This window comes from Mesocricetus auratus, unplaced genomic scaffold (assembly GCF_017639785.1).
Source record: "Mesocricetus auratus isolate SY011 unplaced genomic scaffold, BCM_Maur_2.0 Super-Scaffold_100007, whole genome shotgun sequence".
NCBI lineage: Eukaryota > Metazoa > Chordata > Mammalia > Rodentia > Cricetidae > Mesocricetus > Mesocricetus auratus.
This window is the reverse complement of record NW_024429191.1, coordinates 31,673,976-31,745,254: the sequence shown is the minus strand read 5'-3', so window position 1 is coordinate 31,745,254 and position 71,279 is coordinate 31,673,976. Positions and strand designations below refer to the sequence as shown.

The following is a 71,279-nucleotide window of genomic DNA, read 5'->3' as shown; positions in this document are numbered from 1 at the left end:
CCTACCTACCCTATGGAATATCCCTTTATACCATGTGAATGTATGTTGCTATGATTGGTTTAATAAAGAAATTGACTGGGCAATCGATGAACAGGATAGACTTAGGCAGGAGAACCAAACTGAGGCTGGTAGGAAGAAGAAAGGCAGAGTCAGAGTCGTCGCCAGTAGACACAGGCAGAAGCAAGATGAATGCGCAGTGCTAAAAGAAGGTACTGCAACATGGCAGAGGGAAGATAAAATTATGGGTTAATTGAAATGTTAAGAGTAATAACAAGGGGCTGGAGAGAACCCAGGTTCAATTCCCAGCACCACATGGCAGTTAACAACTATCTGTAACTAAAACTCTGACACCCTCACACAAACATACATGTCCAGAAAACACCAATGCAAATATAATAATTTAAAAACAAAAAAAGAGCTAATAACAAGCATGAGCTATTGGCTGGGCATTTTTAATTAATATTAAGCCTCTGTGTTGGTTATTTGGGAAATGGAGGGGGGATAGAAACTTCTGCCTACACAGGTGTGCCCTGGATGCTAGAAACTATGGTAGACTAGATGCCAACTATATAATCCTGGGAGGAGCCAGGGGCTGCCTTGCTTCCAATTCCTCAGATCCTTTACCTTAAAGCAATATGGAAACTGCTAGGCTGGGAGTGGGGGAAAGCCACAACTGTTCCCTGTTCAAGCTCAATCTGCAGGACAATCCATATGAGCAGCCCTCACCCCAAAGAAACCCCAGCTAAGGCACGCATGGTCACACATGGAAAAATGGCGTCTCAAAAAATGACAGACATGTCAAGACAGGACTGCCACAGACACACAGTTTCCATCTCCCTGACAAGTCTTAACACACGCCTCTTCAGCTAACAGAGAGTAGCTAAGTAGTGCCAACTCTGGGCAGGGGTTCCAGGCCGCCAGTCTGGAATGGAGCAGATCACATGCAGGTGGATCCATCAGTGCTGAGATTCAAATGTGGATCATGGTCCCTGATCCAGTAGCTCGGGTGCCTGTCAAACCCCAGCAGCATTTTCACCCTGTGCACAACCTGGTACTCCCAAAGTCAGAGGCAGCACCTTCAGCATTGGACACCACCACCAGGAGGTACCTGAGAAGCCCAGATCTCCCCCAAGGGCCAATCCTCATGGGTTGGAGAGCTTCACACAGACAAGGAGCCCAGGCCTGGAAAGCACTCAGTGGTCACCTGCAAGCCTTTTGTTGCCATCCTAGTTTGCTAGTGTTAGCAGATGCAGTGACAAATTAGACCTAAGGAAGAATTCGGACTGTAAGTGGCATCCTAGAGGCAGAGTTCCTCCACTGAACAGGCCTTGCAATACTGGCTAGGGCTCACTTCCTCCCAGCACAGGCCTCTTGTAGCCACCAAAAGTCAGCACTGTAATAAACACACTTATAAAAGCACAGACTTATAACTTTACCATTTATTTCTTAAAATTTTATTCAAAATATTAAATAATACAATTTCAGATATGAAAAAAACTACTGCAATAAAACAGTCCAGGTATATTTCACTATGTTGCCCATCCTTCAGTCATCTGTCCCCGAAGGGGAAGGATAGCAGTGCTGCTTCTGTTTCCACACCAGGATCGTGGCTGCTAGCTCCCCTGGGCTTTACTGAGCACACAGTAATGGGTATGCTTTCTGGAGAGTTGTAACCAAGCTTGGTAGTCAACTACAGCTCAAATCACACATTTACATTCTGATCAACTCTAAAAAACAGGCTAACATGAAACAGAGTAAATAATTCCAGTTGCTGGAGGGGGAGGGGAACCACACACAACATAATAAAAACATGGCAGGGAGTCTGAATGTCACTGTTACAGAGATATGTGTGTAAACTTTATTCAGATTATCACTTTAACCGCTGGATAGAGACACAGTATCATTTAAGTGACAATGGCCTCTAAAGTCTCTTCAAATTTACTGTGAAGCAAGAAACAAACCGAAAACACTCTGATCTAAGTTTTAAACTCGGCTCATCGCCCGAAACCTTGGAACTTGTGCTAAAATCAAGTGCCGACTGAAAGTAACTGTTGTTCATGGGTTAAATAATCTACCTTCATTCAGTAATCCAAACCAAAAGCTATCTACCTAACATTTCATCTGTGTTCACTAGGAATTGCAGTCCATTTTGCAAGAATTCCCAAGCAAGTTTAACGTGTGATTGGTAAAGCAGCAGCCACATTATCTTACACTGTTTTAAGTGCCTAAAAACATCCAAAGAGGTTTTTCTTTTTTAAATTACATTTATTTACTGCATGTGTGTAAGCATGTGTGTGCAGGTGCACAAATGCCATGGCACACATGGGGAGTCACAGCACAGCCTGCAAGAATTCAATTTCCTTCCGCCACGCAGGTCCTGGGGAGTGAACTCAGGCTGTCAGGCGTGGCGGCAAGCGCCCTCATTGACTGAGCCCACCTTACCATCCATCTTTCAAAGCAGTTTTGAAAGAGAGAAAAACGTGTTACTTTAAAGCAAGCATTATATCACAACATCCTTGTAAATTAAAGTTTGGTACCACACACACACACAAAAAAAATGTTTGAGAAAATATGTTATCTGGAAGTGGGTGGGGTGACCACACCTGTGGTACCAGCACTTGAGAATCCTAAGCAAGAAGACCAACTGTTAGAGGTCAGCCTAGGTTATTTAGTGAGATCCTATCTCAAACATTAGAATAGAATAAAAGAAAGAGGAAAAACAGCATTTGGATGGCAGCAAGTGATGAAAACCAGCAGAGCTGGGCCCCGTGAGACTTTAGCTCTGGTCTGGGGTCTTTCAAAGGACACTGCTGCCAGAGGCACAATAAATGGGAAACAATAACTACACAAAAAATATACGGTAACGTTTAACTCACATTTCAGATACCTGATTGAATCTAGCTCTAAAGAACAGATTAAAAAAGTATATACTCCTTGTTTGTGACATTAAGTTTCCAAAGCACCAAGGCAAAAGAGAGCGCCCCCTCTTGGTAAGTACCACTTGCCTGTGGCAGAATTCTGCACAACATCATATAAAAGTCAAGCAAATAAATGACAGAAGCAGCAAACTCCAATCACAGTGCTTTAGAAAATGTAATCATTGGTGATCTTCAGAGAAGGCATGGCCTCATTCACGTTCTGGTCTAGACGATGATACTCCACTGTTTTAGAACACAAGCCATCACGCCACTTCCTGCTTTGAACTAGGAGGAAAATCTGAAATGAAACAAAACAATCAGAGAAGCCAAGGAGAAAACTTATCTGGTAACGACTTGTTTTGTTTTAAAGATTTATTTATTATATATACAAGTTCTGCCTGTATGTTTGCCTGCACACCAGAAGAAGGCACCAGATCTCACTACAGATGGTTGTGAGCCACCATATGGTGGGTGGCTGGGAAGTGAACTCGGGACCTCTGGAAGAGCACCCAGTGCTCTTAACCTCTGAGCCATCTCTCCAGCCCCCTGATAACTTTCGTAACAAGTGCAGGATCTTGTTTAGGCTTTGGAACACAAAAACTAATATCACAATAATAAAAAGACACCCTTCTCCGGCCCTGTGAACAAGGCTGCATGATTTGTCTCAGTGGGTGTGGGTGGGAACCAGGAGCCTACTTGCCCCATAAATGTCAGCACAGTCAGTTTAAGTTAGTTAACAAGGGACTCCAGTGGCTTGCCTGCTGCTTTCTGTCACTGGATCGTCAACACTCAGAGCTGGAAGACATTCTGAAATTAATTGGTCCATTTTGTCATTTCTCAGGTAAGAAAATGAAGGCCTCAAGGAGGAAGACAGGCAGCCTGAGTCGCAAGGCAGTCCCAGGAACCCAGCTCTCAGAGTATCAGACATGGAGGAAGCTGTGCTTGAGCTCCTTCGGCATTCCAAATGGGGCGACTACTCAGCAGCATTAAGTGACTGCCCCACCTCCATTAGCTTATGCCTAGGTTATTAGGTTCCTCCTTTAACCCAGGAAAGCAATACAGCACAGAATGGTCATCATGGTGCTATCTCTGGACCAAAACTTGGAATCATCTAACTGTCCAATAGGAACAGAGCACAAAGCTGGAGAGATGGCTCAGAGGTTAAGAGTACCAGCTGCTCTTCCAGAGGAACCAGGTTCAATCCCCAGCACCCACATGGCAGCTCACAAATGTCTGGAACTCCAGTTCCAGAGGACCCAACACCTTCATCCAGACGTACATGCAGGCAAAACACCAATGCACATAAAATAAGAATAAATAATTTTTAAAAAAACAGAGCACAATCAATAATGCAAATATAAAACCATATTTTTAAATAGTATGTTACTGGGTCAAAGTGGACAGGGGAAAGCTAATGAGACCTCGCCCTACACAAAGAAATACAAGCAACTAAGAAATGTTGAGAGCTGGGAAGAACACACCAACTGGTTATCCAATACTACAGTCAGCTCTGAAAATATACAGAAGCCAGGCAATGGCTCACCTTTAGTCCCAGCACTCAGGAGGCAGAGGCAGCAGATCTCTGTGAGTTCGAGGCCAGCCTGGTGTACAGAGTAAGTTCCAGGACAATCAGGGCTAAATAGTAAGACTGTGTCTGAAAAAATAGATAACTTGATAAGACTTTGATTTTGCTCACGATGAAAAAAAAATTAAGTCATTTCCTACAAGCGGATCATTATTCCTAGTTTGTCTAATGTACCAGACTCATAACTTTATTAGAAATATTAACAGTTTATCACCACATTCAACCCGACTGAAAGAATTTACACAAGTATAACTAAGACAATGAAGCATTACAGAAGGGGCAAAAATCCCAGCTTACCTTCCTTTTGTTGTGATACGTTACGTAAACAACTGCTGCACAAAAAGCAAAAATAAGGAGATGGAAGAAGAAATGGCTATCTTCTCTGTTTGGGGGCTGGAGCTTCACCACCTTCACGGAGTCCTCAAAGCCCCTAAAGCGCCTGTTCTCTCTGTCTATCTCTATGTTTATATTATCGTCAGGTTCCTCATCCCTGGGGTTGGTGGTCCAGTCGTAGTCTGGCTCTCCGTAGTCACCATTGTCCAGAGTGTCTTTGGCTGTGGATGGGGAACTGCTGAGCGCCAGAAGATCCTCCTCCTCCATGCTGGGATCTTCATTGCTATCAGCCTCGTCCTGGGACACAGGAGCAGCAGACGGGGTGGGCGTTGCAGAGGTACCTCCGTTTTTCTCTGTACTGGCTGGGGGAGGAACAGTGGTACTAATCTGGGAAATAGAAAATTCAGTGTTGTTTCCAAGTGTCAGAGCAGCTGAAGGAGAAACAGTGGGGTTGTGTGGCAGCGTGTTCTCTGGAGTATCTGAAAAACAAAAGCACCCCAACAATGCCAACCTTTTCTCTACTAAGAGAAAAAAGTATTTATTGAATTTCTCACTTCAGTATAATAAATTCCTGCAGCATTCAATTGTGTTTCTTCTTGGTCAATTAATCTCAGGTAATAACTGCTTTGCTGAGTAACAAGTTGAACAGAGTAAGGGGCTCATTGCGGCACAGCCTGCTACTCAAAGAGCAAGCGAGCATCTGATTTCAGGTTGGGCAAAGTCTGCACAGACCCAGGCCACCCCTATTGTTTCCCTTTACCAAAGACCTTGTCCAGACTCCACCTCATCCCCTAGCAGAAACAGGAGGCTAACCCTTGGTCAAGTGGGTTACAGAAATCTATTACTACACACACACACACACACAGTACAGTATAAACAGGTACTTAAAATCTGTCTCTGCTAAAAAAAAATAATAAATCATTGACCCTCAACTAGTGCCCAGAAAATGACCAAGCATGGGTTAAAAGCCTTTGCTTTTCTGTGTCCTGCTTCCCTCTACAGATTGGTAGGGTAAAACACTCAAGGACATATCTGTCTAGTCTGTGTTATCCCTCTTCAAGATTATAAGCAGAGGAATAGACCACTGCCCTGACCCTGCATGCACCTTGGAGTCTACATAGAGCAGACCCTCCAAGAACAGAGCAGTGACCCACCAGGGAGACGGCGCACCCAGAAACAGAAGTGCGTGCCCCAAGAACCACCATGTCTCCTTAATAGGAGCCTCTGACCACCTTTCAGAGCCAAACCAGAGACGAGAACCCCAGACCACACCCTGACCAGGATGCTCACTTATGCACAATCTGTCCCTCCCTGCCCCATGCATAAACCCTGAAAACACGACTTAAGACTCATTGAACCCCTTTCTCGGTTTCTACCTCTCCCCACATTAATTTTCTGCTTTTCAACAGTCCTTGGCTCTAATTTGCATAATTGGGGATAGGTGACAGAACCTAGGTTTTTACTCTAAAAAGTCCTGTTTCAAGCATATAACCAGTAAACAAAGCCACAAACAAACTGTAGACAGCATTTTTAAGTGACACTTGGAAGACTCTTCAAAAATTTAAAAAAAAAAAATTCTAAAGGATAGGAACCAGAAACTAGAACTTGCAAGCTAAGTGGCAACAGCCTATTTTAAAGACTAGGAAGACAGTCTCTGGATGGAAAATGAAGCCAAATGCTTGCACAATCTTCTAGCCTGTGCCTCTACTTCCTCAGGGAGGTTTGCTGAAGTACAGCTAAGACTTTCACAGAAAGACTCTACACAGCATAAAAAACCAACGAGATACAGTACAGAGGAAAATTGCTGAAGCCAGACAGTGTTCCAGTCTGTAACTGAATGAAGCCTCCAAAGACCTTTGGGGCCACCTATTACTATTAAAACAAACAAAGCCTGTTGTGTGTGGTCTAGACCTTCAGTCCATAAAAACAAGCCACAGGCCTTCACAAATAAGCCCATGTACAGAAAACAACTGTTCATATAAAATACTGTCTCATTTAAATAGCACAGTTGACATCTACTTTGTATATAGAAAAAGGGGCAGCAGCATCTTAATTGGACAGAAGTCTCCCAGAAAAAATACTTTCTAATAAAAAAAAATTGTTTAAAAAGATAGTAGGAGCCAGGCAGTGGTGGTGCACGCCTTTAATTCCAGCACTCAGGAGGCAGAGGCAGGCGAATCTCTGTGAGTTTGAGGCCAGCCGAGTTCCAGGACAGCCTCCAAACCTACAGAGAAACCCTGTCTCAAAAAACCAAAAAGAAGTTAGTAGGATTAGGAATCAAACCCAGTGCCCTAGCACCAGAAAATATTAAAATAGTAAATCAGAGCCAGGCATAGCAACGCACATCTGCGATGCCAGCACTGGAGCAGTGGAGGCAAGAGGCTCTAGAGGTCAAGGTCACCCTTAGTCTACACAGCTAGTTCCCAGGGCACTGGGGCTGTAGGAAACCTTGTCTCCAAGACAAACAAATCAGTCTTCCTCTGTCTAACTTTCTGGAGAGTCTCTAAAGGACCTGAGTTGGGAGTAGCAGGAGTGAATACACAGAAACCCTCCCCTGGGCCTCCAGATCTCTCCTTCCTGCTTCTCTGCTGGAAACCTGATTCCCTTCTCAAACATGTTGGCCCTGCAGCATTTTTACTCCATAGCTGGTTTCTCTCCCTCACCTTTGCAGACTGAAGAGGTGCACCCCTTCTCCACACACTAGTTTCCCATTCTTCTCCAGAAGTGTCACTGGTTTGGGGGCACACATCTGCCCTCTCACCAACTCCTAGAAGGCCCCCTCACTCTAAGACTTCAGCTCCTAACTGTTCGGTTCTCACTCGGCTTTCCTTCCCACAATCTTTCTGGTGAGTCAGCCGACACGGTAGGAAGGGCAGAGAAATGATCTGCAGTTCTTTGTATTTTTTCTGTGTAATTGTTCCCCAATAAACACACCCATTTATCATTTATCTTGGGTCTAATGAAAATATTACAAACTCGCTTTCATACTCGACCAGAGAAAAGCTCCTACGTGGATTTCAAAATCCATGACATCTCTTCTTTTTTTTGTAATTATCTTTATTTTATGTGCACTGGTATTTTGCCTGCATGAATGTCTGTATAAGGGTGTCGGATCCCTTGGAAGGAACAGGAGTTAGAGACAGTTGTGAGCTGTCATGTGGTTGCTGGGACTTGAACTGGGGACCTCTGGAAGAGCAGCCAGTGCTCTTAACCACTGAGCCCCATGACATCTCTTCTGCTGAATCAGTCCAAACTACCCCATCACCCCTCACTCCACTATTATCGGCTATGCCCTGCAACCATCTGCAAGAGGCTTCCTAGAATGCTGGCCTAGCTTTCTGATTCATTTGCCAGTCTTCTCCATCCATCAAGACCCTCACCTTTCCAGCCCCTGGTGGCCACCACCAAATCTTGCTGATTAATTCTCTTTTCTTTAACAAGGTTCAATGCTGTGGCCAAGCACTCTAATCCTTCTTGTAGTGATGTCCAATTGCTGCAGATCACATCACACATTCTCTCACTCATTTGGCAAAGGCTAAATCAAACTCTCCATCCCCAAGTGCATCATGTAGCTGCCCACAGCTGGAAATACACTGTTTTCATGTCATCTGATATTCACTGTGTTTAACACTGAGTGATTATATTGTAATTTCCTAGTCCATTTTCCTTCCTACTCCCTGAAGCATCCTCAAATTTCCAACATCTTCTCTGGTACCCACCCCCTTTTTTCACCTGGTAAAAACCACTGGTGACATCACTGTCTAACTCCTCTTAGAAAAATGATCATCAGAAGAGAATTTCCACAAACCACCAGAACTCTGTTCATTCAACCACCACAGGTAAGTTGCCTCCTCTGCCACTCATGATGCACCACGTCACCGTGGCAGGGCAACAGCAATGCACCAGGCAATGACAGACAGAAACCTCTGAAATAATGGACAATAAACCCTGTCTCCTTTGAGGTCTTCTCAGGTTCTCTATGCCAGCAACAGAAGGTAATGGACCTGGCTGTGTGAGGCAAAGTCCTGTATTCAACCACACACACACACACACACAGAATTGAGGAAGAGGATGTGGGGGAGTCGCTGCTGTTTATTCTAGGCTGCAAGGTCTGACATGATGGTGTAATCCACACACTACACACTACCAAGCCAGATGAACCTAGGTTTTGCGCTTTACACAAAAATTAGCTAGGCATGAGTCATGTAAAATATAAAATATTAAAGGATAAAACTAGAAAAAGACAAAGGAGAAAAACTTTTGACATCAGAAGCTGGAAAAAGAGTCCCTAAATTGTACCCAAAAAGCAAAAGCACAAGGCATAAAAGAGAAAAAAACTGGTAACTGCTATTCTTCAAAGACAAAATTTTTGTTATCAAAGAAACTTACAAGATGAAAAGAGAACTATATGCAAGTCCCATACTCAACAAAGTATGTGTTCCTAAAATAAAGAACTCTCAAAATTCAAACATGAAGGAAGTGAACAATTCAACTAGAACAAAAGACATGGTGGAAAGAGAGTGTGGACCCTACTAAGTTCCCTTTGGCCTCCACATTCACACTATGACACAACAACCCACCACACACACAGACACAGACACAGACACAGACACACACACAGACACACACACACACACACAAATGCCCATACCTAGTACCAAGCATAAGATGTGAAGGCTTTCTCTTCAATGTCAATGCCTAGTCCAAACCTCTATCCTCTCAGCTTTGCAAATCATCTGCCTGCTTCCACCCCAACCCTAGTGTCCATATTCAACACAGCAGCCAGTCATCCTGCAGAAACTTACGTGAGGTCATTCCTCTACTAAAACTCCCTTTAGCAGGCTGGAGAGATGGTTCAGAGGTTAAGATGACACACTGCTTTCCAGAGGACCAGATTTCTGATCCCAACACCCACACTGAGAAGCTCACAACCACTTGAAACTCAACCATGTTCTGGCCTCCATTGGCAACCAACGTCACATACCCACAGACTCAGGCAGGCAGGCAGACTGACACAGGCACACAATTTTTTTAATCTTCAGGCTCCCCCTTTCTTGAAAAAGCCAGTCTTAGTAACTGTCTACAAGATCTGATGTAAGAGTCGGGCATAATGATTCGTCCTTTAGTTCTAGCACTCAGGAGGCAGAGGCAGGTGGATCTCTGGAGCAGAAAGTGAGTTCCAGGACAGTCAAGGCTGTTACACAGAGAAAACCCTGTCTCCAAAAACAAAAACAAAACAAGATCCAATTTGAGGGACAGAGAGGCTCAGCAAGTAAGGAGTGTATACTTTGGAACTCCCACATCATCATCCACGATGGAAAGCAAGACCTGACCCCTCTGCCTCACCTTCTCAAGAGTAAACAAATATGAAAGCCAACTTCATCTTACCCCTCATCTCCCTGACAGCTCCCCATACTATCCACCTAAAAGGTCACAGCATCCAGTAACTAACATTAACTGCCCTCCCATCTGACCTAATCTCATCTTGATACACAATGCACCCTAAAGACCATCTCTACACCTATTGTGTCTCTTCAAAGGCCCTTCCCCCACTCCCAGCCAGACAAAATCCCCCTTCATGGATGAATTCCTATACCTAGGCACCAAGGAAGTCAAGAAATAAAAATGTGAGGAAAAAAACACACAAGTATAGCACAGGAAAATAAATTAATATATTATCTGAAACATCTGATGTAAAGATGAGCTTATCTGGTCAGATGAATAGAGAACTCACAACAACTGAAGTCAGACAGCTCTGATTTAACCAACTTCATGTCAGAGCTTCATAAACACAGGCATCACTGAAACGACTAAATGTTCCTTCTGGACCCTTTCCAACTTGGTACTGCCTCTAATTTAAAGGTAATGAGAGAGAGAGAGAGACCGAGGGAGGGAAGGAGAGAAGGAGGGAGGCCACGTGTGACACAAACTTAGGTGCAGTACCCACAGAGGCCAGAGGTATCAGGTTACCCCTAAAATACAGTTTCAGACTGTTGCTTTAGATGATTAAATGATCAAAACAATGATGTCTGCATCCACCCGGGTAAGTCTTCATTACATTCTACCAACAATCAAAAGGCCTTGGAAACACCAGTCTTTCCCTCACAGACTCCAAAACCCTCCAGGTAGGGCAGTCAATTGCCTGTCTTCAGTGTTGCTGAGGAAACAATGTATGCAACCTAGAACTATAATAAAGGAATTAGTGATTGGCTGGACAGTTCCACTTTGCAAAGAAGAAAATTATCCCTAAAAACAAGCCGGCGTTGGTGGCACACACCTTTAATCCCACTACTCTGGAGGCAGGGGCAGGCGGATCTCTGTGAATTCGAGGCCAGCTTGATCTACAGAGCAAGTTCCAGGACAGGTTCCAAAGCTACATAGAGAAACCCTGTTTCGAAAAACTAGTAATATACAGAGATTTAGAGAGAGAATGAATGCACTTGGACGAAATGAAAAATATGACTACTTAACAAGATGATGCTTAATCATTAAGTTCTTAACAGCAGGTTTTTCCCACTAAATCTCTGCCACAGTTTACAGATTTCACTTTCAACAAAGGCTGTAATATCCTGATTTATGTTGTAACATTTGCAAGAATAGAAATTCTGCCTCAAATAGTACAGATCTATTAGAATGAAGAGGGGGTGTTCTACTTAAGTCCCAGCGCAAGGAAGGGTACATCTACTGACAAACACTCTTCTTTGTTCCTAAACTCCGCTCCTCCTCCAAGCCCCTCAACATCCCAGCACCCCTGGACTCGGCCTCTACCAAAAGCACCAGAACCTCCTGGACCTCAGATATGGAACCCCCAAAAACCCTCCCCTTCTCTGAAATAATCAGTTCAGTCCGGACACTGGGCCACTGTCCCTATCTTTATCTCTGACCTCACCTTCTGCAGAGGAAAACAAAACAAAACTTGCCTGGCCTTGCTTGTCCTCGAAGACATCACTTTCCCCAGCCCCGGCCATCCCTTCAGCCTGTCTCCCATCCAATCTGCAAGAGCTCGGAACTCCCCAGTCTCAAGCCCGCTAAGGACGCCACCCCACCCCCTTCCTCCAAGGAGCGTATTCATCCAGACTCTCTGTCCACGCCACGGCCACCTCCCGTCCCCGCCCACCCACTCGGGTCCCGGAATCTCACGACCCCACTTCTCAGGCCTGGGGAGACCGCACTGGGAGCGCTTCCGACGCCCGGGCCCAGCTCCGGCCGCGGGAACTCGGCGGGTGGGAACCGCCGTGAGTCGGCGGCGCTGGGTCCCCGTCGAGCCCAGCCGGGTCCCTCGCCGCCCCCGCCCCCCCGCGTCCATTACCAAAGCACAGGACGGGCGCGAGCAGCAACGCCAGCACCAGCGACCGCGCTAGTGCTCCGAGGCTCCGGGCGCCCTGCCCGGAAACCAGTTTCTCTCGCGCAGCCCCACTCATTCTGCCCAAGGCGGCGGCGGCGGCAGCGACCATAACGGACTCGGCCCCGAGCCTGCGCTGTTGCTAGGTTCTGCGTGATGACGTCAGGTACGCGTCCGAAGGCGCGCGCCCGAAGCAGCTGCGTCCCGGCGTGATGACGTCACATCCCCTGGAGGGAACCGGAAAGGATATCCTGGGGTTGCCAAGGGAGCTGAAAAAGGCGAATGAAGAGAGGGTTTATTTTCAACTGGTGGTGATTGTTGTTTTATTTTGTCTTGTCTGTGTCTTTTTTTTTTTTTTGGTTTTACGAGACAGGGTTTCTCTGTATTGTTTTGCAGGCTATCGGTCCAGCCTGGCCTCGAACTCACAGAGATCCGCCTGCCTCTGCCTCCCGAGTGCTGGGATTAAAGGCGTGCGCCACCACCGCCCGGCGTCTGTGTCTTTTTTTTTTTTTTTTTTGTATCATGCACATTCGTGTTTTGTCTGTGTGAAGGTATCAGATCCCCCTGAAACTGGAGGTACATGCAGTTATGAACTGTTAAGAGAACTAGCTGATCCTCCAGAGGACCTGGGTTCTGTTCCCAGCACCCATGTGACGGCATGCAACTGGTGCAGACACACTCAGGCAAAACACCCAGACACTTAAGTTAAATTTTTTTAAAAAGATTATATGTATGGGGCTGGAGAGATGGTTCAGCTATGGAGAGCACGTGCTATTCTTGCAGAGAACTGGATTCCCGGCACCCTGGTTAGGCAGCTCACAACTGCCTTTCACTCCAGGCTCCATGGGATCTGACCTCTTTTGGCCTGCACAGGCACTACACACCTGAAATGCACTCATATATGTGTAGGCAACATTCCTAAGCTAAAAATAAATCTGTTTGTTTTTTCAAGACAGAGTTTCTGTGTTAAGAACCACTCATGAGTTTTCTTGGTTTTTCATGAACCATATGTCAACGCACTGTCGTGTCCACATTGAATGAAGGGGTATCCATTAATGGAAACCATGCAGGAAGTCTACAAAAAAACTATATAATTGCACGAACCCATATTAGACCTGTAAGGAAATACAAGGTGGCATGCTTTCATGAGATTCCAATAATTGTTGGTCTGAGGTTGACTAACCACCATGCTTACAAATGTTTGAAGATCATACTGGGGTCTCAGTGTGACTCGTTCCCTTTGTGACTAATCTCCTTTTTGGAGGTAAATTGTTTGAGATGTTGTGCAAAGAGCTGTCCAACTATCACACCAAACCGTAATAAAATGCAAAACACCATCTAGAACACTAAAGTGATCTCTGGTTACACAGAAGGACATCAAGAAATTCCTTGTGCTAATTATTCTGATAGATCAAGCAAGAAAAGATAGCTTGAAAGACCATTGGTCAGCAGATCCTTTGATACATACCCCTATATTTCCACAGATAATGAGTCACCATAGATTTGAGCAAATATGGACATTCTGGCATTTCAATGATAATACCAAATGGACTCAGGGATGCTTTTCAAGATACAACCTGTGCTGGATTAGTTCCTGCATAAATTTCAACAATATGCGCACTAAAGCAACAGTTGTCTTTGGATGAGGGAATGATTCCATGGAGAGGATGTTTAAAATTTCCCACATACAACCCAGTGAAAATAACAAAATACCGTTTACTTTTTCAGATAGTGTGTAAGAGTGACACTGGCTATATCTGCAATATGGAGATATGCATCGCTGAAGGAAAGAAATTGCAAGAAACTATTCTTTCAGTCCTTGGCCCCTATCTTGACACAAGGCACCATATTTACCAGGATAATTATTACAATGCTACATCTACTGTTGAGTTGCTGCTACAGAACAAAACTAGAGTCTGTGGGACTGTTAGGGAGAGTAGAGGTTTACCACCAAATTTGAAAATGAAAACATCAAGAATGAAGAAAGATGACACAATATTTTCCAGAAAAGGCGCTATTCTTCTCTGCACAAAAAGACAAGTGGGAGCCGGGCGTTGGTGGCGCATGCCTTTAATCCCAGCACTTGGGAGGCAGAGGCGGGTGGATCTCTGTTGAGTTCGAGGCCAGCCTGGTCTACAAAGTGAGTTCCAGGACAGCCTCCAAAGCCACAGAGAAACCCTGTCTCGAAAAAACCAAAAAAAAAAAAAAAAAAAGACAAGTGGGTTGTCTGAATGATATCAATGATCTATTACACTTCTGTCTGACAACAGGAAAAAAGTAGAAAATTAAGAGAGAATATTGTAAAAACCTGCCTGCATCATGGAAGGCAATGCCCACAGGCAAGGCATTGACCGTTCAGATCAAATCTTTTTCCTGTTCCGTTTTAAGGAAAGCAATGAAATGGACAAAAAGTAGTGCTGTAACTTACAAACCATGGACTTTTCAATTTATTTAGACAGTACAATGTCCTTAATACACAAGCAAAAATGAAGTTTGGAGAGTTTCTGCTACCTGTGGAGAGAGACTGGGTAACAGATGCCAATGAAGGTTCTCTGGAACCAGAGACCAATCTGTCCAGGCCTTCCCCTGGGGGTGCAAGGAAAGCACGTAGTATCGATCCACCCAGAGGGTTGTCAGATGATAGGAAGCAACATGAACCTACATGTATTCCAGCCAAGTGGAAAGAAAAAATTTCCTACGAAAGCCTGCAGAGTTTATGCCACCCACGGAAAAAGGAGTGAGAAAAGGGAGAGAATCTAGATACCTATGTAAACTTTGTTTGGTTCCTCTTCATAGAGGAAAATGTTTTATACAGTATCATACGTCAAAAAAAAAGTACTAGGAACTTTGATTTAGTTTAATTAGTTGCTTTTGTAAATAAAAATATAATTATTGAAAAACCAACAGGACCGCAATCACTGAGCCGCTGCCTCCCCCTCGACCCTCGAGCCCCCTCACTTCTCAAAGTTCCTTCCCGCCTGCCTGCCTCCACCCCCCACCCCGCCAACCCCCCCCACCCCCACCTTCCGAAGGCTGTTTCCACCTAGGAAAAGGATTCATATCGTACGTCCGCTATCCAGAACCTCCACTCCTTCGACCCCTTTGCTGATACAAGTAGGGGTGATGACCTGCTTCCTGCTGGCACTGAGGATTATACCCATATAAGAATTCAACAGAGAAACAGCAGGAAGACCCTTACCACTGTCCAAGGGATCACTGATGATTACGGTAAAAAGAAACTAGTGAAGGTGTTTAAAAAGAAATTTGCCTGCAATGGTACTGTAATTGAGCATCCAGAATATGGAGAAGTGTTTCAGCTACAGGGTGACCAGCTGCCAGTTCCTGATAGAGACTGGACTAGCTAAGGACGACCAGCTGAAGGCTCATGGGTTTTAAGTGCTTGTGACTCTCTGAAGCTTAAGTGAGGATTTCCTTGCAATGAGTAGAATTTCCCTCCTGTCTCTTGTCACAAGTTTAAAAACCTCATAGGTAGCTGGGCGGTGGTGGAGCACCACACGCCTTTAATCCCAGCACTGGGGAGGCAGAGGCAGGCGGATCTCTGTGAGTTTGAGGCCGGGCTGGACCGACAGCCTCCAAAACAATACAGAGAAACCCTGTCTCGTAAAACCAAAAACAAAAAAACAAAAAACAAAAAACATCGCAGGTTGTATAATGTAACCATTTGGGGTCCATTTTTTTTTTTTACATTTTTTTCAGTTTAAATTTAGATTAGAAACAAGGTTGCTTCACAAGTCAGTTCCAGGTCCCTCTCCCTTTCCCTCCCCTCCTCCCGTGCCCTTCCCCCAACTCCCCCAATATCCCCTCATTTCCCCAGGGAGGGTGAGGCCCTCCATGGGGGTGTCCATAGTCTGTCATTTCATCCAGGGCAGGGCCTAGACCCTCCTTGGGGTCCATTTTTAACTTGGACTAGTGTAACTCTTTCATGCAATAAACTGAAAAGAGCCACACAAAAAAAGAAAGAAAAGAAAAAGAAAAACCAACACTTAAAGTGCATTATGATCTGTAATTATGATTTAAATAACTTGCAAAAATGTGCCATCCCTGGAATATGTCTTAGAGATTTCCATGCAGTATACAATGTGTTAAAGGCATGCCCTGCCACACCCAGCAAAAACGAATGTTAAAATTATGTGTGCACACAGGTGCCTTCTGATGCCAGAAGAGGACATCACACCCCCTGGTTTGGAGTTAGAGCTGGAGTGAGCCATGATTGTGGCTACCCCATGTAGAAGCTAAGAACTCTGGTCCTCTGAAGATCAACAAATGCTCTTAAATGCTGAATAATTTCCCCAGTGCCTTTTGAAACAAGATTTCATGTAGCCCAGAATGGCCTTGAAATCTCTTTGTATCCAAGGATGACCTTGAACTCCTGCACCTCCACCCGCCAGGTGCTGGAATTACAGGCATGGGTCACTATCCTGATTTACCTTTTAGCATTTCATCAACTATTTAACACTCCTCCATACTTAAGGGTGCATCGATGAACAAAGCAAACAAAGCTGGCCTTTGCAGGACTTGCTTTCTTGTGAGGGACACTGTAAGAATGGGTAGAATTTAACAGGATGATAGTGTTGTGAAAGAAAAGCAAGAAAATTGGCCAGAAGTCAGACTGAAACCCTGCCATTGATAATCGCCTCAAATTTTCCAAAAATATACTATCACTTTTTATATTTTGTAGAAACAAAACCATCAGTATGTGAAAATGTAAATTTAGAAAGTTTGCCTAGGGCCTTGGTATATCGTTTGTGTCTGAGAGTATGTTGTGTGACTGCTTCCTAAATAAACAGTTGTAGGTTTCAATTCATATACATTCCATTTCATTAATTTTCAGGGAAATCTGTGTAGCATAAAGCTGCCATTTATCATGCCCACAGGTTCACTGCCGTCTTTTCAATTTCCTCCCCAGAGAGCTGGGCTGACTCTACAGGGTAGAGAAGGGCCTGTGTTCTCCCAAATCTGATGGATTTGGCTCCAGGACAGCTCAGAAACACAGACTCTGTGTTAAGAAAACTAAGATGTCTTTCATCTCATTTCAGTCTGCCACAGCCCGCGTACATGGAATGGTACCCAAACATTCCAGGTCAGCATGCAAAGGTGCGGTCCTCCAAAGTCCCCGGGCTTTGCTTCCTGCTGGTCCAGAAAATACCACTGTTCGGAGAAGAATCTCCATCCTTCCTTCTGCCTGTTTGGAGATAGTTTTCAACTGATCAACTTCTGTGAAACCCTCTGTTGTCCTCCCTAATCTACTGTGTTCTTGTCCTCAGTGACACACCAGCTGAATTCATTTTTTGTTGTTTTGTTTTGGTTCTCTTCATGAGAGTTTCTCTGTGTAGCCCTGGCTGTCCTGGAACTTGCTCTGTAGACCAGGCTAGCCTCAAACTCAGTGATCCGCCTGCCTCTGCCTCGTTAGTGCTGGGATTAAAGGTGTGAGCCGCCACTGCCCAGCTTCAGATTTTTCAGTTTGTGTATTGTCTTACGGGAGTATGCATGTGAGCAGAGTGTCATCTAAGACTGGATGAAAGGAAGAACTGAAAAGAAGGACTTGACTGCTCCTGGGTGTACTGGAGGAGGTGTATTGTATCTAGAAGAGCACAGTCAGAGGCAGGCACATTGGGAGAGTCCAGAGTGCACATGACCAGGTGAGCTGGGCCATGTGAGGAGAGGGGGAGGGGAAAGTAGAAGGGAGAGAGGGGAAGCAGGTGCAGCCGTTAAGAGGGCAAAGGTACAAAATGGTCAGGTAATGAAAATGGCTGGATTATGTAGGAAAGAGCCTCTGCAGAAGGGGCCGCCCGGCCCCGGGCTGGAGAGTCATGGGGGTTGGTGGAAGGAAGGCTGGACCAGCCATGCCCTGTAACAGGACTGAGGGATACTGGGAGAACCTGGCCAGGTCTGCTTTGATTTGTTAAACAGGCACCTCGGCCATTTGTCCAGGGTTTGAGATTTAAGAGACACTAAAAGACGGCATGAGATCCTCTAGAACTTGAGTTACAGACAGTTGGTAACTCCATATGCGTGGGTGCTGGGAACCAATACCAGGGTCTCTGCAAGAACAACCAGTGCTCTAACGGCTGAGCCACCCAGCCCCATCTAAATTCTTTTAGTTAATGAGATATTATGAACTCAAGGCATTTTGCAGTGGTCTTCCATTCAACACGCGGCATACTGCAGGCAGACATTCAGAGGGTAACTGGTGAATTAAATCCCCCTCATACTCAGGGGGCCTTTTGTACATTTCACAGCATCTTTTTTTTTTTTTTTTCTCCTAAGACAGGGTCTCTGTGTAGCAGCCCTGGCTGTCCTGGAATTTGCTTCTAACTCACAGACATCCATCTGCCACCACTGCCCACATTAAAACTATGCCTGACCCTTGACTACATGAACCCAGAAACCACTTCATTCATATCAAAATCTCTGGACAGATTCTTTTTTTTTTTTTTTGGTTTTTCGAGACAGGGTTTCTCTGTGGCTTTGGAGGCTGTCCTGGAACTAACTCTTGTAGACCAGGCTGGCCTCAAACTCACAGAGATCCGCCTGCCTCTGCCTCCCAAGTGCTGGGATTAAAGGCGTGCGCCACCAACGCTCGGTTCTCTGGACAGATTCTACGCATTTAAAAGAAACAGCTGCAGCTGGGTAGTGGTGGTGCACACCTTTAGGTGGATCTGTGAGTTCGAAGCCAGCCTGGTCTACAGATCGAGTTCTAGGACAGCCAGAACTATACAGACCCTGTTTCCAATAAACAAACAAAAAGAATGTAAGTGTAAACTCCAAAGTGACCACACCACATCCTATAGCCCACAAGTGAAAGCCTGATTTTTTTTTGTTTTGTTTTGTTTTTTCGAGACAGGGTTGCTCTGTGGCTTTGGAGGCTGTCCTGGAACTAGCTCTTGTAGACCAGGCTGGTTTCGAACTCACAGAGATGAGCATGCCTCTGCCTGGGGTTAAAGGAATGCGCCACCACCCATCAGAAAGCCTGTTAATGATGGTTACACTGCATGGCCATTAACCTTATATAAGGGAGGACTAGCCTAATGGGGGAGCCAGTAAAAGGGACAGCAGTTCCTGGAGAAATAAAGAGAAGCATAGTAAGGATAAGATGAAGAGTCTTGCTGTCCCTAACACTGGGGATGGAAGGACAATGTAAGGAATGCTAGTGCTCTCCAGGCACTACGTGGCCTTCAGTCAACAAGCCAGCAAAGGGACTTCAATTCTACAACAATGAACTGGATTCTACCACAACCATGTAGACTCAGAAGAGGACACAAAGCCTCTTGCTGTAATGAGAGTACAGCCAAATTGTATTTACTTTCCTATTATTGCTGTGACAAGACATCATGACCAAGGCAATTTATGGAGAGTTTATTTGGGCTTACAGTACCAGAGAGATAAGAATCTATCACTAACAAGGCCAGGAAGTGTGGTAGCAGACAGGCATGGCACCAGCAATGGCAAACTGAAAGTTGGTATATCAAACCACAAGCATGAATCATAAAGTACCAACTAGGAAACCAAAAAGCCCACCCACCAGTGACATACTTCCTCCGGCAAGGCCACACCTCCTAAGCATCCCCAAACAGCACCAACTGGGGACCAAGTACTCAAATGCCAGAGCCTATGGAGACATTCTCACTCAAACCTGAGACAAGAAGCCAGGCTGTGAACGCCGTTCTTAATTGGTCTAAGTAGCAAAAACCTGGAGTCAGACACAGAGGGAAATGCTGAGAGAAAAGGAGCAAACCACCCACATACCTTACCTCCTTAGCAGCCAAGAGAGCAAGTTCCTGTTTCTCCCAGCTTATATCCTGTTTCCACCCAGCTACCTCACTTCCAGTCTGTCTGTACAGACCTCCAGACCTCTATGGTTAGCTAGTGGCAAACTCCATACTCTGACCCTCAGGCAGGCTTTATTTGTACAAGCAAGATATCACCACACGAGACACACCTTCCCAGACTTCTATTTCATACAAGAGTGCTATCAATGATCTTTTTTTTTTTTTTTTTGGTTTTTCGAGACAGGGTTTCTCTATGGCTTTGGAGGCTGTCCTGGAACTAGCTCTTGTAGACCAGGCTGGCCTCGAACTCACAGAGATCCGCCTGCCTCTGCCTCCCAAGTGCTGGGATTAAAGGTGTGCGCCACCAACACCCGGCATCAATGATCTTTTATATTTTTAAAAAAGTTATTATTTAAAAGCTTAGAGATGAGCCGGGCGTTGGTGGCGCACGCCTTTAGTCCCAGCACTCGGGAGGCAGAGGCAGGAGGATCTCTGTGAGTTCGAGGCCAGCCTGGTCTACAAAGAGAGTTCCAGGACAGCTTCCAAAACAATACAGAGAAACCCTGTCTGGAAAAAAAAAAAAAGCCTAGAGATGGTTCAGCAGTGCTTGATGCTCTTGCAGAGGACTGCGGTCCAGTTTTCAGCACCCTAACCAGACTGCCTGTGACCACAGTTTCATTTAGATCCAACACCCTCTCACCTCCTGAGGCGGCTTGCATACGCTTGGCGCACATAAACTCATGCAGCTTCACACATACACATAATAAGCATGGACGAGAAGAGCACACCCCCCCAAAACACTGACTCTCACCCACCCAACACCAACCAGTGAGGGGTGGAGCCTCCTGAACCCTTTGACCTTTTATTTTTTACATTTTTTATTAATTTATTTTTTACATTCCAATCCCAGTTCCCCCTCCCTCCTCTCCTTCCATTTGCTCCATGGAGACAGTAAGGCCTCCCCTAGGAAGTCTCCTAAGTCTGTCCCATCATCTCATTGAGGCAGGACCAAAGCACCTCTCCACCCCCACACCCCTGTGTCTAGGCTGAACAAGGTATCTCTCCATATAGAATGGACTCCACTAAGTCAGTTTGTGCATTAGAGTTAGATCTTGAACCCACTGCCTCAACCTTTCTTTTGACACCCAAACAGGAACAATATACCTTGAAAGTTGATGGGAGACAAAAACAGGAACAATATACCCACCAGGTTAAAGGTTCTGTTTGCAGTTAAGAATAAATTCCTAAAGCCGACAATGGTTAATCGAAGCACTTGGCTAACCAGTCTACAGAGTGAGTTCCAGGACAGCCAGGGCTGTTACACAGAGAAGCCTCATTCTCAGGACAAATAGATTTACCCCTGCTCCTTCCCTTTCATTGGATCTTTCTGGCAATGTATAACAGCTGACTCTCTCATCCCCATGAATACCTTACCACTCTGTAAAAAGGACCTGCAGAGGCCAGCAGAGGCTGCTCTCTCAAGACCTGACTTAGGGTTAGGCAGCCGGCTGGTCAGTCATGGGTGCACCCCAAAATATAGCTTTAACAGAATAATCAGGAATTTGGTCTTTTCTCGAAATTCTCAGGTCTAACAGTCTCACTGTGTATCTTTTTGCCCCAGTCTCCAAGGTGCTAGGACGTGTCACCACACCCAACCATAATTTTAAGATTTATTTTTATTTATGTGTGTGTCACATGTGTGTGGGTACCTAAGGAGACCAAAAGAGGGATTCAGACACCCAAAACCCAGGCTGGGGTCCCCTACAGGAACAAGAAGCACTCTTAACCCCTGAGGCGTCTCTCCAGTGTTCTTGTCAGGTGAGTGGTCATTTGTTATAATACAAAGAAGTAAAGCACAAAACTAAAGAAATTCCCGACCATTCATGTTTTCTTAACAAAAGCAACAAGGAGGAGGTTTCAATATTTTATTCAAGTTTTATTTTAAGTGATGTTAATTACAGCATTTGAAGGGGAGGAGCTAATTCCACACAAAATGGAAGACTCTAGAATATACCCATTAAACTGCTAAAAATAGAGTGGTGAGGCTATAAGGGAGGTCACGTGAGATTCCTAGAGTTGTCACGGCGTGACCAACATCACTTGCCCAGCTGAAAGCTGGAGACCTGGAAGCTGTTTCATTCTCTGGTGTAATGGGAAAGGGGAGAGGGAGAGGGAGGGAGGGAGGGAGGGAGGGAGGGAGGGAGGGAGGGAGAGAGAGAGGGAGGGAGGGAGAGAGAGGGAGGGAGAGAGAGAGAGGGAGGGAGAGAGAGAGAGAGAGAGAGAGAGAGAGAGAGAGAGAAACCACACCAACCACAAGGAAAAAGTAAGTCCTGAATAACTGGCTCCATTATTCCCACCTTCTCCACCCTAAAATGGCACAAAAGAAATAGCTAATAGTACTTTTGGTGTAAAACAGGAAACTGATGGGCTAGGATGGGAACAGGGCATGGAGATCTGTCTTAAAAAGTCCCTTTCACACAGGTGTGTACATGCTTCTCAGCAGTTAGGATTAGGACACCAAGATTCAATGCTCAGAAAGTCACAATTTCATCTGTGGACTCGATACAGATTTACAGAGGGCCCGCACATTCCCAGCTTCCGCTTGCAGCCTGACATCTCTGGAGCAGCCCCTCCCCAATCCACATCTACAGTTAAAAGGACCCTTTTAGGAATGGGATTTCTGCTGTACCTCTGAAATGGTAAACACCTTAAAGCCGGGTCATCCTTAGCCTGGACATCTACCGTGGTATTTTTATCGATTCTCGAATCCCCAACGTACAACATTAAAAGGTACACTAAATTCTGAAGGTAGCTATACTGCAAAATAGTTTAAAATTAACGATTGTACAATATTCACTTATGCTTGAAATTCCAGTCCTAGACCAAGCTTGTGGCCACCCGCATTGACATTCTTGCCGTCCAGCAGAGCCGACAGCGTCAGTTTGATACCTGCAGGAGGACGAGAGAGACAGGGGTGGGAGGGAAGGAGGGACCATTGGAGGAAGGAGGAGGAGAAGAGGAAGAGACAAAGGAAAGAGAAGAGAGGTTAATACCAAACGGCCAACCGAGGTGACCTTTCAGGATACATTCGGTAATATACCCTGGCTTGCCGGCATCCACAGATGAACACATGCAACAGCATCACTGGTACCCAGAGCAGAAACCCTGCTGGGACATCCACTTTCCTTTACTCCTCATCTTCCCCCAACTGCAACGAGCATTTGACGTCTGGTCCCATGCGGTAAGCTGCTTGAGCATTACGCCTTGGAGGGAAACCCTGTCCTGTATCAGGCTTGAACATTCATCTTCGTAACGTGCATGCATCCATACTCACACACACAAACAATAAACTCCTTTTCCTGGGACTTGCTCATAATTTTAGATCACATCACCAGCCTTCAAGGGCTCAATAGTGGGATTAGCTCCTGGAGCCCTCACACACATAGTGGCTGCTACAACTATGCAGAGTAGAGATGCTAACCACCAGGTCTTTCCATGGTGAGGGAGACTGACAGGCTAAATTTGACAACCACCTGGAAATAACAAGTGTCACACCCCAGGAAAAGGATGGGAGAAAATAATCAGAGTTGTGACACAGTTTTTACCAGTGTTTTCCTTCTGGCTTTCTATTTCTTATACTCTTTTTTTTCTTTTGACAAGGACCCCCCTTTATAAACACTCAACTCTAAAGATTTAAATACACTCATTTACAATGTCCCACAAGAAGAGCAGAAGTCAGCAAAACGTAAACAGAGAACTAGCTTTGCACCCAGGCAGCACATACCTGGCTTTAGGGTCTGAGTGTACCCTAAACCGATCAGGCTAGAGTTGTTCACTTTGGCCTAAAAGAGAAAAGACAAGCCCAAGTGAAAACAGTGCCCCGCATGTTTACCTCCATAATGAGTGAGGTTTCTCATCCAGATCCCAGTTATCAGAGCCAAACTGTACCTGCCCATGGCCATCTCATGAGACTCAATATGAGACGTGTCAGATGCAGGTACATGTACTCTCCCGCTGTTGTGAACTCCAAAGGACAGAGCAAGGAGAATAAGGGCTTTTGGCAGCCATGCCCCCAACATCCCAACAAGGAGGCCCCTTGTCCTTTGGTTTTACACACATGATTGATGTTGAGGGAGCCAAGACTTGTTTCCAGGTCAGGAGACTTAAAACAGACTATCTGTGAGTTAGACCAGCCAGCAGAAACACTCTGCAACAAGACACTTCCTCATTCCACCCAAAAGGGTGGCCTCCTAGAGTGTGACAACAGAAGCCAGCTCAACTCGGTTCACCACAAAACCTTTATAGTTCGGTGCCTCTGAGCAGTGCCATGAGGTAAGGCAAGACAAGATGTCCACTGACCAATGACTTGGTTTTGTCTGTTTAGAGGTTTGCTCTCACTATGTAGCCCAAGGTTGCCTTTGAACACTTGTTACATCATCGTCATGAAAGGCCCTGAACTTCTGATCCTTCTGCCTGCTGTTTCTGCTGTGCCGGGGATCAAGCACCAGGCTTTCTGTATGTTAGGCAAGCCTTCTTCCACCTGAGCTACGGCCCTGGCCTGGTTAGGGGTTGCTTTTCCCTCCAGTAAAATGGCTTAGGCCAAGTCCTCGCACACGCTAGGCAAGGGCTCTATCACTAGAATACATCATCCTGACCATTGACACCTTAATGTGGATAGGGACTGAGAGCAAAATGAAAATGAGGGCAATTTAAGGGAAAACGGTTTGCATGATGGGACAGGGACAGGTTAAAGAGAGAGGCTTATCTAAAACTCCTTTAAAGCTTTTGTCATTCTACGTGGAAATTCATGATCCCATCCTGACACCATTTGTAAAGACAAGCCTTTTCCTTGCCAGCAGCTTTGGTTTATCCCCCACGAGTCGCCTGGGCTCTGCCAAGTTGTAGTCCCCAAATAACACACAAGACGCTGTATTAATTATGAAGCTGTTGGCCTTGCTTGTTTCTTACTGGCTAGCTCTGACTTAAGTATTTACCCCATAACTGCCAATCTAAATATTTCTCTTACTGGAGAAAAGATTCCGGGCTTCTTACCCCTATGGCGGTTACATCTTGACTCCCTGTGTTTCTCCTACCCAGAGTCCTCCTGGACTCCTAGTCCCACCTATCTTGCTTCCCTATTAGACAACAGTGCTTTATTGACATATACACAGGACTTCCCCCATCATGTTTCAAGTGGGATTAAGCACAAGAATGGGCTTTGCCCAGTGAGAACCTCTAAGTGGAAACACAGGGATTCTCTCAATCGTAAGCTCAGTGATTCATGGATACCCACCGAAAAGCAGGCATCAGGGTCGACCTGATACTTGGCTGCTATTCCAAAGCGAGTGTTACTGTTTCCTGCTGTCCAGGCAAGATTGACAGCAGTCTCCAATTTCTTGTTCACCTTTTGGTAAATGGAGCCACCAAACTCTGTCCCATCGTTCCTGCAAAGAAGCATAGCAACAGATGACCAGATGTCCAGGGATATGGGCTGAAACCCAGAGTCATCAGCAATAACAGGAGAGCAGGAATGTCCTAAAGACTGAACCAAGTCAGGGAATCGAGACCAAATTTCATGAAATGAGTGCTGACATGCAGGAAGTCTGACAATAGAGGAACAGAGACCAGAGTCTCCAAGTTTCAGAAGTTAAAACAGCTCACCTATCACTGGGAACTCTCAAAGGCATGCCAGAAAACTACCAGAGCAGCACAAAGTCTCAAGCTTGTTTCCAAATGCTCTTTTAGAAACAGGGAAGATGGGGCTGAGGAGAGAGCTCAGTTGTTACTGTATGAGTACTTGCTCCTTTCCCAAAGGACGTTTATCAACCTACATGAGGCAGCTCACAATTCCAGCACCAGAGGCTCCAGCGCCCTCTTCTGGCTACCATGAGCATCTGCACACATGTGACAAACACACAGCTATGCCTACATACACATGAATAAAAACAAACTTGTTTTTGTTTTTTTTTAAATAAAAGGAGAAACTAGAAAATTGGGATTCTACAGAGCTTTCTACTGTTTGTGTCTTTACTTTTATAAATGATTCTGTCAAAGATGAGAAGAAACATGGCCAGAACGGCCAGGAAAGCTCAGGCCTTACATTCCTTGGAATGCAAGTGCTGTGGTTTGTATACGAAAAAAGAGAACAATGCAAACTGTTCTCTAACCTCCTCCACATGTACACTGAGACATAGTTATTCTCTCTCTCTCTCTCTCTCTCTCTCTCTCTCTCTCTCTCTCTCTCTCTCTCTCTCTCTCTCTCTCTCTCTCACACACACACACACACACACACACACACACATACACACGCACTTTAATTATTATGAATGGAAATAGATTTGTTTAGATTTGTTACTGGTCTGAGTAAGGCATTACTTCTTTAGTGCCCTCTAGTGGAAAGAACAAGTTAGTGTTTCATCGAATTAAGATTAAGATTTCCTTTTTTTTTCTTATTTTTTTTGAGGGGGGGGCGGTGTTCCGAGACAGGGTTTCTCTGTGGCTTTGGAGGCTGTCCTGGAACTAGCTCTTGTAGACCAGGCTGAATTCAGACTCACAGAGATCCACCTGCCTCTGCCTCCCGAGTGCTGGGATTAAAGGCATGCGCTCTCATCGACAGAGATTACCTTTTTTTAAAAAATGTTTTTATATGTATGGGGGGGGATGATGTACCCTTCAAAGACCAAAAGAGAGCATTGGCTCCCCTAGAGTTTCAGATGGCTGTAAGCCATGCAAAACAAGAGTGCTGATAACCAAACTTGTATCCTCTCTGAGAGCAGCATGAGTTTCCCCCAGCCCCAAATAAGATTATTTTTGTGGCTGAAAATTTTGATTCCCTCAAATCATCAATGTCCTTCAACCTCCAAGTCTGGTGTTAGACTCTGTCTAACCTAATATGCAACCTCTCTGCCCGTCACCCAACATCCCAACAGTCAGTAAACTTTTAACCACATTAACAGAGAGAAAAAAAATCCTGTGCATTCCTAATTATCCACCATGGGATGGGAAACAAAAGTGCTAACAGGCCCTTTGGCTTATCTGACCCAAATGACTGCAAACTGATCTCAGGAGAAAAAAAAAGAAAAGAAAAGAAAAGCAACCACCCTAGCCAATACATGACACCTGTGGCATTCCAAATGTGACCGGCCTAAATTTGAATGCTAGGTCCTCTGGTGGTTTTGTTGGAGGGGGTGAATCACTGGGGGCAGGCTTTGAGGCTCTTTTTCTCTCTGCCTCTTGGCTGTGGATCAAGATGTGAGCTCTGAGCGGTTCCTGCCTCTGGGCCTTCCCTCTGCCAGCACCAACTCTAAACACTTTCTTTTACAGGTTGCTTCGTCATGGTATTTCTTCACAGCACTGGGAACGTAACTGACAACCCCCTACACACTTACACATTAGTATGAAGCTGGAACTCATCCGTCTTGTAGCCAACTGCAAAGTTGCTCTGGGTCACTCGGGACTTGGAGGTCTCAAAATTCATCTGGTAGCCAGCCAGCCAGCCCTCATAGCCAAGCACCAGAGCACCCCGGATCGAGGGCCCAGCGATGTCAAAGTCCACATCACAGCCCAGGTTGACATGCTCCCTCTTGTACCCTGTCTTGATTTTAGCATTTTTTTTCCTAAAAGAAAAAGAAAAAAATGTATTAAAGCCAAGCTAATTCGCATTGACACTATCATGCTAAGAACTATGCAAACATGTTGACTGCTCCAGTGTGAGCAGGAGGTAGGGAATAGAAGTGGGGGTCAGTGGCTAGTTGTCCCTAAACAGCTGCTGAGCCACAGCAGGACACAAGTTCTCCTAAGCTCACATCTAGTCTGCAAAAGGTTACACTGACACTGTGCTGTGTACGCCATGGGAAGAGACCAGAAAGTGAGTTCCAACCACGCACCTTTTCTAGGCTCTCCCTATGCCTAACCCAGCACTCTGCACAGACATCTATTAGGCATGTTTGTTGTTTTCCAAACCCACAGAAGAGGCACAAATCACAAAGCTACCCAAGCAGCAATTTGAGGGAAATGGTCATCTTTGTGACTCACCCAGTAGGTGGCAAAAAAAAAAAAAAAAAAAAAAAAAAGACCCCTGGGGCTGGAGAGGAGGCTCGCAAGTTAAAAGCCAGTGCTTGTGCAGAAGACTGGGATTCGGTTTCCATACCTACACTGGCAGCTTACAACTGCCTGCAACTCCAGCTCCTGAGGATCGGACACCTTTCCTGGCCTCTGCAAGTAACTGCCTCTACATGGTGTGTGTGCGTGCACACAAATAATAAATCTTTCCCCTGCTCAGTGAGTACACTAGGAGTGTTCACTGCCATCGTCACGAGACACCACTGAGTTCACAACTGATGAGGAACCTGAGTCCTCCAGTCAAGGGGGCTGGAAGTCCTGATCCCAGGCCCAGTGATGCCAGATTCTTCACATCTAAGACCAGTTAGTTCGTGTCAGCTATCCTCAGTGTCCCTCAGCAAGGGTAGGAGCCATAACTTTTATCCAAAGCAAAACCCAAAGAATAAGACAGCATCCACTGGGTTGAGTAGATGGCTCAGCAGATAAAGCACTTGCCAGACAAGCCTAAAGACCAGAGTTCAAATCCCCAGAGCCTAGTAAATGCTGTCTGCATAGCAAAAGTATCTGTAATCCCAGTAAATTTCTCTGCAGAGATGAGATGGAGAGACAGGAGGCTCACTGAAGCTCAAGAGTCAGCTAGCCTGGCATACATAGCAGTGAACAAAAGGAATCCCAGAGAGATGGCTCAGTGGGTAAGAGCACTAGCTGCTCTTCCAGAGGACCCAGGTTCAATTCCCAGTACCCACATGGCAGCCCACACCTGCCTATAACTGCAGTTCCAGGGAATACAACACCCTCACACAGACATACACGCAGGCAAAAATACCAATGCACAGAATAAAAATAAATACATCATTAAAAAAAAAAAAGAGGGGGGCTAGAGAGATGGCTCAGGGGTTAAGAGCACTGACTGTTCTTCCAGAGGTCCAGAGTTCAATTCCCGGTAACCACATGGTGGCTAACAACCACCTTGAATGAGATCTGGTGCCCTCTGCTGGCATGCAGGCAGAAGACCGTATACACAATAAATAAATAAAATAATTAAAAAAAAAAAAAAAAAAAAAGAGGCCGGGCTGGTGGTGCACGCCTTTAATCCCAGCACTCGGGAGGCAGAGGCAGGAGGATCTCTGTGAGTTCGAGGCCAGGCTGGACAGACAGCTTCCAAAACAATACAGAGAAACCCTGTCTTGAAAAACCAAAAAAAAAAAAAAAAAAAAAAAAAAAAGAAGAAGATGACAAAAGAGAAGAGCAAACCTGAAGTCACCCTCTGACCCCCGACAACAAATACGTTAAAACAAAAAATTTAAAGATTTTATTATTTATCTATCATGTACACAGTATTCTGCCTCCAAGTATGCCTGCAGTCCAGAAGAGGGAACCAGATCTCATTATAGATGGTTGTGAGCCACCATGAGGGTGCCGGGAATTGAACTCAGGACCTCTGGAAGAACAGTCAGTGTTCTTAACTGCTGAGCCATCTCTTCAGCCCTAAAATAATTTTTTTAAAGATCAAATAAAACTGAAACTGCATCACATGCTTGCAAAGAGGATGGTTCCCTGGCCAATGGCTTCCTCAGCCTAGACAACAGAACCAGGTCAGAGTGCCGAGGACCACACAGACCTGCCTGCCCTATTCACAAGGAGACTGAAGCATGCAGACCATGGGCTCTGAACCCATTCCCTCTCCAGAGGCCCTGCTGTTTCTTGGGAAATGGCCAGATACAGATCCGGGGCAGGAAACACAGCTCTCCAAACTACCAGAGTTTACCAGGAATTGGGCAAACGGGTCTAAGTGCTAAAATAAGAAGGTTCCCACCCAGGGGCTTCAAAGATGGGAAAGTGTGAGCATTGGTAAGAACAGTATTGGCAATAGACTAAAATATATCAAAAGATGTTTAGGGCTGGTAATATGCCGTAGGGTAGTGGCGCTTGCGCTGCCAAGCTTACTGACCTCAGTTCAGTCACCAGGACCCACATGATGGAAGGAAAGAACCAACTCCCAAGGCAAGAGGATCATAATTTGAAGGCCAGCCTGAGCTACACAGTCAAACTCAGTCTCAGTAAAACATGAGTGGCACACACCTAGACTTGGAGGCAGGAGGATTAGACTGGGCTACATAAGACCCTCTCTCAAAAGACACACCTAGTGTCTACAGCTATTCCCTACAGACAAACATCTACCCAGGGTATGGAAGCAAGGCTCCTAGAAGGACTGGCTGACAGCCCAAGATTAACCTCATACATCTTCTAAAACAACAGACACAGATGAGCTCAAAGGGAGAGGAGCTCCCCAAAGCCCACATGTCAGCCTGAAGAAGCTCCAAACTGTCACAACTCAGACCACGTGAGCCACGACATAAATGATGCAACTGAATATAACTCACAGAATAAGTGTCCATGAACCTATACTAACATAAAAACTGGCAAGATGGCTCAGCAGGTAGAGGTGATTGCAGCCAAACCTGATGGCCTGAGACGAATCCCTAGGAGCAGAATAGAGAAAGGAGAAAACCAAACCCAGCAAGTGTTCTCTGATGCCCACATGCACACTGTAGTACACACACACACACACACACACACACACACACACACACACACACGCACACGCACACGCACACGCACGCACGCACGCAGAGGAACAAATGTGTGTGTATGTTTGTTTTTAAATACACACACACACACACACAGAGGAATGTTTGTTTTTAAATAATAAAGGGCTGGAGAGATGGTTTGGCAGTTAAGAGCATTGGGTGTTCATGTAGAAAACATGTGTTTCATTCCCACGTGGTGGCTCATAACCATCTATAACTCCAGTTCCAGGAAATCCAATGCTCTCCTCTAACCCTGATAGGCACCAGACACACACATACACGTAGGCAAAACATTCATGCACATAAAGATAAATTTATCTAAATAAAATTTAAGAATAAAAATATAAAACTGAGCCAGGCATTGGTGGCGCACGCCTTTAATCCCAGCACTCGGGAGACAGAGACAGGCGGATCTCTGTGAGTTCGAGATCAGCCTGATCTACAGGGTGAGTTCCAGGACAGCCTCCAAAACAATACAGAGAAACCCTGCCTGGAAAAACAAACAAACCAAGATATATATAGGTTAAGTAAGTGAGGGAGTAGGACAGCCCTTCCCTGGATAAAACCCGTGAGTAAGAAAGGAATGATGGGCCAGGCAGTGGTAGACACGATGAGGTGCCCCTTCTTCAGCTGCCTAGAAACATCCAACCTGAATGCAATCAGGAGGGACGAGCAGACCAATCCGAGTAGAAGGGAATTCTGCCAGAACTCTTGGCCATTCTTCAAAAGTCTCCAGGGCACAAGAGAAAACGATGGAGAGTGTGTCCCAGGAGAGACCACCAGGAGACCCGACAACTTGATGCAGAGTGGATCCCGAGCCAGGAGGAAGAATCAGTGGGGCCACAGTTAACAGTGTGGTACCAACGTTCACTTGCTGGCGCTGATCTTTGTTACAGCCACAATTGCTTAATGACAGGGACAAATTCTGAAAACTGCATCACTGGGTCATTTGGTCATTAAGCAAACACCACAGGGCGCACTTGCAGAAACCCAGATGGCCATGGTTAATCACTCAACCATGGCCTCCTGATGCACCCAGGGGACAGAGCACATATGAGATGCCCAAGGCAGGCAGTATAATCCAGCACCTGCGTTCACAGTAAGTATTTTATAAAGGAACACACTCTATTGGGAAAATGCACATGAGCCAGCCACACACTGTATCATCACCAAATACTATGACATGCACATAATTACTTATTTATTCTGTATACAGTGTTCTGCCTACATGTATGCTATGGTTGCATGCCAGAAGAGGGCGCCAGATTCATTTACAGATGGTTGTGAGACAGCATGTAGCTGCTGGGAATTGAACTTGGGACCTCTGGAAGAGCAGCCAGTGCTCTTAACCTCTGAGCCACCTATGCTAGACTTTTATGGGCAGGTGATAGAGTGGGTGCAGTTTATGTCAGTTATCACATACTCAAGAAATGCGTTATGCCTAGACGGCAATAGGGAATGTTTGAGCTGTTATAATCTCACATATAATTCCTATATGTGCTCAACTGAAATATTACTGTGTAGTAAACAGCTACATATTATATATACATTATGGGTATATATTATGTACTGTGTTATAATGTTATGGTAGATATAAGATTTCAACATTAGAGGGGGTTAAGGGAGAAACAGAAGGGAACTCTAAATGTTACCTTTATCACAATTTTCTATATAAAAACTGCAAAATTATTTCAAAATAAAAGGTTACACTGAGGGGGCTGGGAAGACGACTCAACAGTTGAGAGCACTCGCTGCTCTTGCAGAGGACCCAGGTTCAGTTCCCGGCACCCACGCGGCCGCTCACACCTTTAAACCCAGCACTGGGGAGGCAATCAAAAAAGGAAGAAAAAAAGCACAGAATCACAAAAAACGAAGACACCTGCCACTGAACGGTGCACGTAAAAGATGATGCAGATGGTAAATTTTATACATGTTGTGTCAAACCAAAAACCTGCCAAACCAAAAACCGAAGACTTGAAAGTTAGCAAAAGCCTAGACTCAGTCACAAGTGGGCCAAACAACCTTGCCCTGATTTGGGGAGACTCAACACTCTGTGTACAAAATCACAGGAGTGTAGGCTATTCTGGAAGGGAAAAGCTCTTTCTAGAGCCTCAGGAGCCTAGGAAGACCAACTTGCTCTCTTTGTCCTCTGATGTGTCAACAGCCAACAGGCCTAATCTGTTTCTGACCAGGGACCTGGCAGCCCCAGGAGCCACAGCATGGTTAAGCTTCCAAGATCTCAGTGTCTCAGAAGACTGGGAGAAGAGCCCCCCATCTACAAAGTAGGCCAGCAACAGTGACCAGTTAACCCCTGCTTCCAAACGCCACCTGTGCCTTCAGCCTTTGCTTTCGTTATTGGCAGTCTTAGAGCAACTGAGAAAGAAAGCCCGGCACACAGTGACATCCAGGGACCCTAGAACACTGGTTTGAGTCCTCCACTGCCAAGGACAATCCTCAGCCCTGGGGACGAGGCTCAATGGGTAGTGCTCACCTGGGGTGTGTGAGCCCTGGGTTCACCCTTGCCACCCCAGAGACTGTGATCCCGGAGCTGGGAGAAGGAAGCAAGAGGATCAGAAAGAAGTTCAAGGTCGAGCTTGCCTACGTAACAAGTTCAAGGCCAGCCTGGGCTACAGGAGACCCTGTGTGTCCAAAGGAAAAGGGAAGCCTTGGGACAAGCAGCACCCTGACCTGGGTGCCCCCAGTCCCCAAATGAGCATAGGAACACACAAAACCACGTGTTAGATAAATGTGTTTCTTAACCCTTGCTGCAGCACAGCCCATTAACAGATTGGTGCATGTGTCCTGGCCAAAACACCACCACAGAACTCAGAATGTATAGAGCTCGGGCCAAGGCAGCCTGACTGTTGTTGTCTGGTTGATTTTTGTTCTTTGACATGGAATCTCACTACATAGTCCTGGCTGGCCCTGACCCCACAATCCCTCCTCACCCAGTTTACAGGCCATGTGATGTCATCCTTAACACCAAAATCCTGTCATGAAGGACTTCCAAGGCCCACAACATCCTAAAATGACCTCCCGGGACAAAGGTGAGACCCTTACCCCGTGTTAGGCGAGAAGGAGGAGTCAAAGGTCAGCTTCAGTCCACGGGCGAGCTGCACAGAAGAGAAGGGTGGTACAGGTTAGCGGAGGGCAAGGCCGTGGATGCCGTGACAGGAATGAGTGGAGCCAGAGCTTCTGGCCGGCAGGCCTTACCTGGTCTTCCACGGTGATCTCGGTACCCAGGGTGTTGTCTGTGTTCCACTTCTCTGTAAATGTCAGCCCATACTCGGTCCATCTGTACTTGGTTTCCAGGCTGCCGTTCACTTTGGTGGTCTCTGTGTTGGCGGAGCCTGAGCTGGTAAATTCCTTAAAGGAGAGAGAGTATCCATCAGCCTGTCCTGAGCACCTCTCACCGTGCAGTCCAGCTGCCCTGGGTACCTCTCCCCTACAGTCCAGATGCCCTGGGTACCTCTCAGCCTACAGCCAGCTGCCCTCAGGATCTCTCCAGGCCCTTAAGCAACAGAGAGTCCCCAGCATGTCCAAGTAAAACTATTTCTTTTTTTTTTTTTTTTTTTTTTGGTTTTTCAAGACAGGATTTCTCTGTATTGTTTTGGAGGCTGTCCTGGAACTCACTCTGTAGACCAGGCTGGCCTCGAACTCACAGAGATCCATCTGCTTCTGCCACCCAAGTGCTGGGATTAAAGGCGTGCGCCACCAACACCCAGCCCAAACAAAACTATTTCTACAGTTCAGTCAGATACTGAAAATACAAAGGAGTAAAAGAGCCCACTACCAAAAGGAACCTTCTGGGGAGATCTTTGGAAGACAGCTTCCTTCCTCCCTCAGGGCCCTGAAGTCTGGACAGGAAACCACCCAGCTTCCATGCTGTCCAGCCTCAGACGGAGAGAATCACTGAGCAAAACCTGACACAGTAGAATTCTAAACGCTTCCTCTAACAACTGCTGTAGATACAATCTCGGAAGAAGAAGGATGTTTCCTAATAATACTGAAATATTAAAAACACAGGTGGTGCACATCTTTTATCCCAGCACCCAGGAGGCAAAGGCAGGTGAATCTCTAAATCTGAGGCTAACCTGCCCTAGAACATAATGAGGTCTAGGGCATCAGGGTCATGTAGAGAGACCCTGTCACAAAAAACTAGGCTAAAATAAATAAATAAATACAGAGGTCAACAGGGCTGAAGAGATAGCTCAGTGGTTTAGAGCACTTAGTGCTCTTATAGAAGATGTGGGTTTGAGTCCCAGCACTCACAATGCAGTGGACAATGACCTGTAAAAGAGACTCCAGTTCCAGGGGATGGCCTCCCCAGGTTCCCCTGCATATATGCGGTTCATACAAATTCATGCAGGCAGGTGTGGCACACACAAATACACACAAATAAATACGTCTTTAAAAAAGCATCTGAGGGGTGGTTGGTGCACTCCTTTAATCCCAGCACTTGGGAGTCAGAGACAGGTGAATCTCTGTGAGATTGAGGTCAACCTGGTCTACAGAGAGAGTTCCATGACAGACAGAGCTACACAGAGAAACCCTGTCTCAGGAGAAAAAAAAGGGGGGGGTGTGGGAAGGAGGGGGCTGGAGAGATGGCTCAGCAGTTAAGAGCACTGGCTGCTCTTCCAGGACCCAGCTTCAATTCCCAGCACCCACACAGCAGCTCACAACTGTCTGCAACTCCAGTTGGGAATCTCACAGCCTCACACCAATGCACATAAAATAAAGTTAGACAATTATTTTTTTTTAAAGAGAGAAATAGAGAAAGGTCATTTTTAAAGTAAGCAACACCAAGAACGTGTGTGTGTGTGTGTGTGTGTGTGTGTAGAGAGAGAGAGAGAGAGAGAGAGAGAGAGAGAGAGAGAGAGAGAGAGAGAGAGAGAGAGAGACTAGAGGAGTAGGTCAGCAGTCAGTGGATGAGCACTTGCCTACAGTGCATTAGGTCCCAAGTTTGATTTCCTCCCAGCACCACAAAGCGACGTGTAAAAAAAGCAGCAAACACAACAATTTTACCAGAGGCCACCCTCATTCTCCTATGAACTTTAACAGCCACTGCAGCCAGACCACCTAGCACACAGAGACACGATGACCGCACAGGCAAACTGACACAATCCAAACAGGCAACGCTTTTGGCTCTGCCAGCCCAGCCAGGCAGCCCTGCTGGTCAGGAATAAATATACCATCCCATGCAAGTTGAGTAACTTACCAATCCATTCTCGGACTTCGTTTTCAAATCAAGTTTTATTAAGCCAAAGCCTAAAAAAGAAAACCAACCATAAACAAGTTAACTAACTAAGCAAGAGGGGCTGGGGGTGCAGCTCAGACACAGGGCAATTGCTAGCAAGCTCAAGGGCCCCAAAACGAAGCTAGGACACGTCTGCCTTCCTCCTGGCTATCTGGAGATGCTCAAAACAAAACAAAACTCACTGCAGCCCTAAGAGCTGGGGGCACCTGGCCCTGCTGCTGCTTGTGGAAGCCAATGCAACAGTGGCAGACAGAGAGAACGTAGCCCCCCCTCACCTTGGGCCCATGCGCAGGGGGGGGCAGGGAAGAGGGGGAAGGAGAATGGGGTGTTCCCAGCAGCTGGCAGAGGCACAGTCATTAGACCTGGTGGGCCTATCAGGCTAAATTTAGAATGGCATTCTACTGGGCAGACTCTAGAGCTTGCAAGAGACAAGATCAGTTACTTGTCTTGCAATGCCAGAGCCTCACCACTGGATGGCGCACAGCTTCCGGAAGCTCGTCCTTTTCACGGGACCACTGTCCACATGTCACAAACATGCCAACCCAATTAGTAGGTAAATGCCCTCCATTCCTCCCTCGTTCTGACTCCCTCCTCCAACACTTACCGTAGCCCTTGGTGAAAACATCCCTGGCAGACTTGCCAAGATCAGCATATGTGGGAGGCACAGCCATCTTCTGCCACAACAAAAGAAGCACCAGATATGAATGAATGCATTGGTAATTATGGAAATTAGTTTACCACCAGTAAAAGTTATTTGATATAATTAAACAACCAATAAAAATCACCCAGCTCTGAAAGTTCCAGGCAGCTTCCCCTGCCAGGTGTGGGTGTGATGTGAGCTGTCTCGGCCTTTGAGGCCAGAGCTGGAGGAACTTAGTGATCAACGTGACTTTAGCAGCCCCAGGCCTAAGCACAAACCCAGAGCACAGGGAGAGTCAGTCAATATTTGATGAATGAACGAACTGTCAAAGACACATCCCCAGGAGCCAGCTACTTTACGGAACCGCAGAACTCTCGCCAGTATGACATATCTTCTTACAAATGCCGGCTGTTCCACCGGTAGCTGTGCAGAGGGGAAATCAGTTTCCCACTGCAATCAATGTATTTTGCACATGGCTCTGATTTCACTCCAAGCATCAATGGAGTACCTTTACATGCCACCAGCCAACTTTTCACAGAGTTTTCACATTTCAGGGACTTCCTTTACCATGACAAGCTAAGTAAGTAACTCCTCACTTGAAAAGAAATCCAACCACATGCTACAAAAGGGAATCCTGGGCCTGCAGATGGCTCTGTGGCTCTTTAACCATCTGCCAAGTCTGGCTACCTTTGTTCAATCCTTGGGACCCACATGGTAGAGCTCCCCCAGCAAGTTGACCCCCTGACCTCTGCACCCACTCACATACCCATACACAAAACTAAATATAATTTCAAAACCTGCAAAAACTTGATTTTTGTTTGTTTTTTGAGACAGGATTTTTTAGTCCTAGCTGTCCTGGAACTCACTCTGTAGACCAGACTGACCTCAAACTCACAGATATCTATCTGCCTCTGCCTCCTGGAGTACTAGGATTAAAAGTGTGTACCTGAGGTAACCCAGTCATAAAAAGACAAACATGGACCAAGATAGTGCCAATCTGCACTTCCACTGACAGAGAGTCTGGGAAATAGGAAAGAACCTAAGAGAGATATGCATGGGCATGGTACCCCAGAGAAGAGGAATGAGGCAAGATCTTCTGAACAGATTGGGAACATGGCGAGGGGTGGGGGAGTGGGAGCTGGGAAGAAGAGAGGGGGAGAAGAGGAAGAGAGAATAGGTCATGGGGGAACAGGAAGGTTGAATGGGGGTTAGAATAGGGGGAAGAGGGAGTCATAAGTTAGAAGACAGATCTGGCACCAGTGAGACCTCTAGTGATCTAAACGGATGACACCAACTGGCAGGCTAAACAATAGTGGAGAGACCATCTTGAATGCCCATTCCTGATAATGAACTTGATGTCTATAACCATCCTGGAGCCTTCATCCAGTGACTGATGGAAGCAGAGGCAAACACCCACAGTTAAACACTGAACTGAACCCATGGAACCCAGTGACAGAGAGAGAGGAGCAATGAACAAATTGGCAAAGAATGGGCTGGCAAAACCAGCAGAGACAGCTGATATGAACAGGGGAGAGCTCTTGGACCCTGGGAGGCCAGCATGGGACTGATCCAGACCCCCTGAGTGTGAGAGTCAGTGAGGAGGCCTGGGCAACCTATGGGGCCCTGGGCAGTGGATCAGTGTTTATCCCTGGTATACAAACGGACTTCGTGTGTCCATAACACAAAAGAGGGATGCTCTCTCAGCCAGAACTCTCAGGCGAGTGCCTGGCCCCTACCCTGAGTGAAACGACAGACTCTACATATCTCCTATGTGGAAGGAAGTGGTGATTGATAGGGTGGGAGGCTGGGGGGAGGGGGAGGGGTACAGAAGGAGGGGAGGGAGAGAGAACTGGGATTGACTTGTGAAGCAAACTATTTAAAATTAAAATAATAAAATAAAGTGTGTACCACCAAACCAACACCCAGCCATTTCTTTTTCATTCATAGTTTTTAATTAATGAAAACAATATTAACTGCAAACACCTTTGATTAAATCCTGCTCACATTTAAACATAAGGCACCAAGAACAATGTCTAGACCATGCAGAAGAGACAAAACACACTTCATCTCAATTTACAATGGCCCAATATTATTTTATCCCATGCGTATAACTGCTCCTATCACCGAGAGACTAGAGCAGCAAATAAATGGGAAGCCATTTTCTTGTTTGTTTGTTTATTTGTTTGTTTTGAGAAAATCTCATATAGCTGAGGTTACCCTGGAACTCACTATCTCATTATGATGGTCGATACTGATTGTCAGAGTTGACAGAACCTAGCATCACCTAGGAAATGGGCCCCACCGCCGGTGGCGGCATTCCCTAGACAGCAGAGCAACAGCAGCATTCAGCGCTGTCCGCTTGCTGACTGTGGATCCACCCTGACCTGCTGCTTCATGACCCTGCTGCTTAGCCTCCTGCCCTGTGCACTGCACCCTTGAACACTCAGCCAGAATAAACTCTTCCTTAATTTGCCCTGTCAAAGTGTTTTATCATTGTAACAAGAAAGGCAACTAAGTAGCCAAGGATGACCTTTGAACTCCTCATCCTCCTGCCTCTGGGATTACAGCAGTGTACTGTCACACCTAGCAAGACTTTAACGTTTATTGTACTCCAGTGTGGCTTTCATTTTTAAAGATTTATTCCCTTTTATTTATGTTCATGCCCTGTGCCTGAGGAGGCCAAAAGAAGAAAGTCAGATCCCTTAGAACTGGAGTTACAGATAATTACATGCATGTGTAAAGTGGGACTTGTTTTTCTTTTTTCTTTTTTTCTTAAGATTTATTTATTGCAGGATGTTGGTGGTGCACACCTTTGATCCCAGCACTCGGGAGGCAGAGGCAGGTGGATCTCTGTGAGTCCGAGGCCAGCCTGGTCTACAGAGGGAGTTCCAGGACAGCCTCCAAAAACAATACAGAGAGACCTGTCTTGAAAACAAACAAACAAAATTTATTTATTATGTATACAGTGTTCCGCCTGCATGTATGGTGGCACGACAGAAGGGGGCACCAGATCTCACTAGAGATGGTTGTGAGCCACCATGTGGTTGCTGGGAATTGAACTCAGGACCTCTGGAAGAGCAGCCTATGCTCTTTTCTGAGCCATCTCTCCAGTCCAAGCTGTAAGAGCAGCAAGTTGAGCCGCTTCTAGCCACAATCTGATGATAGTACCGCCTTTAATTCCAGTACATGAGGGGCAGAGGCAGGCAGACCTCTGAGAGTTCAAGGCCAGCCTGGTCTACAAATGGAGTTCCAAGAAAGCCAGGGCTACACAGAGAATCCCTGTCTTGAAAAACAAACAAACAAAAGCAACTATCAAACTACTATCTGGGGAGCCGAGCCTAGAGTCCAGGGGTAGCACACCTCTTAGCAAGCATCAGGCCTTGGGTTCCATTGAGTGTATCATCAAGTTAAAATCCTCCCCTTTTTTTAATCTTTTTTTATTGATGTGTCTGTGGGTGAGTATGCACACATGGGTGCAGGTACCCTAAAAGGCCAGAAGAGGAAGCTGGTTGTTACACATGACTAAGTCAGTCAAATATTTATTAAGCATCTCAGTAGTCAGGGAAAGAAATGGTCTCCACTGTAAGGATGATATATTTCTGGGAGGTTTTATGTTGACAAACTGTATGGAAAAAAATTAAAATCCTACTCTGGGACAGCACACACTGAATTCCATCCTAGAAGAGAAGGCACCATAAATGAAAAAGTCCCATCCCAGAATCATGAACTTCACTAGCCAGAGGAGTGGTTCCATTTTTTTTCCTCTTCCTGAGACAGGGTCTCATGTAGCCCAGGTTGGCCCAGAACGTTCTATGTAGCGAAGGATGACCTTGAACTTCCACTCCTCTACCCCCAAGCTTCTAGGATTACAGGCATGTATCACCACACCTTGTTTGTGTATGGCCAGGGCCAAATTTAGGGCTTTCTGTACACTGGCAGGCACTTTGCCAACTGAGCTAAGTTCCCAGCCTTGTTCCTTTTGCTTTTAAAACACTGTACACCTAAGTTATGAAACTGAATCTTCATATATGACACCTGACATGACACATGTATGCATTTACAAACATGAATACACTTGTCTGTTCCTGACAGGGTGGAGCCCCCTGGGAAAGACTTCAGGTGATTCCAGGCAACGATCAATATCACCTGACCAAAGTCTTCACTTAAGACCACAGAGCCCACAGCACGGCCAGCAAAATAATTTAGCAGGGAAAGGCACCTGCTGCCACACCCGACAATCTCAGCTGGATCCTTGGGACCTGCATGGTGGAAAGGAGAGCCAACTCTCCAAAGTTATCTTGTGACTCCACATACTAAATCAACCCATCAATAAATAAATGATCATCTAAAGAATTAAGAGACAGCCCACAACCAAATGCAATACACTTTAGCATCACCAGCCGTGGACTCGATGCTGACGAATCTGCAGCACAGGCAGTGGCTCCTGATTTCAGAAGCTCTGCTCACCCTCCCCTAACTTTCATTGCTGTTGCCCTTATTTCTTGCACCTGATCAGGCTGGATCCATGGGCAGACCAGCAGCCATATTAGGGTCAGGACAGAGGTGTACCTGACACTCCCCTGTCGGCTCTTCTAGAACTGGGGACTCTCCTCTTCCCACTGGCCCCTTCCCTTCGAACTAACCCGGCAGGCACATGTACCCCAGGGGCAGGCAGGTGACTTCACACTCAGGCCTGGAAAAATGGCACACACCTCAGGCCAGATGGGCCTGACCCTTCCTAAGACGTCAACAGCACTCAATCCTGGACTGAAAGAGAACACAGCCCAGCAAACCTGCAGAACATCTTGGAGGAGAGCCCAGAACATTCCCCATCTCTGCCTGGATTAAGAGCTATCTGTGAAAATACAAAAACGGGGATATGGAGAGACAGCTCCTTGGTTAAAAGCACTTGCTGCTCTTGCAGGGGACCTGGGTCCAATTTCCAGCACCCACATGGTGTCTCCCAACTATTCATAAGTCCAGTTCTGGGGGATTCAATGCATATGGTACACACACACACACACACAAACATCTATACATATAAAATATATACAATAAATAAAATGAACTAAGCAAAGCAAAAAGAGCCATCTGTAGACAGAGCTGTCCCTCTCTGCAGGCCCATCCGCAGTGTCCAAGACCACTAGAGCCCATCCTGACTCTGACCAGTTTGTTGTTGTTGTTGTTGTTTGTTTGATTGATTGATTGTTTTTCAGACAGGGTTTCTCTGTGTAGCTCTGGCTGGCTGTCCTGAAACTCATTCTGTAGACCAGGCTGGTCTTGAACTCACAGAGATCTGCCTGCCTCTGCCTCCCAAGTGCTGGGATTAAAGGCAAGTGCCACCATTGCCCAGCCTTCACTTTATTTTTGTGTATACATGTGTGTGTGTGTGTGTGTGTGTGTGTGTGTGTACACACACCTGCAGAGACTAGAAGATACCAGATCTCTTGGAGCAGGTGTTACAGGTGTTTGTGAGCCACCCAATGTGGGAATTGGGAAAAAAACTCAGGTCCAATGTTAACACCCAGCACTCAGGAGGCTAGCCTGGTCAACAGAGTGAGTTCCAAGGCAACCAGCGCCACACAGAGAAACTGTATTTCAAAAACAATACATACATACATACATACATACATACATACATACATACATACATACATAAAACAGCAGTGCTCTCCCCCTGAGTCATCAGTAGTGTGCCCATACACATGCCTGTATATCTAGTTTTTTTTCTTTTGAGACAGGATCTTATTTAGCCCAGGCTGACCTCAACTCACTAAGTAGACAGGAATGTCCTTGAACTTCTGTTCTGAGAGTGCAAGCATGTTGGATGTATGCAGTGTTGGGGCTCAGCACACTAGGCAAACACACTCCCAACTGAGCTGTGTCTCCAGCCTGTCAGAAGGCGGGTCTTTCCCTCAATTCTTCCCTGGCCTCACGAAAAAGCCCCCCACCCTGCGACAGTCACCTTCGCATCTGGACCAGATCCCACCTCGAGAAAAGGGCAGGACACTAATTACTTAGTGTTCCCCAGATGCATCTTTTGACAATAATCCCAAACCCAGCATGGAAAGCCACCTGCCAAAAAAGAAAAAATCCACAGCAAACATCAGCTAAATCACCAGCACTAAGGAGATTAGTGTCTAGGACAAGAGTTGGGCCACCAGAGTTCAGAGCGGGGCCAGGCTCTGTGGGGCTCCCTTCGGACTATCCTATCATGCTGCCTTTATTTGGTACCTGCTGCATGCAAGTGAACTTGCAGCACACAAAAACAGTCTTAACTGCCAATACTTTACATCAACCATAGTGGAACAAACCTGCCCACATGCAAGTTACACCCTTTCCTAGGTCCCATAAACAGAGAGGGGAACAGAACATGCCCAAGTCTGGGCCGTTTGGACAAGGTGTGCTCTCCACCTTTAGAGGGGAGGGGACTATGTACGGGAGAGTCAAATTCTCTCTTGGGCCCCAAGGCAACAACCCTCTGAGCATAAGATTGGCCCAGCTCTCATCAAATGCCTCCTGTTGCTAGGTTTCAGCGACTTCTCCTCACCCATGCCCCATCCTGTGATACATTTATCCAGCAGGATTAAGGGCAGGCAGCCTGAGACAAGATGAGGGTTCTGCCTCTCCTGAGCAGCTCAGTCTTCCGACAAAAATAAACAGCACCCAGAAGACACCCATTTCCACACACTTCTCAGAACGCACTTCAGAAATGCCTCCCTGGTGGGAATAAAGCTCGGACTCCTCAGGCCCGGAGTGAGAGAGGGCCGCATGCCCTCGCTCAACCCTGCCTGGAGGTAGAAGCCTGGCCCAAGCCCCTCCTAGGCCTTTCTTCCACCAGAATATCCATCACCGCGCACTGTGGATACACAGCTGTCTCCACAGAACTGCACTCTGCAGCATCACCCACACCCCTTCAGAGGCCAGCTCTGAGCACGAAGCACAACAGCCTGACACAGTCAGGCAGCCAGTCTCAAACACAGACAAAAGCCCACACACAGTCAGGCAGCCAGCCACACACACAGTCAGAAGGTGGCCTAAAAAGACGTGACAACAGCTCTGCCTGGGTGTTGGAACTGAGGCACAGCCCGGGGACTTCATGCCAGTAAAAGGCAAGAACACATAGGGTGTGTAGGACAAGGCAAAGCAGACCAGCACTGATCAATGACAGGTTTGAAAAGGACCAGCAAGTCACAAGTAACAGAGTTCCCTGCTTCCCCTCCAGGCTGCCAGCCTACCAACACAAGTCTGCCCTGGCTGACCTTGAACGCATTATGCCAACACCACCACTCCAGCCTAAGGAATGGATGCCCAGCCATACTGGAAGCTCTGAGGGGAAGGATTGTATATCACCTAAGCAGTCTACACAACACACTTACATAACCTCCATCTTTGGGGAGGGGGGGCACGACGTCATCTTCCTGACTCATCAACTACATGCCAGTGACAGCTGCTAATTCTCCATGCTCCCACCCTCCACTCCTCCTCCCACACCACACCCTGAACTCAGAGCTCCTCAGAACCTGTCAAGCATATGCTTGTCCAAATGTGCATAAAGATGTCACAGCCTGGAACACGATGGGCACTCATGAGTAAACATGTAATGAGTAGCACATACAATGTTTTTAATTACATGTATTCAGTGAGCCTGTGTGAGCCATGGTGCACCTGTGGAGGTCAAAGGACAACCTGCAGGAGTTAGCTCTCTCCTTCCACCATGTAGGTTCTAGGAACTGAACTCGGGTCTTCAGACCTGGCAGCAAGCACCTTTACCTACTGAGTCATCTCATCAGCCCTACCAAAGTATCATTGCAAGCTAGGTTTAGCTGCAGCAGCTTCAGAAACTTGGGTCAGAGAATAGTTAAGGGGTGGGCTGAAACTCAGCTGGTAGGTAGAGTGCTTGCCTAGCACGCACAAAGTCCCCAACACAGCGTAAACCAGGTTAGGTAGTACAAGACTATAATCCTAGCCCTCAGGAGGTAGAGCCAGAAGGAACAGATGTTCAAGGTCAGCATTGGCTACATAGTGAGTTCGAAGCCAACTTAAGCTACCTAAGACCCTGTTTCAAAATGGTGAGAAGAGGCTGGAGAGATGGCCCAGAGGTTAAGAGTACTTACTAGCCGGGCGGTGGTGGCCCATGCCTTTAATCCCAGCACTCGGGAGGCAGAGGCAGGTGGATCTCTGTGAGTTCGAGACCAGCCTGGTCTACCGAGGGAGTTCCAGGACAGGCTCCAAAACAATACAGAGAAACTCTGCCTCGAAAAACCAAAAAAAAAAAAAAAAAAAAAAAAAAAAAGAGTACTTACTGTTCTTGCAGAGGACCTAGATTTGAGGACATATCGAGTGCTCGCACGCGCGCGCGCACACACACACACACACACACACACACACACAATTTAAGTGAAGGGAGAAGGGCAAAGAACAAAGGGGAGGAGCCAGGAGGGGAGTTCTAGACTAACTAGGGCTCTTAGGCCAGCTGTTCGCTTACTAAAAAGAGTATCATTGTAACAAAAGGAGGAAAGCAGAAACTTGCTGTCTGACAATAGGAACAAGAAAATTACAATGTAACCAGGAAGTAAGAGCTTCCTGAGCAAGGCAGCTGGAGAGCCCGAGTAGAGTAGACCAGGAGACCCCAGAGCAGCAACCCCACCGGGAAGGGCTGAGCCCAGGCTGAGGGACCCAGTACCCTTAGGGGTGAAAACTGGCAGCTTCAGGCCTCAAAACCAGACACAGCTTTCATTCCAAGAACCACTGCAAAGTGACAACCTCAAGACTGGCAAGATGTCAACGCTGAGATCCAGGAAATAGAATGTGAATACAGTCCCTTTTTTTTGGAGGGCAACTGATGGACAAGTAACTCAGGATTAATCCTACCCACACCCTCACTGTAGGCACCCAAAAACCTATGCCCACTGCCAAACCACATCAAACCTAGAAGTAAAGTGACCAACATGCTCATCATTAGAAAATGAACCAAGAGTAGGATGCTAATTGACTAAGGAATACCAGAGTCATCAGAAACAATGCGATGAGGTGGGTACGGAGGCCGAGGCCTGCATCCCAGCATCTGGGACAAGGAGGCAGGAGGATGAACAGTTCAAGTTCATCCTTGATTACATAGGGAATTTGAGCAGCCTGAGTCATGAGACTGTCTCAAAGCAACAAGAATAGTGGCAGATTATATATGAGAACACAGAACACTAAGTTCTATGAATGAAGAGACCTGGGTTGGGTTTCCAGCACCCACATGGTGGCTTACAACCATCTATAGAGCCAGGGCCAGGCCTTCTGTGCCCACTTCTGGCTTCTTGGGCACTGCATACACATGGTATAATACAGACACATAAAATAGAGAAGGGACTGAAGAGATGGCTTCTTGTTTAAAAGCACTGGCTGTCTTTCCAGAGGGACCTGGGTTCAATTCCCAGCACCCACATGGTGGCTCACAGCCATCTGAAATCCCAGTTCCAGGAGACCCAATGCCCTTTGAGGACACCAGGCATACAAATGGTGCATATACATACATGCAAACAAAACACCCAGCAACATTAAATAAACTTTTAAGATGCTGAAAGGACCGGGCGGTGGTGGTATACACCTTTAATCCCAGCACTTAGGAGGCAGAGACAGGACTCTGTGAGTTCAAGCCTGGCTCCAAAGCTACACAGAGAAACTCTATTTCAAACCCTGCCCTCCCCCCAAAAGACTAGGCTCATTCTTTGCTATGCACCCACCAGAATGGTCAAACTTGTCATAGGTTCTGCCTATGGGTGACATGGGCAGCGGTGTGCCTGTTGGTCTCACACCTAGCCAGGAAGTAGAGTCCCCTGAACACTGGTAACATCCCCATTGGCTCAGAGCCCCACCCCCCAAAGCCAGGGGGAAATAGGACAACTTCCCTGTCATGGCATCTCCCAGACCATGCAGGTACCTGGAAGGACATCAGCCAGGCAGCAGAGCCCCTGGGTATAAAAAGATTCACAGCAATACCCTTTCCCAGATACTCTGTATCCTTACCCCATCTCTGCAAATGACTTCCTCATTATACTGCAGGAATAACCAGATAATAGTGTACATAGATACTATCAGGAGCCAAACCAACACAGCGACCAAACTCTTCTATCACCATCCCAGGAATCCCCTCAGAATGACCGAATCATGGAACACTTTTGGCTCTACTGCTTCTCCAACAATTTTGGGTGGTTTGCCAGAGCAAAAATGAACCAGCTTACAAAAGAGGTATCAGGAGGATGGAGAGATGGTTCGGCTTTTGCAGAGGACCACGGTTCAGTTTCCAGAACCACACAGGGGCTCATTCCATCTGTAACTCCAGTTCAAGGTGATCTGATACTCTCTTCTGGACCCAAATGAATATGGTGTGCTAACATATATTCAAAGAACACACTCAAGCACATACAATACAAGAGGCCAGGTTAGATTACAGCGAAATCAATTATCTATCCCCCAACCCAAGGAATGGGGTGGGTATCAACCTCCCAGCAAAAGGCAGGCCCAACTCAGGAGCAAGCTCAGGCCCAGCTCAGGAGCGAGCTCCCCTTACCCAGACAGATATAATCATAAACACACACACACACACACACACACACACACACAACAGCACAACACTATGGTTCTAAGCAAAGGCAGCCCAGGGTACAGTCACCAGATCCAGATGCTGGCAAGTCACTGGCCCTCTGCTCTGGAAGCAGACTGTGTTCCCTTAAGCAGCTGCCCTCCCCTCCCCCATCCACAGAGTCTCATAGGGGGCAGCCTGGCTTTCCAGGCGCTGCTTCTATTTTAAAATACTCTGGAAGCTGGGCCACCACCATCAGCACAGTCTTCCACAAGGCTTGGGAGAATGGAGCTGACGCAGGGCAGTCTGACTACCCACTCATCCACCCGTGAAGAGGGGAGGGCTATGCTGGCAGCCAGCACTCCAGGGTCTAAGGTCTAGCCAGGCACACCAGGGCTCCAGCATAGGCACAGGCATCTCAAGAGCCCACCCAAGGGGAAAGGGGGTTGACATAGACAGTTCTTTTTAGCATTCAACCTTGGGAATCAGGAGCATCTGGGTCCACATCCTACTCCCCTTTCCAGGTAAAAGACTGGGTTAATCGGTCTTTCCAATCCCATTTTTCATCAGTATAAAGCACTTAATACCGCGGATAGCACCCACAGAAAGCATGAAACAAACACAACTGGCATTCGATCAAGATGACAGTAAGTTTTCATTTATTTGCTTGGTCTGGTTGTTTTTGGTTTCTCTGTGTAGCCCTGGATGTCCTGGAACTCACTCTGTAGACCGGGGTGGCCTCGAATTCAGAAACCTGCCTGCCTCTGCCTCCAGAGTGATGTGATCCACCACAGTCCAGCTTGTTTTTATTTTGAGACAAGGTATAAAGTAGCCCATAAGTGAGCCTCAAATCAAACTCATTATGTCACCAAGGATGACCTTGAACTTGGTCCTCCACCTCCACCACAGTGTGTGTCCCATCACACTGACTTTTTACAGTGTTGCAACTAGGATCCCTGCATGCGGGCATGCATGCTACTGAGCTCTGTGCCCATCCAATAGTTTCCATTGCTATATTTGTGGCTAAGGAACTAACCAAGGCCCTGTTTTGCATACTTATTACTATAATATTGGTCTCTGAGCATCTTGTCAAAGACCCTGAACTACAGGGGCCAGAGTCCTCCTCATCTATAAAGAGGTATTGGTTAGCTGGATACTGTATGGCCAGGTCCTGGAAGAACAACTCCTATCCCATACCAGGGGAGACTAGTCCTTCTAATACTCAGCCCCAAGGTCCTCGCTGGAAACAGGACTTATTCCTCTGGGCTCTACCACTGCAGTTGTCCAACACTAGCTTCAAATCTCTTTCTCTGTTCCCAACCAGAGTGATTTCTACTTTACAAACTCACACCTATGGGCTCCTCAACACATAGCAGCAATACAGTGTGGGAATACTAACAGAGAACTACTCTGTGCCCAGGCACCAAGTATACACAGTAGGGTCACAGAATATGTACACTCTATCTGGGTAGTGGCCTTTAGTGCCAGCACTCGGGAGGCAGAGGCAGGTGGATCTCTGTGAATTCGAGGCCAGGCTGGTCTACAGAGTGAGTTCCAGGACAGCCTCCAAAGCTACAGAGAAACCTGTCTCAAAAAAAAAAAAGGATTATATATACTCGAGCTCCAGAATGGCCAATAGCGACAACCACACCTCTGCAGCAGACCCTGGTGTGTTGGTGCACATCTGCAATCCCAACACTCAGGCAGAGACAGGAAGATGGGAAATTGTCCTCTGACCTCCACATGAGCTGCCCACCTCCAAACAAATAATTTTTTAAAACAAAACCAAGCAAAGAACACTTTATAACAGAGAAACTAAGACATAAGATACTGTGGCTCTTGTCAGTCCAATCAGTGCTGAGAGCCCAGGCTGCCCTCTGGAGCTCTTTCTTGCTCGGCTCTAGGTAAAGTGTTTAGACCTGTGACTAACAGTGACAGGCAGGCCTGTGCCAAGGCACAGCTTTCTGATGACTGCCACAGGAACCCAGGGGAGTACAAAGTTACAGGGTACAGCCTTTCTGGAATCCTGTGGGGGCTAACCTCCTGACTTTGGCAGTTCTCTGCCATAGTTTCCCTCAGTCACTATTACTGCGGGTGTCCATCATACTGTGGGAAACTTCAGCAAGAGCAAAGAGCCTCAGAGCACCTTGGTGATGGGGGTTAGGGTTGCCCTTACACCATCTCAGTATCGCAGAGTCTAGACCTGCCTCAGGTCCGGCGTGAGTACTGCATGGTCCCAAACAGTCCAAACCTCAGTCTAGATAATCAGAAATAAAACAAAGCAATCACTTGGGAGTACCCACTGCTGCAGCTGGGGCCAGACACCTTACTCAAAGCCACACGATGGTAGAAGCCACCAGACACACACCTGTCAGAAAAGGAAGGTGCAACAGGCCAAGGCCTTGGCCAGAATCCCACTCACCCGCGTCACTTAAAGCCCAGAAACACCCGTTTGACAAGTTCCCACAGGACTTGGGAAGTTGTGGAATGTTATTAAGGAGTTACTTCTCATCTCTCATGGCTACTGCTGTAGGTTAGTATGTACCATTACAGTCCTTTAAACATTTGCGATTCTACTAGGCCAGGATAGCTTCTACAAGTGAGATGCCCGTGTCTTCTAATGGGTGTTCAAGACTCCACAAGTTAATGTGCACCTACCACGTGTCAGTTGCTGGGGTAGTGAAGAGTGGCATGAAAAACAAACGGATTTATTGGGGCTGGAGGGACGCGATGGCTCAGAGGTTGAGTGCTTACTGCTCTTGCAGAAGACCCAGGTTTGACTCCCAGACCCACCTCGGGTAGTTCACAACTGCCTAAATAACTCCAGTTCAGGGGATCCAATAAATACCCTCTTCTGGCCTCTGAGGACACCTGCATGTATGCACATAAATTCACATAGGCACAGAAACATACATCTAAGTAGACATTTTTACAAATGAATTTATCACCAGACATTTCTTATCCACCTAATGTATGCCAAGTGGTTCCACCCAACACCCTGAAGACAACGACACTGCCTGGGTAAAGAAGTCCTTCACGCATCTCTCTGGTCAAAGGGAGGGGGCTTTGGATGACACAAGGCTGGGCTAAGGCCAGACCCTCCCTGCAATCCAGTTGGGTCTGCAGTCAGACTTAGTGGTCCAGCCTGACGACTGTCAGTCTCTAAACTGGCAGTGTTTCATGAATTATCCTCCAATTAGTCAATGCCTGGTAGTGCACAAATGCTTGTTACTAACATAGTAACAATGGCATTAAAATAGCAGGACTGCATGGTTGAGTCCCTTTCGGGGCACAGTGTGAAACAAGAGGTCTGCGGGGGTGGGGGAGTGAATTCAATCCTCCCCAAAAGCTCCTAAGGTAAGTGTCGAAGTTTCTAAGATGTCCTTGTGGGTGACCCAAGGCTCCGTGTTAATCGTATCATTTTATTCTTCCTCCAAACTCAATGAAATATATATAATTGCTTCTACTTCGCAGATGAAAAATTCGAAGTTTGAAATCTTCCTACCAGTGTGACCTTGGACAAACCATGAAGAGTTGTGGGCCTCCAATCAGATGTCAGGCCCTGAAAACAGTTTCCCGAATGCTCAGTCGCATTTGGAGACACAGAACAAGGAATCCATCCCTAAGGCCAAAGAGGCCAAGGCAAATCGCTCCCTATGGGTCTCGCCTCTAGCCCAGGCCCAGGTGCTTGTCCCTGAGGCCTAAGTCCACTCAGGACAACCCGTTCCGTCCGGAAAGGCACTGGCATGCGCGGGAGGGACCCAGCGCCACCTACTCCGGGCGTGGGCCGACAAGGGCGTGTAGGGGCCGGGGGCTCCAGGGCATGCCCAAGCCTGGAGTTCGTCCTCTCGGCGGAGGAAGCTGGGTCTGCACAGATCTTCGGGGCTGCCGAGGAAGGGCTTGGACTGAGGGAGAGTCTCTACCAGATCCATGCCGACGAGATCTAGAGTCAAAGGGCGCCGCCGGGGAAGGTCACCTACACCCGCGGCCCGCCGGGCCTCCACGCGGCTGCCCTTGCCCTTCCGCCCGCATGTTCGGACCTCCCCTCGCTCCCAACTGCAGGTGTTCTGGATGCTCTGACTCGGATCTCTTCCTCCCGAGATCAGCTCGGCGCCCACCCTCCAGGCCTCCTCTACCCGCCCGTTGAGCCTCCAGGCCCGCGATGATCCTCCCTGGTTCACCCTTCCCGGGGCCAGGTTCCTAGGCCCTGCGCCCTCGCCCGATCCTTCCTCGATCGCCTCCCTCGAGACTCCCCAGGAGCGCTGCCCGAGGCCCCCAGGGACTTAGGCATAGCCGGGGCCCTCTCTGCTGCGCCTACCTCGGAGGCGGTGACGGCGGGAGCAGCGGCAGCTACGGCGGGGGCTGCGGCGAGGAGGCTGGGAGCGCAGGGAGCGGGCCGAGGGAGGAGCGGCGCGGATCACGGCGGCGCGAACACGCCCCAGACCTGCGCGCCCGGCCCTGAAGCTCCGCCCCCGGCTCCACCCCGGACAGCGCCCTGACCTGTCCCGGGGTCCTTTTCCCACCCCGCGAGCAATGCACTGGCCCTTAGTGGCTCTGTGACCATGTGGGACCGCGCGTAAAGGCCTGCGTGCACCCGGCCCAGGGCGTTAGGGAAGCGTGGGGTTGACGTGCGTGAGATGTGTGCGTGCGCGGGGACACGCGGGTCACTGCTGGAGCCTCCAGGCTGCTGGAAGCATTTGGGAAGAGGGGGAGGGGAGCTTCCGGCACATTGAGCCTGGGGACCTCAGCTATAAGGGCGTTAGAGCCCTGTGGCTCCTGCGCAGCCTCGAGGCCTCGAGTTACCCGAGGTCCCGTGGAGACACTGGGCTCCGGAGGTGGCGCTGCATAGGGCAGAGCGGCTACTGTCGTCCTCTCTTCTGCGCTCCGACCTCGCTATACTAGGTTTCCGGAGCCTGCGACACGCCCGCGTGCGTCAGCGAGTGAATTGCGAATTAAACTCCCCTGACAGCCGGCTCTGCACTGCCAATTTGCGTGCAACTTTCCCTCGTGGCGAAGCCGCTAGCCGCCATTTCCCAAGCAATTCAGAAACTAGAGAAGGCAAAGTGCGTTTTGTGAGACTCGCTGCAGAGTCTGTGTGGAGAGGTCACGCGGGTTCTGGATGTCTGCTCTCCTGCAGTGTGGAGCGGATGGTAACTTTCCACCAGCCTGGTCTCCTTCCCTACTGAGAGGCTCCCAGAATCCCACGCCAATCAAATCAAAACAGGCAGATGAATGAAGACTTCACACCCTTTGCCTTCAACTAACAGATGTCCTAGGAGAATCCAGGCATTTGGGGTCCAGCGGAGGAAGCCATAACCAGCTGTGACTGAATAAGGCAGCTGGGACACTGGTGTCCACTCTGAGTTTAAAATGCTGCTCCAGTGGGCTGAAAGGAGGGAACTGATAAAGGAGTGTGTGTGTGCATGCGTGTGTCTGTGTGATCTGACTTAGACCGAGGGAAAGCCCTTCACGATGGGATGTGGGTAGACATATATAGCTCAGCGGTATAGAGCTTGCTTAGCATTAGAAAGAAAGCCACAGTTTTTATATAGCTTCCCAAGTCTGCAGATTTACCTGAGGACAAAGACCAAGAGTAAAGCAGGCTGTGAAAGCTGCTGAGTCACGAGGAAGTGCTGCAAGATCTGGGGACACCAGCAGAGAGACAAGAGTCTCCAAGAGTCTTACACTTGGCCCTGGGCCCTGATGCCCAGTTGTGGGGCAGAGAATCAATGTCCAAGGTCCTCCTAGCCCTCCAAGTACCACCCCAGCATCCCTTTCAGGACCCTCAGCCTGGAGAGTTCTAGTGGCCTCCCCAGCTGCCCTAGGTAGGATTTGAAATCACCATCACAGCTTCTGGGCCACTCTGCGCAGTATAGCCGTGGGCAGGAAGTCTGGCTTCTCAGAACCTCAACTTGGGAGTGTTGGTGTTAGTGTAAGATGAGACACGTGTATCTGGGCATGTGGCCCAGCGGTGGAGCCCCTGTCTAAGGCTCGGTGGTTTGTGTCACCTTTCCTGGAGAGACATAAACAGCTATTCATTGTAGAGATGGCACTGATGATCTACGAAATGGGTCCTCTCAAAGTCTCCCTTAGCAAACTAATGAAGGTGTTGTTATTTGCAAGATGACACAAGGTAGCTGAAAAGACCAGCCCAGCATAGCTCACAACTCCCAGAAGGTGCACACAACCCTGGAGCAGTGCATAACTTACAGGCGGTTCAACCAGTCTCCTCGCCAGAGACTGTTGACTATCTAGATAACCTTGGGAGGGGACTCATGATAACTGAACTTCCCAAGCCTTGTATTTCAACACCTTCCTGGTTTTTTGTTTTACTTTCTGGTGCTAGGGAGTAAGGGACAGGTTAAAGGAAACTTGCAGAGGTCAGGTCTTTCATTTTTCCCTGTGGGTCCTGGGAATTGATAGGCACTGTCCCAACCCCATCATCTGTAGCCTGCTGAAGTGTTTCAGAGACTTCCTGTGGGGAAATCCTCACTCATAATTGTTAATGGGAACAATCATAATGCTACCCACATTATTGTGACCACATTACAGACTACAGACAAGTTATGGCTAGCCAGGCAAGCCAGACAATCAATGGTGAGAGATTCTATCCTATTTATGGGGCCCTGTGAATATATTCCTTTTTTAAAGATTTATTTATTATGTGTGTACTTATTTATTATGTGAATAGTGTTCTGCTTCCATGTATGCCTATAGTACAGAAGAGGGGACCAGATCTCATTAAAGATGATTGTGAGCCACCATGTGGTTGCAGGGAATTGAACTCAGGACCTTGGAAAAAAGTCAAGTACTCTTAACTGATGAGCCAACTCTCCATCTTTTTCTTTCTTTTTTAAAATTGTATTTATTTATTTATTTATTTATTGGCTTTTCAAGACAGGGTTTCTCTGTATGTTTTTTAACAGTTTCCTGAAATTCAGACTAGTGCTGAACTTTTTTTTAAGATTATTTATTTTATATAAGCCGGGCGTTGGTGGCGCACGCCTCTAATCCCAGCACTCGGGAGGCAGAGGCAGGCGGATCTCTGTGAGTTCGAGGCCAGCCTGGTCTACAAAGTGAGTTCCGGGACAGCCTCCAAAGCCACAGAGAAACCCTGTCTCGAAAAACCAAAAAAAAAAAAAAGATTATTTATTTTATATATATATGTATATATATATGTATGTATTGTATTCTACCTATATGTATGCTTGCAAGCCATAAGAGGGCACCAAATCTCATTATAGATGGTTGTGAGCCACCGTGTGGTTGCTGGGAATTGAACTCAGGACCTCTGAAAGGGCAGTCAGTGCTCTTAACCCCTGAGCCATCTCTCCAGCCCATTTCTCTGTATTGTTTGGAGGCTGTCCTGGAACTCACTCTGTAGACAAGGCTGATCTCGAACTCACAGAGATCTGCCTGCCTGTACTTTGGTGTTTTGCTTGCATGTATGTCTGTATGAAGGTGTCAGATAACCTGGAACTGGAGTTACAGATAGTTGTGAGCTGTTACGTGGGTGCTGGGAATTGAACCCATGTCCTTTGGAAGAGCAGCTAGTGCTCTTAACCCCTGAGCCATCTCTCCAGCCACCACCACCCCCCTTTTATTTATTCATTTTTTTCTAGACAGGTTTTTCTCTATGTAGCTTTAGAGTCTGTCCTGGAACTCGATCTGTAGACCAGACTGGTTTTGAACTCACAGAGATCTTCCTTCCTCTGCCTCCCAAGTGCTGGGATCAAAGGTGTGTGCCACCACTGCCCAGCTGTCAGTATATTCCTTAAGTCAGAATCTTGCTATGTAGCTGAACCTGACCTCTAACTCATGGTGATCCTTCTGCCTCAGCCTCCTAACTGTTGGGATCACAGGTATGTACCACCATATCCAGCAAAAAAATGCTTTTTTTTAATGATTCATTTATTTTACTTTATGTACGTTGTCTGTATATATGTCTATGTGCCGCATGCATGCCTGGTGCCCCTGGAGATCAGAAGGTGGTGTCAGATCCCCTGGAGCTCTAGATGGTTGTAAACACCATGTGGATGCTAAGAATTACGAACTACGAAGTGGGTGCTAAGGATTGAACCCAGGTCCTTTGCAAGAATAATTAGGGCTCTTAACCCCTAAGATACATCTCCACCAACCAGGAAGGATATTTTTGTTTCATTTATTTGTTTGTTTGGTTTTGGTTTTATGAAACAGGGTCTCTCTATGTATTCCTGGCTACCTGGAGCTCACTACATAAACCAAGCTGGCCTCAACACACAGAAATCCTCCTGCCTCTGCCTCCTGAGTCTTGGGATTAAAGGCATGCACCACCATGCCTAGCTAAGGATCTTTTTTTAAAACCTATTTTCCTAGGGCTGGAGATGACTCAGTAGTTAAGAGCACTTCCTGCTCTTCCAGAACGTCTGAGTTCAGTTCCCAGCACCCATATCAGGAGCTACTTTTAACTCCAGCTACAGTGGATCTGGTGCCCTCTTCTGGCCTCTGCAGGTACCTGCACACATGTGACACATTCACAACGCACATTTACATATATAAATAATACAATTTTTTTAATTTCCTGAAGCACATCACAACCATCTGTAATGAGATCTTGTGGCCTATAGGCAGAACACTATAATAATAGATAAATAAATCTTTAAAAAAGACAGAGAGAAGCCGGGCGTTAGTGGCACATGCCTTTAATCCCAGCACTCTGGAGGCAGAGGCAGGCGGATCTCTGTGAGTTCGAGGCCAGCCTGGTCTACAGAGCTAGTTCCAGGACAGCCTCCAAAACAATACAGAGAAACCCTGTCTTGAAAAACAAAACAAAACAAAAAGACAGAGAGAGAGAGAGAGAGAGAGAGAGAGAGAGAGAGAGAGAGAGAGAGAGAAAAGACTGGAGAGATGGTTCATCAGTTAAGAGCACTGACTGCTCTTCCAAAGGACCTGGGTTCAATTCCCAGCACCCACATGACAGCTCATAGTCAACTGTAACTCCAGTCCTAAAGGATCCAATACCCTCCACTGTGCGCACTGCACAAATATAGGATATCATCATACATGCGGGCAAAATATCCATATAGATAAATGTAAACAAATGTAAGTAAAAGCTAAAGAAATATTTTGAAAAAGCGCTATTTGCTTATTTACTATTAGGAGGAGCAGGAGACATGAAGAGTGCGCACGGTAAGAGAGGAGCACTGTGTAGTCAGTTCTCTTCTGCACACAGAGTAAATGCAGATTGTCAGGTTTACACAGCAAATGTCTCTACCCACTCACCCATCTCTACTGCCTTTTGTTTTGCTTATTTTGTTTGTTTGTTTGGTTTTGGTTTTTCAAGACAGGGTTTCTGTGTGTCCTGGAACTCCCTCTGTAGACCAGGCTGGCCTCAAGCTCATGGACATTTGCCTGCCTCTGCCTCTTAATTAATGGCATGCACCAACACTGCCCAGTTTTCTGCCTTTTATTTTTTTATTTTTGGGTTTTTTCAAGACAGGGTTTCTCTATATTGTTTTGGAGGCTGTCCTGGAACTCGCTCGGTAGACCAGGTTGGCCTCGAGCTCACAGAGATCCGCCTGCCTCTGCCTCCCAAGTGCTGGGATTAAAGGCGTGCGCCACCAATGCCCAGCTGTTTTCTGCCTTTTAAAAAAAGATTTAATTTTGTGTGTATGCGTGTTTTGCTTGCATATATGTCTGTGCACAGTGTGTATTGCCCATGGAGGGCAGAAGAGGGCGCCAGATCCCCTGAAATTAGAGCTAAGGATGCTTATGCACCTCCCTGTGAGTGTTGGGAGGTGAATCAGGGTCCTCTACAAGAGCAACAAGCACTCTTAACTCCTGAGACCCTTCATCTCCAGCCTGCTTTTAAGAACTTTTTAATTATCATCTACCTATTATTAGTCATATAAGTGACAGTGAATGCGGACATGAGGGAAGCTGCAGCAGGATTTTCTGTTCAGGACCAGCCTGGAGCTGCATAGCAAGACCCTGTCTCAGGAAAGCAAAACCAGTTTTGCTAGTTTAAACTTAAAATTCACCACTTGTGTTAGTGACTTTTCTTTTTGACAGGGTTTCTCTGTGGCTTTGGAGGCTGTCCTGGAGCTCACTTTGTAGACCAGGCTAGCCCCGAACTCACAGAGATCCGCCTGCCTCTGCCTCCCAAGTGCTGGGATTAAAGGCATGTGCCACCAACGCCCGGCTGTGACTTTTCTTACTGAGACACAGTATTTCAAGCAGCAACTCCAGGGAGGACAGGTTTCTCTAGGCTCTGGGTTTGAGAATGCATTCCATTGTTTGAGAACGCATTCCGTCATAACAGGAAGGGCACGGCAGCAGACACACGAGGCAGGGGGACACACAGTAGCCACAGTACAAAAGCAGGGAGAGAGGAATGCTGAGGAATGCTGGGGCCTCAGCTCCAGGCCAGAGCCCATGAGGTGAAGCGACCCATTGTTAGGGTAGGTCTTCCTTCCTCCATTGCCCCCTCTAGAAACTCCCTCACAGACATGCGGAGGTGTTTCTAAACCCCATAAACATGCTAGCAGCCATCCCAGGACTGTTAGCATAGACACCGCAGCGGGTACATTACTAGATTGTAGATGACTAACTAAGACTTCCTACCATTCACTCCAACCCCTATCGTCCCTTCCCTGAGACCCCGGAACCCACTATTGCTCTCACATCATGGTAAGGATGGGAACATAGAGGTGCTATCCTGGGCCATCTGATGGGTCCAATATGCTCACAAAGATCCTTAGAGGGTCGGGTGTGGTGGCACACAGCTGGAATCCCAGCAACCTGGGAGGTTGAGGCAGAGAACAGGAGTTGGGGGCCAGCCTGGGCTACATAGCCAATCCTCATCGTTATTTATTTTATGGGGGATGCACACTTGCCACAGCACACGTGTGGGGGTCTGAGAACACCTTGTAGGTTTCCGTTCTCTCCCTCCACCATGGTCCAGGAGATTTAACTCGGATCAGCCGGCTCAGATTTACCGTCAGCCGCTAAGCCATCTCACCAGTCCCACAGTTTTTATATTTTGAAACAAGGCCTTGCTAAGCTGCCAAGGCTCATTTTGAACACACTTCGTATCCCAGGCTGGCCTTGAGTTTGCTAGGTTGCCACAGTGCTTACCTAGCAAGCACGATGCCCTGGATTCCATCCCCAGAACATATAACACCAGACCTGGCGAGCAGGTAGCCTACTGAGGAATTCAGGGCTATCCTCAACTAGATTGGGACAGTGAGACAGAGATGGCCTGCATGGTGGCACATGCTGTGATCCCAGCATTTGTGAGACAAAGAACAGAGGTAAGATTGCAATAAGTCTGAGGCCAGCCTGTGCTACAAAGTGAGACCCTGTCTCAAAAGGAGGACAGAGAATGGGGAGAAAGCTGCTCTTCTACAGGACCTGGCTCCCAACACCCATGTCCCATGTCCCTGTGACTTCAGTCCCAGTCTTCTGACCTCAGCAGGCACTGCACTCATATGCACACGCTCGCGCGCGCGCGCGCGCGCACACACACACACACACACACACACAAAGCAACAAGTGAAAAAATTATGTTTTTTTTTTCTTAATAAAGGCAGAGGCTCTTGCTGCATTTGCTGCTTGAAAATGATTGTGATTTGTGTGATTTGGAGTAAGTGATGTCATTTCTGCTACCGGGTAGCAAACCCAGGCCTCCATCTGCCTATGCTGGTAGCTGTGAGGTTCTCAGATTTAGGTTTGAGTGTGGAAAGTAGAATTGATGGAGACTGCATTCCTACCAGAGACCTTTGAGCTGGTGACACCACTGAACTGGGAAGAAGACCAGAGTTCCTTCTTTACTCAGCATGCTCTGGTCAGGGCGTGTGTGTGTGTGTGTGTGTGTGTGTGTGTGTGTGTGTGTGTGTGTGTGTGTGTGTGTGTGTGTGTGTGATCATTGGCTAAGATTCCATAGCTGGACCTGCCTCTACACTTGACTTAGCTACCCAAGTCTTTGGGGACCTGAATAAGTCCCCTGTTACCGTGGCCTCTGCTAGCAGGCACAACTTCATGTCTGTGGGTTTTTTTGTTGTTGTTGCTGTTATTGTTATTATTTTTAGGCAGCTCTGGCTGTCCTAGAACTCACTAAGTAGACCAGACTGGCCTTGAACTTGAAGAGATCTGTCCACCTCTGCTTTTCAAGTGCTAGGATCAAATGTGTTTGCCACTACATGACTGTTTTGGTTTTTTGAGTCATGGTGTTTTGTAGCCCAGGCTGACCTCAAACTCACCATTAAGTAGCCAAGGATGACCTTGAACTCCTGACCCTCCTGCCTCCACTCCTAGTGCTGGGGCTATAGACATGAGCTACTTACTACACTTGGTTTGTGCAGTGCTGTGGCTGAACCCAGGGCTTCCTGCATGCTAGATGCCACGCACGCTACCAACTGAGCTACACCCTTGGCCCAGTGGTCTCTTCCTCCACTTCTAACCAAAGGTAGATTCTTCTGTGTTTTTCTTCTTTCTTAGCCCATCTCTTTGCTTTCTTTGTTGCCACGCCTCCCAATCTGGGACATTTAAGCCTCCCCCAGTATTGAACCATGGACTCGCTCGTTCAATCCATTTTTAAAAGCCTTCCATGGTTGTAGTCCCCTGTTCTTTTTTTTTTTTTTTTTTTTTCGAGACAGGGTTTCTCTGTAGCTTTGGAGGCTGTCCTGGAACTCACTCTGTAGACCAGGCTGGCCTCGAACTCACAGAGATCCGCCTACCTCTGCCTCCCGAGTGCTGGGATTAAAGGCGTGCGCCACCAACGCCCGGCTTGTAGTCCCCTGTTCTTAAGTAACTTTTTTACGTGATACTGTAATTTAAACTTCCAGGGACTATTTCCCATCCTTTCTTTTCCTATTTTCCCCAATCTGTCCCTGGCCAGAAAAAGAGACGAACCCGACTACTTACCTCGCTTTCACGATCTCGGCAGGACCTCCAATTGCTGGGCCTGCTGCACAGCCTGTATCCGAGAATGTGGCGAGGATTGATGACACAGAGACCGGTTGGTTGCGTTAAGAAAACTTTATGCTCCCCAAATTGGCTTAAGAGAACTTCCCAAGAAAAACGCTTCCCTTCAAAAAAAGCTTCTGCCATCCATACACGCACAAATCTCCAACAGACCTCTCACACACCTCTCACAGACCTCTCCTTCCTCCTGGCTGGTGGTTAAATCTCTGGCACCAGAATCGGGAACAGCAGGGAGTAGCTAGCCATCAGGAAGATCAAAGTCAGGGTGTTTCAGTGACTGAGCCCTTATCAAGCCCTTATCAGGAATTTATGGCACTGAATTGTTTTCAGTAAACATTGTCTCGCAGCTGCCTTCGAGGAGTGGGTTTCTGGCCAGGGTCTGTGATCCCCACACTTTGTGGAACTAAATACCTAATCACAGTTATGCTAACTTCCTTCCTGGAATGAATGCCACCCAGGGGTCAGGGTTGGCTTTGATTTGTCCACCTTGTCCTTTTTTCAGAGCTCTGTCATATGGCTGGTGTTCAACACACCACCAGTCTGGATGAAGGGTGGGTGACCTTTGGCATGAAAGCAGGTATGTTCTGCATTCTCCAGGGAAGGCTGTGCCCTTGGGGGTTTCAGTCCTTCTGGAACAATGGACTCTGCAGCCTAATGCAGGCTGGGGATTGAACTTATCTACATACAAGTGAAGAACTCAACCCTGTCCAGAGGGAGGTCTGGCCTTTGCCCCCAGCTTCCAGAAAGTGCTGTTCAAGAGGAGGATTTTCATTTAGGGAGACAGCTGGTCATACAGGATAAATCAGCAATGTGGTTATGGGTTTTGACCCAAGCATAAGCATCTGGGACCTGGGAGGTCTGTAGAACTGGTGTTGACAGGCAGCAAGTGGGGAACCCCGGTACACACTATGTAGCAAGGCAGGGGACGATTCTCTGTGTGAGTTGGCACCTGGTGAGATTGGGGACACCAGCTGGGGCTCCATCTGCAGAAAACAGCAGACAGCTCCTTGGGGATCCTCCTGGCCTTGCCCACCCTTCACTTCCCCCGGTTGGTTTTACCTGTGACTGTGAGGGTGGCAGAGATTCCAATGAGTTCTTAAATGTGAAGGTGCCCTCGGAGATCTCTAGATTTGCAGTTGGTGTCAGCATGGAGGGGGTATGGGTGAGACCTGATAGACTGTCCCCTATTTGACAGCAGTGTCTGTACTACCTCCAATATGGCAGCCCCTGCTGCCATACTTCCAAGAATCTCTCTCTCTCTCTCTCTCTCATGCACACACACACACACATACACACATACATACACACACACATACACACACACACACACACACACACACACACACACACTGACTGAGATGTCAGGCCAGGCACTATGCTGCAGCAAAGCCTAGACTCCCTCAGGTATCTATGGCAGAGGGGTTCATTGTTGCCCAGTGGCCCCTCCTACAATGCCTCACCCTCTGTCCCTCCAGGGACAGGAATTTCTTTCTGATCTTGGCAATGACAAGTAGACAGATAACAAGTCAGCAGCCAAGTTTGTTGGCCTCTGGGTACTCCGGAGGAAGGAGGTAGGGGACTGACCTTCAGGACTTGCTGTGGCATGCCATAACTTCCTCTCCCAAACCAATAGGTTAGTCTCTCTCTAAAGCCACCATTTCCTGGGTGCAGGGCACACACTGTGGAGCCCGGGACACAGCCTTCTTGCCAGAAGCACCAGCCTTGGATGCCTTTCCAGGATCAAAAGTTTCAGGTTTAAGTCTATACTTAGCAGCTCTGCCACCTGTGGTCACAAAACAAGTTGGTCTGTGTCTCTTACATAAGCAGATCAGACCTCTGCTCCTCCCTCAGGGCCACCAGCTTCTCTCTGAAGCTTTCCTGGTCACTATGCCAAAGCCGCCTCCATCAAGTACACCTCCCCTTCCCTCCACACACAAAATCCCAAACACAAACTTTACAATTCTATCTGCCAGTGAAGAGGAAGAGGGAGGGAGGGAGGGAGGGAGGGAGGGAGGGAGAGAGAGAGAACTGAGTCTTGGGGTGAGTGCCATGTGATCCTGCCTGGTTGGAGGAGACTGGACCCCCTGACCAGCCTGTACAGGGACAGGGAAACATAGAAGATTGCTTGTTACCCAAAACCTTCTATGAAAATAAAACTACAAAGGCCCTTAGGGATACAAAGTTCCTGTGGTAGTGCAAATGAGAATGGCTCCCATAGGCTCATATGTTTAAATGCTTGGTGGAACTGTTTAGGAAGGATTAGGAGGTGTGGCTTTGTTAGAGGAGGTGTGTCACTGGGGGTGGGCCAGTGTCTCTGCTTACTGCCTGCAGATCAGGACATAAAGCTCTCAGCTACTGCTCCAGGGCCATCCCTGTCAGCTTCACACCATGATCATGGACTAACCCTCTGGAAGTACAAACAGTTCACAAATTAAATGCTTTCTTGTATAAGAGTTGCCTTTGTCTTAATGTCTCTTCACAGCAATAGAAAGTAACTAAGGCAGTAACCTGGAGGAAAAGTCAGTTGAAGAAATTCCCAATGTGATCCCAGCTGTCAGAGGCTCAGGAAGGAAGACTGCAGAGAATTTTAAAACAGCCTGGGTTCCAGGCTAGCCTGGGCTGCAGAATGAGATGCTATCTTAAAGACAAACCGAGCACATGCCTATAATCCTAGCACTTGGGAGGTATAGGCAGGAGAATTAGGGACCCAAGGTTATTCTCAGCCACTGCATGAGTCCCAAGCCAGCCTGGGAACTCAGTCTCAAAAAAAAGTCCCGATTTCAATTTTGTGTTTTGTTGGTGATGATATTTTGTTTTGTTTTGGCTTTTTTGAGTTAGGGTCTCATTATGTAACCCTGGCTGGCTTAGAACTCATAGGACGGCTTTGAACTCACAGACATCCATCTGCTTCTGCCTCCAGGGTGCTGGGGTTAAAGGAGATTGCCGCTATACCCGGAAGTCCCAACTTGGAGGGGAGAAACGGAGAGAAGTAGATTCTCAAAAGGTTGCGCACCCGGGAGTCCTGGAAGGAAGGTTGGGGGAGCTGAAGGCGGAGCTTCTCGGGGTCTCCACCTTTACTTGTGGAGTGTTGCTGTCACTCACAGCCTCCCCAAGCACGTTAAGGCATCCAAGAACAGCAGGGCCAGAGAAAAGCGTGCCCTCAGCGAGGGAAAAGGAAAGACATCCAGAGTGTGGCTGCTGTTCAGACCCTGGTTGCTGTTCAGAACGCGGCCCCTGTTGAGGGTGGAGCCGATGTTGAGAATGTGGCCGATGTAGAGAGTGTGGCCGCTGTTCCTCAACACCACGTTCTCTGTGTTCTCTGGTGGTTTAACCTTTTGAGACCTGCATTGTGTAGCTCAAGTTGACCTCTAATTTGTGGCAATCCTTTTGACTCCAATCCTGAAGTGCTAGGAATACAAGTGTGCACCACCAAGCTTAGCCTGTTTTTAAAAAAAATCCAGAACTGTTTTGTCCTTTATTTTCTTTGAAACTAAAAATTCCTCTGTATTCTAGGATGGCTTTGAACTAGAGATCGTCCGGCCTTGGCCTCTCAAATGTGATTATGGGCATGCACTACCATTCTGAGAACTTCAACACACACACACACACACACACACACACACACAAATAGGCCAGGAGTGGCGGTGCATACCTTGAATTCCATCACTTGGGAGACAGGCAGGGGCAGGTGGATTTCTGTGAGTTCAAGGCCAGCCTAGTCTACATAATAGAGATATTGACTCAAACAACAACAAAAAACCCACTGTAAGCCGGGTGGTGGTGGCGCATGCCTTTAATCCCAGCACTCAGGAGGCAGAGGCAGGCGGATCTCTGTGAGTTCAAGGCCAGGCTGGACCGACAGCCTCCAAAACAATACAGAGAAACCCTGTCTCGTAAAAAAAAACAAAAAAACAAAACAAAAAAAAACCCACTGTAAAAAAAAAAGGGGCTTATATAGATGGCTCAGCAATTAAAAGTACTTGTTATTCTTGCAGAAGACCCAGGTTCTGTTCCCAACAACCACATGGTTGCTCACAACCATTTACTCCAGGGGATGTGGTACTCTCTTTCTGTACTAGGTGTGCACATTTATGTATATGCAGGCAAAATATTCACACCTATAAAATAAAAATAAATAAATATTTGTAAATGTTGTGTGTGTGTGTGTGTGTGTGTGTGCTGAAGTTGGCTGTGTTTTCTCCTTCCATCATGTAGGTCCCAGGGACTGAACTCAGGGTATGGGGTTTAGAAGCAGGAGGTTTTACCCTCTGAGACTTCTCACTGACCCAGAATGTATTTCTGAATTTTTGTTGTTTTGAATTTTAAAACCTGTGTGTATTTGTGTGTCTACATGTATGTGTACATGAGTGCAGGTACCTGCCATGGCCAGAAGAGGGCATCAGCTTCCTTGGAACTCGAGTCACCCATGGTTATGAGCTGACTAGAGTAAGTGCTGGGAACTGAACTTGGGGCCTCTGCAAGAGCAGTGATCAATCTTAACTGCTGAGTCATCTTTGCTGCCCCCAGAATGTTTTTATTTACACGTGTCTTTCAATTCACTAGAAAGGTTGTAACCACCTGGGTAAGTTACAATAAAGAGAAACAGATGGCTCACAGCTGTAGAAGTTGGCAAGTGTGATACCAGCACCTAGCAGGGGCTTCTCCATGTATCTTCCCATAGTGGGGACATCACATGATGGAGGGGTAAAGGCTGAGTGAGCTAGAGAATGTAGCTCCTGCTACACTAGCATTAATCATCTCATGAGGTCGGAGTAACTTAATGGCCTCTGAAGTCACCTTAGTGGTTAGGTTTCAACCTAAGTCTTGGAAAGGACAAACAATGAACTAAAACCCTTGTGTTAGTTACTTTTCTATTGCTGTGAAGAGATACCGTCACCAAGGCATCTTATATAACAGGTTTGCTTACAGTTTCAGAGGTTGAATCCATGACCATCATAGCAGGGAGCATGGCAGCAGGCAGGCATGTCACCAGAGGAGTAGCTGAGGGCTTACACCCTGATCCATAAGCACATGGGAGAGAGAGAGAGAGAGAGAGAGAGAGAGAGAGAGAGAGAGAGAGAGAGAGAGAGAGAGAGACTGGGCCTGGCCATGGGCTTTTGAAACCTCAAAGCCCAAATCAGTGTCACACCTCCTCCACCTAGGCCTACTTGTCCCCTGAAAAGCTAGCTCATCAACTAGGCACCACACATTCAAATATATGAGCCAAAGTCAGGCAGTAATGGCACATACCTTTAATCCCAGCACTCAGGAGGGAGAGGCATACAGATCTCTGAGTTTGAAGCCAGCCTTGATCCAGAATATTTGTTTAACTATGAAAAGATGTGTTGCATTTATTTAACTATGTAAAGATGTGTTGCTATTTTACCTTGCCTACCCAAGGCATCTGACTGGTCTAATAGAAAGCTGAACGGCCAGTAGCAAGGGAAGAGGAATAGGCAGGGAGAGTTAAGTAGGAGGAGGAATTTAGGCTAGGAGAAGAAAGAAAGAAAGAAAAAGAGTCACCAAGGAGACACCAGGGGCCAGCCAGACATATAGGAAGCAGGAAAGTAAGACATATAGAATGAAGGAAAGGTAAAAAGCCCTGAGGCAAAGTGTAGATGAAGATAAACAGTTAAATTAAGTCAAAAGAACCAATGGCACAAGCCTAAGCTAAGGCTGAGTATTCATAATAATAAGTCTCGCCAGGCGTTGGTGGCACAAGCCTTTAATCCCAGCACTCAGGAGGCAGAGGCAGGCCTGTGAGTTTGGGGCCAGCCTGGTCTACAAATCGAGTTCCAGGACAGCCTCCAAAAAACAGAGAAATCCTGTCTGGAAAAACTAAAAAGTCTCTGTGTCTTTACTTGGGAACTGGTTGGCAGCCCCAAAGAAAGAAAATTCTAGCTATAAGCCTGATCTACAGAGTGAGTTCCAGGACAGTCAGGGCTACACAGAGAAACCTTGTCTCAAACACAGAGAAACCTATACACACATACACACACACACACACACACACACACACACACACACACACACACACACACGATATGAAAGTCATTATCATTCAAACCATCACAGCCCTGTATCTTCTTGAGGGTCTGGGACCCACATGTTAGGAGGAAGTACACCTGTGCCTGGGTGCCCTTTGGCCTCTCAGCTCCTGCTTTGTCCCTCCCTTTCAGAGGGTTCTTTTTTATTTCACTATAATGCCTGCATATGATCTGCAGGCCAGAAGAGGGCACCAGATCTCATGGTGGGTCCTGGGAATTGAACTTAGGACCTCTGGAAGAGCAGCCAGTGCTCTTAACCACTGAGCCACCTCTCCAGCCCCTATTCACCCAGTTTTCAATATAAGTCTTGCTCTCCCAGCACTAAGAACTGAGTCAGTGTGGGAGAAGCAGACACTGTTGCCACTTATGGACCTCATAGTCAAAGGATTAGATGGACTTCCCTCAAGATGCCATACAGCCGGGCGGTGGTGGCGCACGCCTTTAATCCCAGCACTCGGGAGGCAGAGGCAGGTGGATCTCTGTGAGTTCGAGGCCGGGCTGGACGGGCTGGACCGATAGCCTCTAAAACAATACAGAGAAACCCTGTCTCGTAAAAACCAAAAAAAAAAAAAAAAAAGATGCCATACAAATAACATGTAAAGACTGGTCATGGTGCCATGTGCCTGTGACCCAAGCTCTCCGGAGAACAGGAAGGATGATCAGGAGGACAAGGTCATCTTTTGATGGCATAGAAAGGTTGAGGCATGGACTATGTGAGACTTTATCTAAAACAAACAAGCAAAAGTAGGGGCTGGCTGGGCACAGTGGCACCCATCTGAACCCCAGAACTTGGGAGGCTGAAGAGGTGGGTCGGTGAGTCTGAGGCTATCCTGGTCTACATAGCAAATTCTAGCCCACTGGGTGTTATACAATTAGACCCTGTTTCGAGAAAAAAAAAAACTAAAAAGAAGCTGTAGAAAGGACCCCAGCAGCCTCCTCACCCCATTTCCCCCCAAACAGGGATGCTATAAGGCATGGAATCTATAGCAGCCCCACAGAAGATTCCAGGCCTAGCCAAACACCCAGCTGAATGCTGCCCTGTGCACACTGCATCATGGGAGAAGAAAGTACAGTCGCGGGGACGCCTCTGGTTTAAAATGAGATGAGGGCCGCAGTGGGTTGGGTGGGCTCGGTGAAGCAGAGGTCGTGGGCTTCACGGCTGAAGCTGTTTCTAGCTGAAGTATCAGCTACAGTGAGCTGGAAGGTTCCAGGGAGGACGGCGGGGATGGCTGTGCCATCCTCCTGATTTCTACCGTGGCCAACATTTGGGGTCCCTTCCCTGATACAAGCACACAGAGCAAAGTTTACAGTCAGTGATTCTAAGGAAGGAGGGACATAGTGTGTGACCACAGGAAAAAAGGAGATTATGTTTGAGCAGCATAATGAAAATACCCTGTTTCTGCTGACTCGTCTTTATGTGCGTGTGAGTGTGCATATATATATATTCTGCCCTGCCTCGGTTGGGGCTCTCGAGCTGAGTCTTACAGAGAATCTCTTACCAGCTGGTCCACCTGGCAACAATCCATGGTCATCCAAGAATGCACTTCCACCCACTTACCAACAGGTGGCAGCAGCCCCACAGGTTGCTCGCTTGAAAGCCTATGCAGTCCTTTGGAAAGTAAATTCTCTTATTTCCCTGTAGGGAATACGCACCAGTCAAGGCTGGGGAGAAAATGATTCACAGCTGCAGCTCATCTTCACGCAAAGGTCTTTTTTTTTTTTTTTTTTTTTTTTTTTGGTTTTTCGAGACAGGGTTTCTCTGTAGCTTTGGAGGCTGTCCTGGAACTCACTTTGTAGACCAGGCTGGCCTCGAACTCACAGAGATCCGCCTGCCTCTGCCTCCCGAGTGCTGGGATTAAAGTCGTGCGCCACCAACGCCCGGCTCACGCAAAGGTCTTAATCCTAGTGAGTCCTGATGGTCCCCTGAGCCGGTCCCAAAGGAAATTCAGTCCTTGCTTTTGGGAAGTATCCTGCAACCTCTAAAGGTACTTTTGATGCTCACAGGTTGGGAGTAGGAGGATGTCATAGTTAATCTCACTGTCAACTTGCCTGGGTTTGGAATCAGCCGAGTGTGTCTGTGAGGGCGGGTTGCATGGAAGATCGGTGGAGGAGGGAAGGCCCGGATGTGGGTGGTACCATCCCACAGCTGGGATCCAAGGCTGAATAAAAAAGTGGGGGGTGGGAAGCCAGCTCATCACTCATTCCCAGCATTCCTTTCCATTTCCTACCTGCAGATGCAATGTGAGCAGCCTCCTCTCACCCTGCCACCAAGGCTTCCCCCCACCACCCTCAAGTCATTAGCCAGAATAAACCTTACCTTCCGGGTTGGAGAGATGGCTCAGAGGTTAAAAGCACTGGCTACTCTTCCAGAGGTCCCGCCATCACATGGTGGCTCACAGCTGTCTATAATGAGATCTGGTGCTCTCTTCCGGTGTGCAGACAAACACGCAGGCAGAACACGTGCACATAACAAATAAATCTTTAAAAAAAAAACCTTACCTTCCTTGTGCTATTTCATAGCACCAAGAAAAGTAACTAAAATACTGGAGTCATTGGGGCCACGGACAGCGAAGCTGCTACACAGATTCCATGACAATTGTCTATGCTGCACACGCCTTTAATCCCAGCATTTGGGAGGCAGAGGTAGGTGGATCTCTGAGTTCAAGGCCAGCCTGGTCTACAGACTGAATTACAGGACAGGCTCCAAAGCAATCCCATAATAGCAACAGTGATGAGATTGAAAGACATCCATTAATGAGACTCTGAAGAGCAATGGACTGTGACGTGACAGGGAAGGCCCTTCCTTCCACAGTCTCCGGTGTCCTCAGCTCCCCCATGTCTTTTCCTCAGAGCGACCTCCATGAGGAATCAAGGAACAAAGAGCAGGAGGCACCGTGGGGCCTCTGTGCACCGAACCCTGGAGGCCCCAGCCCTGCAAAAGTCCTTGCCTGCCTTCCAGGAGATCAGGCTACAGGGAGAGACAATATCATTGCAAGTGAAAAGTGTGACAGTGGAGACAGCTGAAAAGCTAAGACAGAATGACACAGAAGGGACAGACTTTGACAAAGGTGACGGGTGTGGGCAGGAGATGTGGGTGCTGGCAGCCAAACTCTGATTCCCTACAAGAGCACCAAGCACTCCTAACTGTTAAGCCAGCTCTCCAGCCCCTATTTGTTCTATTTTTACATTACTAGCAGTGCAGTGGGTGTGTTTGCACCAGCATCACCATGGATACAGGACTGATGTGCTACATGTGATATACCACCTGGAGGCAATAGGATTCTTTTTTTTTTCTTCTGAGACAGGGTTTCTCTATGTAGCCCTGGCTGTCCTGGAACTCACTCTGTAGACCAGGCTGGCCTTGAACTCAGAAATCACCTGCCTCTGCCTCCTGAGTGCTAGGACTAAAGGCGTGCACCACTGCCGCCTGACAGCAATAGGAATTCTTTATCTGGTTATTTTATGGGATGCTGTCAAGTATATGCAACTATGCCCTCACTCAGGGAGATGGGAGAGTCTACTCAGAAGAAGTCCCTGTGAGAAGAGAAGATGCCACCTGTTGGCTTTGGAGATGGAGGAGGAGACTGCAAGGCAGGAAATACAGCTCCCAGGTTGGAGAAGACAAACATGGGTATCCCCATGAACCAGGGAGGAAGCTTGCCTGACAATACCTTAGCTCCCACCCAGGGGAGCCATTTCAGGTCTAGCTGCCAGCTCTGTAAATGTTGTGTGGTTCTGTTGAGACAGAGTCTCATTCTGTAGCTGTACTCAATATGTAGACCGGAAGGGCCTTGGTGGTCCTTTTGCTTCATGTATGTTTGTACCAACACTCCTGACTCAAACCGATGTTTCTGAGTCACTAAATTTGTGGCAATTCAGAGCAGCAAAAAGAAACAAATGTAGAGCCGGGCATGATGGCACACACCTCTAATCCCAGCACTCGGGAGGCAGAGGCAGGTGGATCTCTGTGAGTGTGAGGCCAGCCTGGTCTACAGAATGAGTTCCAGGACAGCCTCCAAAACAATACAGAGAAACCCTGTCATGAAAAAGCAAGAAAAAAAAAAGAAAAGAAAAGAAAAGAAACCCTGTCTTGGGGGGTGGAGGGTGTGGGGAGAGGAAGACTGATAATTATCTCAACATCCAAAAGACTGAGGAGAAGACCAGGCTAGCCTGGGCTACAAAATAAGAATCCCCCCTCTCTCTCATACACACACACACACTAGCTCAAAGTACATTAGGCTTAAAATAAAGACACAAAATGTGGACTCAGTGAAACACTGCACACACCAATGTGAGGGTCAGTCATGGGCTCAGTGGGTTACCTGCCCCATACTCCATTCTGGTGGTCAGTTTCCGCTCACTTGCAGGCCTCTTAGTCCTTAGGAGACTGCACACCGGGGAAGTAAAGCTCTTTGGAAGGTTCCTGGGGTGTCTCCCCTCCAGCCCACTCACCCCTCTTTGCTGGTTCACAGAGAAACAGAAAGCCAACAGATGCATATCTTAGCGTCTCTGCAATCCTGGCTCGTGTTGATGCCATCTAGGGAGTGCTACCAACACCGGCCTTCACTGACAAAAGAACATTTTGCATTGGCTGTGATTATCTGCATTTGTCTTAGCTTCCTCTGGCCAAGTCTATTGGAAGCTTGGTTGCTATTTGAAGACATAGCCACCAGGTGGTGCTAGAAGATGACCAAAGAGAAGGGATCCCTTCTTCCTGTGTCCAAATGGTAAGAGAGAGGTGGGAGTCCTCAGAGTAAGAGAGCAGCAGTAGCCTCTGGCCACTGGAGGTGGTTTGTTTGTTTAGCTTTTTAAGAATTTTATTACTACTCTGTGTGGTGGGCAGGGAGCACTCATGTGGAAGGCAGAGGACTTTCCAGAGTCAGTTTTCTCCTCCCACCTTATTTAGCATCAGGGGATCGAACTCCAGTTGCCAGGCTTGTGAGACACGCCCCTTTACCTGCCGAACCATCTCACTGTCCCTATTTGACTTCCTATGAGACAGAGTCTCATTTATTCCAGGCTGACCTCAAACTCACTGTGTAGCTGCAACTGGCTTTGAACTCTGGTCCTCCTGCCTCTATCTCCCCAGTGCTGGGATTACAGGTGTACTCCACCGCTCCCAGCCCACTTAGGGTTTTATGTGAGATGTCCACCCAGGAGTGTTTTCTAGACTGCTCTG

At 47.2% G+C, this 71,279-nt stretch overlaps 2 protein-coding genes, 1 non-coding gene and 1 pseudogene across 3 annotated transcripts; 1 reads left to right on the top strand and 3 right to left on the bottom strand.

Annotated features, from left to right (window-relative positions):
- Positions 1-1,424: 1,424 nt before the first annotated feature.
- On the bottom strand, positions 1,425-12,335 carry CUNH5orf15 (chromosome unknown C5orf15 homolog). Its single transcript, XM_040748609.1, has 3 exons — positions 12,146-12,335; positions 4,801-5,315; positions 1,425-3,216 (listed from the first exon to the last, which is right to left on the bottom strand). Exons 1-3 carry the CDS (start codon positions 12,288-12,290, stop codon positions 3,085-3,087), a joined length of 792 nt encoding a protein of 263 aa, XP_040604543.1. The 5' UTR covers positions 12,291-12,335; the 3' UTR covers positions 1,425-3,084.
- A 2,329-nt stretch (positions 12,336-14,664) lies between these two features.
- LOC110340430 lies at positions 14,665-15,658 on the top strand (annotated as a pseudogene).
- Positions 15,659-21,879: 6,221 nt separating this feature from the next.
- Positions 21,880-51,667, bottom strand: Vdac1 (voltage dependent anion channel 1). Its single transcript, XM_040748608.1, has 9 exons — positions 51,409-51,667; positions 36,482-36,551; positions 35,839-35,888; positions 33,834-33,986; positions 33,681-33,733; positions 27,357-27,584; positions 25,262-25,412; positions 23,753-23,810; positions 21,880-22,917 (listed from the first exon to the last, which is right to left on the bottom strand). The coding sequence occupies exons 2-9, from the start codon at positions 36,546-36,548 to the stop codon at positions 22,826-22,828; spliced, it is 852 nt and encodes a 283-aa protein (XP_040604542.1). The 5' UTR covers positions 36,549-36,551; positions 51,409-51,667; the 3' UTR covers positions 21,880-22,825.
- Positions 38,545-38,672, bottom strand: LOC121141660. Its single transcript, XR_005878624.1, has one exon. It is a non-coding gene; the product is annotated as a small nucleolar RNA SNORA20 (small nucleolar RNA).
- Positions 51,668-71,279: the final 19,612 nt, after the last annotated feature.

Bases quoted from the DNA above. Each gene is read 5' to 3' on its own strand.
- CUNH5orf15 (XM_040748609.1), bottom strand. From the start codon at position 12,290: ATGGTCGCTGCCGCCGCCGCCGCCTTGGGCAGAATGAGTGGGGCTGCG. The intron at 5,316-12,145 runs GTAATGGACGCG...TTTGTTTTTCAG, and splicing joins CGCGCCCGTCCTGTGCTTTG to ATACTCCAGAGAACACGCTG. The intron at 3,217-4,800 runs GTAAGCTGGGAT...GTTTCATTTCAG, and splicing joins CGTATCACAACAAAAGGAAG to ATTTTCCTCCTAGTTCAAAG.
- Vdac1 (XM_040748608.1), bottom strand. From the start codon at position 36,548: ATGGCTGTGCCTCCCACATATGCTGATCTTGGCAAGTCTGCCAGGGAT. The intron at 33,987-35,838 runs GTAAGTTACTCA...CTCTCCTTTAAG, and splicing joins CGAAGTCCGAGAATGGATTG to GAATTTACCAGCTCAGGCTC. The intron at 22,918-23,752 runs GTATGTGCTGCC...GTCCTCCTGCAG, and splicing joins CACTCAGACCCTAAAGCCAG to GTATCAAACTGACGCTGTCG.